Here is a 72,089-nt window from a genome sequence, read left to right on the forward strand (position 1 = left end):
AGTTTGGGGTATGATCCAAATATCGAAAGATTCGTTTGACAGCCATGTAATGACTTTCTTTTGGTGCGGATTGAAACCGTGCACATATCCCTACACTCAACATAATATCCGGTCTAGATTCACAGAGGTAAAGGAGGGATCCAATCATGGAGCGGTATACCTTTTGATCCACTGCTTTACCATTGGGATCACTGTCAAGCTTGCATCTGGTTGGCATGGGGAACTTGACCGGTTTGACATCTTCGAGCTCGAACCGTTTGAGCATGTCTTGAGTGTACTTGGCTTGTTTGATGAATGTCCCTTCTAGACCTTGTTTAATCTCGAACCCGAGGAAAAACTTCAACTCTCCCATCATGGACATCTCAAACTTCTCAGTCATTAGTGCAGCAAATTCTTCATTGAATGAAATGTTAGGAGATCCAAAGATAATATCATCAACATATAGTTGGCATATGAACAAATCCCCTTTAACCCTCTTAGTAAAAAGAGTGGGATCAATCTTCCCAATTTCAAACCCACGATCTTGTAACAACTCAGTAAGGTACTCATACCACGCGCGTGGGGCTTGTTTAAGGCCATAGAGTGCCTTATTGAGTTTGTACACATGATTGTGGAGCTTGGGATGTTCGAATCCCGGGGGTTGTTTGACATATACCAACTCATTCAAAGGACCATTAAGAAATGCACTTTTCACATCCATTTGCTGTAATTTGAAGTTATGATGAGAAGCAAATGCAAGTAACATGCGAATAGATTCTAGACGAGCAACAGGGGCAAAGGTTTCACCGTAGTCGATACCCTCGACTTGGGAGTAGCCTTGAGCCACCAATCTTGCCTTGTTTCGAATCACAATTCCATTTGCATCTTGCTTGTTCTTAAATATCCATTTGGTCCCAATGACATTATGTTCCTTCGTTGGCCGAGGCACTAAATCCCAGACTTGGTTGCGCTCGAAGTTGTTAAGTTCTTCGTGCATGGCCATAAGCCAATCCTCATCATCGAGCGCTTCCTGTACCTGTTGAGGTTCACAATACGAGACAAACGCGTGATGCTCACAATAATTCCAAAGCTGTTGACGGGTAGATACTCCCCTTTTTAAACTGCCAAGAACATTCTTCATAAGATGTGACTTGGCTCTCAGCTTGTTCGCATTCTTGGTTGCTCGACGCTCCAAGAGTTCTTCATTAGATAACGGAGGAGCATCGACTTGTTCCTTTTGTTTGCCCTTGCGTCTTGAGCCGCTTGTTGGAGCTCCAGACGAGAATTGTGAGACAGTCTCCTGATCATCTTGTCCTTTGACTTGAGCAGGTTCACTAGTTTGATCTTGTATTAGTGGTTGCTCTTGATCTATGTCTTGTGCTGGTTCAGGGTCTTGGAGTAGAGCTTGAACATCATGGGGCATATCACCATTGTTAGGCAATTGATCTTGACCGTGAGTTTGATCAACTTGTTGAGAGTCTTCTCTTTGTTCATCGGAAGCGTGTGGGGCTTGTGGGGGTGATGGCTCCACTTGAGTAGAGCATTGTCCTTCTCCTTCGGCCATAAGGGGTTCCTCAATGGGGAGTATTTGACCAATCCCCATTCTTCTTATGGCTTCGGGAGGAATTTCATCACCTATATCACAAAGACCACTTTGCTCCACTTGGGAGCCATTATTTTCGTCAAACTCTACGTTACACGTCTCCTCAATTAGTCCGGTGGACTTGTTGAGGACACGGTAAGCATGAGAGTTTGTAGCATAACCAACAAAGATACCCTCATGTGCTCTAGAATCAAATTTAGCTAACCGAGCTCCCTTTTTAAGAATGAAACACTTACAACCGAATAACCGGAAGTACTTGAGATTGGGTTTGTTTCCAGTTAGAATCTCATACGGAGTCTTGTTCAAGCCTTTGCGGATGTAGAGCCGATTGGATGCATGACATGCTGTGTTGATGGCCTCTGCCCAGAAGTTGTATGGAGATTTGAATTCTGCCATCATTGTTCTTGCAGCGTCTATCAAGGTCCGGTTCTTTCTTTCTGCCACGCCGTTTTGCTGAGGGGTATATGGTGCAGAACATTGGTGCTTTATTCCCTCATCACCTAGAAACTCATCTAGGGTGTAGTTCTTGAACTCGGTGCCGTTGTCACTCCTACTCATCAAGATCTTTGCTTCATGTTGACGTTGCGCTTCATTAGCAAAGTTGATGACCGTTTGTTGAGTTTCACTCTTCCTTTTGAAGAAATATACCCAGGTATATCTTGAGTAGTCGTCAACAATCACTAAGCAATATTTTCTGCCTCCAAGACTATCAAATGTTGGAGGACCAAACAGATCCATATGGAGAAGTTCCAATGGCCTCTTAGTGTAGATAAGAGTCATTGGACGATGAGCAGTTTCATGAATCTTCCCTTCAATGCAAGCACTGCAAACACGATCTTTAGCAAAGCTCACATTTGTTAGTCCACGAACATGGTCCCCTGTCAGAAGACTTTGCAAAGATCTCATATTGACATGAGCTAAACGGCGATGCCAAAGCCAGCCCACGTCAACTTTAGCCATTAAACATGTCGCAGTCTTAGTGGGTCGCTTTGAGAAGTTCACCACATAGAGACCATTTTCGACATGTCCAACATAGGCTACTTTAAGAGTCTTGCTCCTTAGGAGGACCACGGTGTCAATATTAAAGAATGTGGAAAAACCCATGATTGCAAGTTGACGAACCGAAAGTAAATTGTAGGCAAGTGACTCAACAAGCATGACATTCTCAATAGATAAATCTTGAGAGACGACCACCTTACCAAATCCCAATACCTTTGACGAGGATGCATCGGCGAATTGGACATGGGTGGGCATAGATGGAGAAGGATGCACATCCACCACTAAGTCCTTGCTTCCGGTCATATGATTTGTTGCTCCACTATCGAGCAACCATGACACCCCACCGGAAGCAAACTCCTGCAAAAGATCAAGGCTTGGTTTTAGGTACCCATTTTTTAATGGGTCCTTTCATGTTAGAGACAAGGGTCTTAGGAACCCAGATAGCCCATTCAATATCTTCATCGTAGGAACCAACAAATCTGGCATAAACATGCCCATCACTAGCACAACATAACATATAAGAGGAATTGAGTTTGCCGACTGTGTTAGTAGGAGCGGTTTTGCCCTTCTTGGGGTTCCCATAGTCCACCTTGTTCCTGTTCACCTTCTGAGTCCCCTCGCCCTCTTTGACAAAGATGTCCATGAGGGTGAGAGATTGTTTGTCCTTGTTCTTCCTTTTACCTTTTGACTTGGAGGTAAGTCCAAGTCCTTCCTTTCCTACAACACCCTTTTGAGTGCTCAAGAGATTGTTCAGACTCTTCTCACCTTGTCTGCATGCCACAAGGCCCTTCTCAAGTTTCTCCTTTAACTTGGCATTTTCCTCCACAAGATGAACATGCTCACAACAGGGGTTAGTTGCACAAGTATTATCAATTAACACAAAGGGAGGACAAGTAGAGATCTCCTTGGTAAGCTTTGCTTGGAGTTGATCATGAGACTCTTTCAGAGAGAAATGAACACCTTTCAAGGCTTTGTGGGCCTTGTCAAGTATGTCAAACTCTTCTTTGAGTCTGTCACGGCCAACCTCAAGAGTATACTTTTCAGATTTAAGCATGCGAGTAAGAACAACATCATGATCTAGTTTCTTTTGCATTTTAGCGCAGTCATCGTTATATGACTCCTCAAGAGCCAAACGAAGAGTGCGCTCTTCTTCTAGAGCACTAGATAATTCGGCAATTTCATCGGCATAGTCACGGCTATGTCCCTGAAGCTCGGAGATAGTCTCCTCATGAGACTCAATGAGGTCAGTTGCCTCACCCAGTTGTTCCAAGAGAGCAACAAAGTGCTTCTTGGGTTCTCCCTTAATAGTGCATAGAAACTTATCAAGATCATGCTCATTAAGTTCTCCAACATCACTATCTTCTACACAATTTAACAATGAAGGAGCAGAAGCAATGTTGGTCTTAATGATGGGGGTTACCTGATTGGTACCTTTTGCCATGAGGCACTTGGTGATGTGGTTCTCGTTGGGGCCGTTGAAGAGAGACACCTTCTGGGAAGAGGTAGTGGCAATAGCAACAGTTGCCGTTGCCACTGTATCATCATCATCACCTTATCATCAGAAGGATACTCCTCCCGGGCCACCATCCCTTTTGGGTGAGGTTTCTTCACAAAGTTGTTCTTGATTGGAAATGATTTGGTTTTGTCTTTGCGAATGAGCTTGCCCCCGTTGTCTTCCCTCTTCTCATAGGGACATTCTGCCACGAAGTGACTCACGTTGCCACAGTTATAACATGTCCTTACTCGTTGTTTGGGTTTGAATCCACTCGAGTTGTTCTTGTTGAAGGTGGGTCTTGAGTTCCTTTTATTTCCCCAGAATTGCCTTGATGCAAGAGCCATGTGCTCATGATAGGCATACTTCGTGTCTTCCGGGCAGCTCTCCTCTTCCTCATCTTCTTCTTCTTCAAGCATTGCTCTTGCTTTCAACGCAAGGTTGGGTGAAGTAGTTTTTGATCGGACACGAGCAAGTGCATTGTCGGCTGTTTCGTTCATGATTGAAATTGCAATGAACTCATCCAACACTTCACTGGAAGACAAGGAGTGGAAGTCTGGCCGCTGACGAATGACAGATGACATGGCTTTATTGAAAGGCATGATGGCTTTGAGAAACTTGCGCTTGACCCATGTATCATCCACATCCTTACTCCCATGATCCTTTAGTGCCACAGCAATAGCAGTCACCCTCCGATAGAGATCACGAGGGTCCTCGTCTTCCTTCATCACAAACTCATCGGCCTTATCAAGTATCACTTCATAGTTGGATCGTTGAATACTTGAGCTTCCCTTGTACAGCACCATAATATGCTCCCAGCAATCCTTGTCCAATGTGAAGGGACGTAAGTGGGGGAGGTCTTCAGGTGGCACAGCAGACTGGAGAATAAACAACGCAGAGTGATTATATTGATTGTCTGCATCTTCTCTTGGAGTGAGGTTGCTTGGGTCATGGGGATAATATCCTTGCTCGATAATTCTCCACAAATTTGTTGAGCTGTGATTCAAATGAGACTTAATAGAAAATACCCAATTAGCAAAGTCACCTTTCACAAGTTTAGGAGGAGGACCAACAGGATTAAGACGAGGTGCGAGAACGGGTCCTCCATAGGCCATGGGGGGGGTGGAACTGAGGCATATGTTCCAGTCCCATCCTTTTCGTGAGGTGAAGCCGGTTGCATACCTTTAGCCGCTTCCTTAGAGGAGTTGGCCTCCGAATCGGAAATGGTGGGTTTAACCACTAAAGCCAGTTCGGGTGAACTTTTAAGACCCTAATTAATTCTTTAAGCATGGTTTTGACTTCGCTCGTCAAGGACATCTTGAGGGATGCCATAGCCGTATTCAAGTCGTCCCTTGTGACCGAAGTCAAGTCCATGTCCTCGGGTTGCCCATGGTTAACTTCCTCTCCGCCTTCCATACTCTTCGGGTGGTTAAACCCTTAATAAAGAGACGTGGCTCTGATACCAATTGAAAGGATCGATATGGTTGGCTAGAGGGGGGGTGAATAGACAACGACCACTTTTTAATTAATCTTAGCAAGTTAAGGTAAACACTATGAGGGTTCACAAATAATATGACAATGAGGTGAACCCGATAGAATCTAACAACGAGAGCTATTAAGACAACTAAGATATAGTCACAAGCAAAAGCAAATACAAAGTAAAGGATAGAGATAACCACAAGTGGAACCGATGGAGACGAGGATGTGTTACCGAAGTTCCTTCCCTTTGACAGGAAGTACGTCTCCGTTGGAGCGGTGTGGAGGCACAATGCTCCCCCAAAAAGCCACTAAGGCCACCGTATTCTCCTCACGCCCTCGCACGATGCAAGGTACCGTGATTCCACTATAGGTGCCCTTGAAGGCGGCGACCGAACCTTTACAAACAAGGTTGGGGCAACTCCACACAAAGCTTGGAGGCTCCCAACTAAACCACGAAGCTTCACCACAATGGAATATGGCTTCGAGGTGACCTCAACCGTCTAGGATGCTCAAACACCCAAGAGTAACAAGATCCGCAAGGGATTGGTGAGGGAATCATCTTTTCTCTTGGTGGAAGTGTGGATCTAGGCCTTCTCAACCAATCCCTAAAGAATCAACAAGTTTGATTGGCTAGGGAGAGAGATCGGGCACTTTTGAGCTTGTGGAGCAACAATGGAGCTTAGAGAGGTAAGAGATAGGGTTCCTCAGCTAGAAGAACCCTTTATATAGTGGGGGGAAAATTCAGACCGTTTTCCCAGTCTCTGCCCGAGTTCCAGCGGTACTACCGCTGAGTAGGAGCGGTACTACCGCTGGATGCAGCGGTACTACCGCTGGGCCTCCAGCGGTACTACCGCTGACACCAGCGGTACTACCGCTGGCCCCTTGGTAGTGCACAAGCACTACTACCGCCGGGAAAGTCTTCGCAAAAGGGTCCGTCCACGAACTACCGCTAGGTAGGTAGAACAAAGCACCTGGAGCGGTACTACCGCTGGCCAGGGGCGGTACTACCGCTAGCTAGCGGTACTACCGCTGGCTGCAGTGGTACTACCGCTGGGGACCATTTTGCAGAGATACTCAAGAACGAATAGGCGAGGGCCGCTCCAAAAGATAAGGAAAGGAGAATGTGAAGTGTGCGTGTATAAAGATAGATTCCATCCAAACCTTTCCACTATGGATCCCCTCTTAATAGTACGGCTTTCCTAAGACTCAAATAAAGAGAATCGTAGAGAGCGCCGTGCTTCCGTTCCAGGAGAGAGGAGACGTGTCGTCTTGTGCCGTTGACGTGTGTTATCTGAAACCTTGACACACACGGTTAGTCCTGTACGGTACTGTCATCAATCACCAAAATTACTTAGGCATAAACTATGCCCCAACAACATCTTCGAGGTCTGGATGAAGATGGAAGTGCTCTAGGCGAATCCAAAGGTCCAAAATCTTGATGATGTGGTCCAAATTGAGCTCCACGGAAGGGTCGATTTTGCTCACTCAAGTATTGTCCCTCATGGCCTCCCATACAGTCCATCGGTTGCGCTTGCATGTCGCGAAGATGAGAGGAGTGACTCAATATTTGTTGTTGCAATGGCAAGAAGGGATGGTAGAAGAGGTAGATGCAGATGAAGAACTTCTAGTGCTCAAGCATCTCAAACTAGAGCAATATTTGGTTTGGACAATTTTTAGGTTCTTGGATGCAATGTTGGGCCAATGCTTTTGTTACATCATGTGATTAACTTCTTGTGGTGAGTTTTACTCAAGAGCAATGTTGTTCTCCCTATTGTTGAAGAGCACATGCACAATGAGTGATCTCTAGGAAACACGCATAATCATCATCTCCTTCGAAAGTACTCAATTCATCTTCATACATTGTGACAGCAATGAACATGATAACGGTACATTGTGCTTTATTTCCCAACTAACACACACATAGCAAAGTGTAATCCATAGCCAACTACCTCATTTGATAAGCCTAACTAGTTGAACGACTAGAATTCACATAAGCAACCTAACAACATCATCTAGCCTTTGCACTGTCTCATAAGTGCCTTCGACATCCAGCTCCTTATTCTCTACTTCTTTTTTCATCAAGTATGCAATGGTGTGTTCTCCTACCATCCTTCCGTGCCTCTAATCACCTGCAAAATCATCTACTCTATCCGTTTTTAAATAAAAAAATAAAAATTTCACTATGAACTACATACGAAGCAAAATAAATAAATATATACTATAAAATAATATCTACATACAAATGTATATAGTTTATAATGAAATGTCTAAAAAGACTTGTATTTGGGAACGGAGCTACTAGCATGCAGTCTTGATTGCCTCCTGCAAATGTGCCCCTGCCCCCTGCTATCTCTGCAATTATTCTGTCAGATGGTTAAAACGAGTGTGGGGTCAACTCCATTTGCGACCCAAAAAAATTATGTGTAGAGATGCCCCATTTCCAAAAGTCACAGCCACTGCCGTGATTCTACCGAAGAAAAATTTGGTAGCTTCAGAATACCGAGCACAAAACCAACGAAAAGCAGAAATTCAATCTGGCGAAGAACTTCCAATGCATTTGTAGATATCTTTCAAGAATCTCCCCTCCGTTTTGGAGGTGTAATCCCGTCAGGCACCTCTCGGCCAAAGGCATCCAGAAGAGGCGGATGGACTGGGAGCGGCAACAGATGGGGGTCACTTAGGCGAGAGAAGGAACAGACAGAGCAAAATATACGAGTTTCAGAGGCGTGTTTCCTCTCAACTGGCCTAGGGTTGGTTATGAACTGATCGCAAATGGCTAATTCCGGTTCTTCGAAGGAGCATACGAGATGAATTTTACTCGTAAAATTAATTGTAAACACGGACGTTTTGTTCACTACCGTTACTTACATCTACAGTCAGCAACATGTGCAGTTACACATGCGCAGTTTTTCCTCTAAAACCGCAAGATATTTTGGTAAGAGCAGAACGTAGTTACACATGCGCAGTTTTTCCGTTTATGCCACGTACAAAAAAATTAAGAGGAAAGCAAGTTGAATGCATGCGCACGTTCCTCGTACAAGATCGGTACAAAAACAAGTACACATTATATGTCTGACTCACATAATTTACCTAGAGGTAATTTAGGCAAAGCAAACAAAAGAAAGAAACGATTACGATAAAGCAGACAAATTTGTGGTCCAAAACCATAGCACTAAGCAGACCAACACAACGAAGGGCTAAAACTGGTATCGACAGGATTTGTGCTACTGTCTCAAGATCTACAAAGTGTGAAGGCACATCACAAAGCTAGCTCATCAAACAGAACAAGTGAGCACTCCATGTAAGAATTCTACGGGTAAATCCAAATTAACACAATAAATGTGCACCCTACTGGAGTGCATGTCACTTGGCACAGTCGATTTCCATTATCGCAGGCGCCATCAATACTCGGAAGGCGTTATAACATCATCGATCTTGAGGATCATCTTGACAACCTGTGTTGCCAGCAAGATCTGCTGCTGCTTGCCGATCAGAGTCTCGAAAACATTCTGCTCTTTCATGTCGTTGGTACCAACATCATTGCAATCGATGCCACAGCGGGAATTGTTCTCCTAGAATATGTTCAGAAATGAAATGTTACCCCCAGTTCAGAAGGAATGACATAACAATTAGATATGAGCTCAAAAACACTGGTGACCGGGAGTGACAGGCCAAGTTGGACACTGACGGTTTCTGGAACCCTCACACATACAACATATACTGTTACTTAAGATGAGCATCAAACACACTCAATACCAGCCAGATGGGGAAGAACTAAGGACCAAGCACAGGCAGTAGCAAAAAGTAACTATAAATTCCATCACAAGCCCAAGATAAACACATGTGACTACTGTGAGAAGAACAGGGGTAGACAACCAACATGATAAAGTGAAGTCAAAATCAACAAAGAAAACACAATACCTTGACGTGTTGAGATTTTACGACGGTGAGAGTATCAATAGGTGCCAAACCACTGTTTTCAGCTAAAGCTAGTGGAATGGCATCCAAAGCATCAGCAAATGCCCTGATTGCATACTGAAAGTACAAAGAAACGCAGTTAGAAGAAAACATATATGGCTTTCTTTCGTAGTACCAGTTCAGAAAACACAATTACCTGCTCAACTCCAGGATGCCGATCTGCTGCAGCGTCAACAGCAATTGAGCAAGATATTTCTGCTGAGCCACCACCATACACAATTGAGTTGTTGATGATCAGATTCCTTGCAACACATAGAGCATCATGAATACTTCGCTTGGTCTCCTCAATCATCATTTTGTTGCCTGTGCAATACCAGAATACCAATCATAAGATACCTAGTATCCATTATTAGCTTAGATATGACTGAAATGTATACTAAGACTGAAAAACAGCAGTTAGGCTTGGTGTTTCTCAGATATTTTGAGGACTTCAAATATTACAATCCTAAAGAAGTAAAAGCACACAACTAAATACTCCCTCCGTCACGGTTTAGAAGGCACGGTTAAACTTGCGTGCGTTTCCAAAATAGACAAGGTTTAAGGCGCGAAAGCAATTACTCCTATTAATTAGTACTAGTACTACTCATGCATGCGCCCTTCTAATTTGCTGCTCACGCATTACTACTAGTATTTTCTCAGTTGATTAGGTGCATTAGCATCTACACCTGCTACATCTCACAACCAATCGATGACTACCTTGGTCCGAGAGATTTTCCAAGCATGCCTTCTAAACCGTGACGGAGGGAGTAGTACAGATGAATTTAATGTAATGATATATGACTGTATACCAATTCCACAAGAAAAATAGACATTATCGTGAACAACAGAGGTGCTTAGGTTATGTTCAGATTGTGACCAAAGTGTACCTTACGAGTTTTTCCGTCATCAACAAAAGCATTGGCTTTTTGTTTGGATGGATACCAACAGTTTGGCACGGCAAAACCTCAACCAAAAAAAATTCTAGCCAACTTTTTTGACAGGGCAACTGTGGGCACAAACCAAACACACCCTTACTAAGCCCAGAACTACATAACCAAGTGAGCTCCAAACTGGGAAGGAGTTATACTAAACCCATGCAGTGGTTTGGAGGGTGGTATTGAACATATAGCTCAGTGATGTGGATTAGTTGCCAACAGACTCCTACATCACCCAGATCAACATTTGAGGGTCTATTGGACAACTTTGGATGGCTCATGGCATAAATTAAGAAAAAAATGCAGTTCACTGGTATCATTTTATGAGCCATCTTGAGGTATGGCAAGTACAATAAAATATAATCAACATTAAAAACATGTGGTCATTTCTTCAGCTGTAGTGGGAAACAAGAATTATTTCACATGTATTACAATCAACAATCGGTACGATCTAGTATGGAGTCAACATGCATTAAAAGTTTCATCCAAGACCATTGCTTTAAAAATTTGAAGTACGAATACTGCCAATTGTTATATAACAATATCCATTCTATCCAGTATTCCATTCTATCCAGTATGAACTGTAAAGTGTGTCTCGAACAGATTCACGGTTGGTGGGATGGTGCTTCCTTGGCCCAACAAAGCACTGAACATTCATGTGCAATATGAGAAACAAGAAGACATATACATCAGAACATACCACCGCGGATGAAAATAGTTACAGCTTTGGAATTGGCACACTTCTCGATGTAAAGCATCCGATCTTTTGTTGTTCCAAATGACTTCTCTCGGACTAATCCGGCCTATTTAAGCAGCACAAGCAAACAAACATAAATCTTATGCTTTACAAAGCAAATTAAGATGGCTACCAAGCATATGCCATTCAAAGTTCAAACAATACATCATATGCCATTCAAATTAACAAGGCGTTCACATGGTGTTTTCATGATGGTTGAATTAGGGTTGAAGATAAACATTCCGCATATCAAACAGTGGTGAATAGTCACCCTCAGAAACCCACACACGGTTATATTCACTCTTTGTTGAACCCTAACAACAAATGCATGCATATTACTTGTTTGAAAAAAAAAGATATATACAGATCAGGTTATACCTTCCCAAGCTTTTCGGTAGTCAACTCTTGGAACCTTGGAACAATCCTCCCACCTGCAGTCAGTTCTCAAATGTTATGTACTGCCTTAAAATATATTTTAGAATCACATGAAGAGAGGTAGGTTACCTGTCGCAATGGCAATTAATTCTAATTCAACACCACCAACCCATCTGACAGCCGGCAGCTCCCTTTGCATTAGTAAATGATTGGCTTCATCATCAAACCCCCATTGACAAATAACTAGGGTTGCACCAACATCCTATAAAACATACATAGGTACGCAATTATGTTTTGAGCAAATCATACACTGAACATAAAAAACAAATTGATGTGCATACACTTCGTATAGCATAACATAAGTAACATAAATGTTAATAACAGGAGGTAGGAAGTGTTTTTTGCAGCCTAAGGGTATTTAATAATAATGTATTATTGTAAAAGAGCACACATCACAAACCAAGCATACAAAAACAAGCTACTCCACAATATATAAACGGTTTGTCCTTTATAGGCTTTTACCTTGCATTTCTGAACCATGTCATCGAAGTATTTCTGCTCTTGCCCACGCAGTGTCTGGAATTTCTCTACAGTGTCAATGTCAACCTTATGCTTGGTCTTAGGCTTCGGGGGCTCAAATGGGCAGGTGAGAATGGCAATGTGAGCATCCTCAATTCTCTTTGGCATTTGAGGGTGGCTCATATCTTTGTCAACAATGATTCCTTGTACTAGCTCGGTATCCTCTAGCTTCCCACCAACCTTACCTTCCACTTTAATCAAGTCCAAATTTACATCCTTCCTTTCCAAATCAGCGACGGCAAGGACTGCTTTGACAGCAATCTCAGCTAGAGCCCGCTTACAACGGCTAACACTGTAGAAAGAGAATAATTGGACGGATCAGAAAGCTTGAAATAACCTATGTAAAATGTACTGATACATAAATACTCCATCCATTACACATTTAACTATATCATCAACCCACCATGCACACAGACCAACGCTAACACTAAGAAAGAGTTAAAAAGATGAGTCACATGACTATGCAAAGACATACCACAGTGGCATGTGACAACAACTTAACATCCTGCAAGGCAATAAAGCAAAGGCTAGAGCGTGGAATTATTGCATTCACACTTTTCATTTACTCAACAGCAAGTTATTTGAAACAGATTTCAGTGGAGGTCAAGGACAGTTGATATTATTGTACATAATTAGTTCAAGTGACAACGGGACAAGAGTACAAGACAGTAACATCTGCAATTAAAATGACACCAGAAATTCTCCAAAACTGTAGGCAAGTAAATTGTCCTTAAATTTTGTTCTCACAAAACAAAGGGAACAAAACTGTCAATATGTTCCCCTGACAGCACGCCCATTGTAGACAAATGTGAAGCCCGGTTCAAGCCAAAATAATACTACCTCCATCCTGAATTAGTTGTCTTAGATTTGTCTAGATACAGATGTATTTAGACATATTTTAGTGTTAGGTAAATCCATATCAAGACAAATCAAAGACAACTAATTGGAACGGAGGTAATATCTTATAACTCAGTTCTAAAACAGCTGACATATAAAAGAAGCTGACTGATTAAGCATGGTATGTTATTACTCACATCTTTGAGGACAAAGTTGTCATGCAGGTCTGCACCAAAGGCTCTATGTCGGTAGCACTGAACTCATATTTCGTGGAGATGCTTTCAAGGTGATCAACAGCTATCCTCGACGCCATCTCATAACCTTCGGCAATCCTTATTGGGTGAATACCACGTTCTAGCAGTTTCTCAGCCTGCTCCAGGAGCGACCCAGCCATGACCACAACCCCGGTGGTACCATCTCCAATGTCATAGTCTTGACTGCGGGACAACTCCACCATGAGCTTCGCAATCTGGTTGTCAACATCCATTAGCTCCAGGATGGTTGCCCCATCATTGGCTGAAAATCCATGTAGAAAGATGGTCAGTAAACAAAGCATCAGATAAATTAATCAAGTACGTAAGCACAATGAATGAGGTGCTAAAGAACACAACCGGATCTCCAGATCCACACAGGATGGTGGCACCTCAGCATAACATTTGCAGCAGTAAAACTCACAGCACGCTCGTAGCCACTAGATAGAGATAGCTACAGAAATGGCAACCTAGCATTTCCACGGTGCACGATATTCCAATCCGAGCATAAACTCAACGGAATCAATAAACTAGCCCTGCAAATCGTACCATCTCCTTCCCCAAGCAACAAAACAACAGCGCGAAAGCAAGGGGCGTCCCAAAAACAGCTAGATCTCACTACCATAAGACTCGCTGTGAAACCTAAGAGAAACCCTGATCCCCAGAGCACTGCCTTGCCACCAACGTCGAAGATCCAATGGCAGGCGAAAACTTCCGGATCTCGCGTCAAGCTAACCGGAAAGACCAGACCTAAAACTTGGAGAACGGGAGTGAGCGGGTATTACTGATGGTGACGTCGCCGTCGGGGGACTGGAGCATCTTATCCATGCCCTTGGGGCCGAGGGAGGTGCGGAGGATGCGCGCGACGGACTTGCCGGCGGCGATGTTGGCCTTCTGCGCATCGAGCCCCTGCAGCCGCGACTTCTTCTCCTGCTCCCGGAGGATGATGAAGGGTCGCCCGTACTCGTCGAAGGCGAGCGCCATGGCCGCCGGAGCGCTGGCGCCGCCTCTACCAGGAGGCTCTGGAAGGGCGGATCGCGCGAGGAGGAGGGGTGTTGCTGTGGGGGGAGGGACTGAGGCGGCGGTGTGTTTCTGGAGGGAGGGGGAGGCGCCGCGGGGGCGAGGGTTTGTGGTGCTTTCTTCTTCGTGCGTCCACTTTCTGGCGGCTTCAGGCAAAACCCTCGCTGTGGTTTGGGCCGGGATGAGCGCATGGGCCTGGCCATGTTACGTGGTGTCTAGGGTTTGGTTTCTTGAAGCCCAAGTATTGGACCATGTTCGACGAAAGCAAACATTTACCCACGAAGCCCAAGTATTGGACTTTTGATTTATGTAGATTTAGTCACGAGTTTAGGAGCTCAAACTTTGAAGCTCGCAGTTTAGCAAGGTATGCACTCTTTTGACGGCGGTCGCCGGGTTTGGTTAGGTCATCCTGGAGATTTTTCATTCATCCCTGAACATTGTGATGATTTAATAAACTTCACGAGATTGTCTAAAAAAAACACGAATCACAAAATTCCTGCATGAAAATCCTAAACCTTTTTAAAAAAAACTTGCGGCGAAATCCTGCTTGACACGTATGGGTCATTAGTTTGTTTAGACTAAAAAAATGTGAGTCGTTCGTTAGCGAACGAGTGTATACCGTCGTTCCTAAAAAAAGAGTGTATACTGTTGGGCTCGCCTATGTGTCGCGTGCTATGATGCCTAGGCACAGCTCGCGTGCACAAGCCGGAATTGGGCCGACCCGTTATCAAATTGCACTGCCATGTTGATGTCATGATCATGTCATGCGCATTTTTTGTAATGTACAAGTGTTTCCCTCTTGTTAGGGTTTTGACTCCTTTTATCGTTGGCGACGACGTTGAGAAAATTTTCTTCCTTCTCCTCCTTCAATCCGGATCCTTTTACTCGGTCTGACAAAGGGGTAGTCTTGTATTGGTACCTGACCTTTGTAGGAGTCACGGGTTAGGTTTTTCTCGGTTGGTAGAGGCAAGGAAATTGATTTGATCTAACTGGACCATGGCGAACCAAGGTGAGACTTCTGTAGTAGGCCGCCAGGCCAAGATCGAGGAACTCGTGAAGGAGCTCGCTTTGGAGGAGCATGAGCTCGATGACGTCGTCTTGAGGAGGAGGATGCCCCGCCATAGGAGGATCTTCGGCGGATGATTCTAGTCCGGGTGCACATGGACAAAGGCTTCAACAATTACTCATTTTTTCGCAATATGCAGATAGCATGGGATCTTGACAGACCTGTCAAGATCAAAACCCTTGAGGAGAACTTGTTTTTCATGAAATTTAATTGCCTGGGAGATTGGGAGACTCTGACCCAAGGCGGCCCGTGGCACTTCATGGGAAACTCAATGATCATCGCCTCCATACGATGGTTACTCCAAGCCATCCACCATCGAGCTTTTCAAGTTTGAGATATGGGCACGCATGATTAACCTCCCCATCGCCTACCATGGCAAAGTTAAAGCTCTAGCGACAAAGCTTGGTGAGTTTGTGGACTCAAAGCCGTCTTCCTTTGATTTTGAGGGTAATTTTTATGGGGTTAGAGTTCCCCTTGACGTGCGGAACCATCTCAAGAAAGCAACACCAAAAGTTCGTGGTGGTGAACGGGAGATCTTTTGCGGTGAAGTATGAGAGTCTACCGGACTGGTACCAAGTGTGTGGTATGATGGGGAATGAGTTCACGGAACATGGAAATGGTGTAAACCCTCCCACGGCCCTAGTCTTCAAGGTTTTGTGGGCATGTGCAACCACGACATGGGGTACAAAGTGACGCACAACAGGCAACAGGCCAACGGCACGAAAAAACAAGGAGTGTGGCGCAGGACATGTCTCGCAAGGAGCACGCATCGAGAGGGGCAACTATTGCACTTAAAGGTTAGTCTCAGTCTGATGTGGATCAGGAGATGGGGGATACGGATCCAAGTAGAAAACGCTCCTCTGATGAGATAACTGACCCGGCAACAGTTGTGTCTATCATGGGACTGGAGCTTGTTCTAGTCGACAAAAGCAAGGGCACGATGGCCGGACCTCCTATCCCTCTGGGCCCACCTCCTAAACAGGATCCTAAAAGGAGCAAAACAACATGAAATGAAGACAAGAACCCAGTGAGGAAGCCTCGAGCTCTTGGCAAAAAATGTTGATGGAAGATCGGAGGCCTCCCTGATGGAGGACCCCCGCACATAATGTGTCTCTTAAGCTAGAACTGTTGAGGGATCGCCCCGACAGTTCAAGAGCTCCACGAGTTAGCGAGAAATTTTGCCTCTAAAGTTCTTTACATTATGGAAACACAAATAAGCATAGATAGAGCTGAAAAGCTAGCAAGTTCTTTAGGTTTTGATTGTTCTTTTCCTATTGATCCCACCGGTAGGAGTGATGGGCTATCTATGTAATGGAATAATGAAATAAAAGTTGAGAATTTAGGTTACTCTAGGAATCACATCTATGTAAAAATTAGTGATCTAAGAGAAACACCGTGGAGTTTTTCATGTTTTTATGGTGAGGCCCAAACCCATCTTAGTCAAGCTACCTGGGAAGTGTTGAAGAATTTGGCGGCACTCCATGATCTCTCGTGGATCTGCTTATGAGATTTCAATGAGGTTTTGAGTTATGAGAGCATGGAGATATAGGCAAAAGAAGCCTAGCACAGATACAAGGGTTATGTGAATTGGTCGATGTATGCGGACTAATGGACCTTGGTTACCGAGGAACAATATGGACATTTGAAAACAAGGTAGCTGGTGGCTCTTTCACATGAGTTCGACTAGACATGGCACCTGGGTCAGTTGCTTGGTGTGACCAATTCCCTCACGCGACGCTGGAACACCTCACAACTGCGACCTCGAACCATTCTCCAATTTTGCTATGAATGGATACTATGTCAATAGGAAGATAGAGATGCACTTTCACTATGAGGTTATATGAGACACCCACGATGATCTTAAAGGGACCATTCATTCTTCATGGGGCTGAATGATACTTGTAAATTGTGTTGGGATTTTCTCCGAAGAGGAGGGGATGATGCAGCACAATTTAAGGGAATGCCATTGCCCATGAAGATTTCACTCTTCACCCTACTTGTTGTTCTTCAAGTCCGCTATTATGCGTCGAAGGGTTTGGTTTTCAGCTTTCAATATGGCCACCTGTACTTTAAGCACACGGAAGTCTTCATAGAATTGGTTAGTGATTCTATAAGCTTGGAACAAGCTAAGGGAATGACATTGCCCATGAAGATTTCACTCTCACTACTGGAAAACAGTTTTTTGCCATCAGCCTAGTCTTTGCCGTCTGCTAGCTGATGGCAAAGAGTGTCTTTGCCGTCAGCTTCAGCAAAACAGACGGCAAAGCACAGGCTGATGGCATAAAGTGTTTTTGCCATCTGTCACATCTTTGCCGTCAGCTAGCGAACGGCAAAGAGTCCGGAGGCACACGGCAAAGATATAGATGGGCCCACCTGACCGCGGGGTGGCTAGGTCAAACTGGAGTCAGACATTTGCCGTCTGCTAGCGGACGACAAAGAGTCCGGAGGCAGACGACAAAGAGTCTAGACGCTTTGCCGTCCGCCGGCAGACGACAACGCGCTAACTCCGTTAACGACTCCTTCCCCCCACCCCGCCCCTCTCTCTCTCTGTAACGGTCACCCCGCGCGCCCCTCTCTCTGTAACGGCCGCCACCACCACCGTCGCGCCGCCGCCCCCGTCGCGCCGCCGCCCCTATCGCCCCCGCCGCCGCCCGTCTCTCTCTCCCCCCACCTCGCCCCCGTTGCCGCTGCCCCACCACCATCGCGCCGCCGCCCCTGGCACCCCCGGTGCCACCCCCAACACCTCGGCCCCTCCACACCGCCCCTCCCGGTGAGCCCCCACACCCCCACCCCACCCCCACCCGCATTATTTTTTAGTAGTTTTATTATTTTTTAGTAGTTTTAGTAGTTGTTATTGTTAGTAGTTTTAGTGGTAGATTTAGTTAGGTTAGTAGTTTTTGTTAGGTTAGTTAGTTAGCTTGGTTAGTTAGATGTAGGAGGAGAAGAGGAGAAGAGGAGAAGAGGAGGAGGAGGAGGACGAGAAGAGGAGAAGAAGAAGAGGAGTAGGAGGAGGAGGAGAAGAAAAAGAAGAAGAAGAAGAAGAAGAAGAAGAAGAAGAAGAAGAAGAGGAGAAGAAAAAAATAAGAAGGAGAAGAAGAACAAGAGAAGAAAAAATAAGAAGGAGAAGAAGTAAATAAGAACAAGATAAGAAGAGAATAAGAAAAAAATAAGAAGGAGAAGAAGATAAAAAAGAAGAAGAAGTTGATTTTTTATTGTTTGGTATTTAGTGGTAGCTAGATTCTTTTTTAGTTACTTAGTGGTAGATTCTGTTTTTGTTATAGTGGTAGATTCTGTTTTTGTTATTTTGTTGTTGTTTAGTGCTATCTAGGTTTAGCGATAGGTTTAGTTAGCTTGGTTAGTTAGGTTAGTTAGTTAGTTAGCTTAATAGAAAGAATAGGAAGAAGAAGAAGAGGAGGAGGAGGAGAAGAGGAGAAGAGGAGGAGGAGAAGAAGAAGAAGAAGAAGAGGAGGAGAAGACAAAAATAAGAAGGAGAAGAAGAAAAGAAGAAGAAAATAAGAGAAGAAGAAGAGAAGAAGAGAAGAAAAATACCTTCTCCTCCTCCTACTTCTCCTCCTTCTTCTCCTCCTCCTCCTTCTCCTTCTTCTTGATTTCTTCTTCTTCTTCTCCTCCTCCTCTTTCTTCTCCTCTATCTTATTCTCGTGACCTTATTTTCCCCAACAATGAGATAATTAGCCCATTTAGCTATAAAATGGCATAAAAACCTTGGTTAGCTCATGAATATTATATTCTTAACTTGTTTTCCTCTAAAATGACATAATTAGAATATTTGTGTTGATCGGGTGGGTTTACATGTGATAGTTGTCTCGTCGCTGTGAGGTCTGCTGTGCGAAGACCTGCCCGTGCGTTGTACGAGCTCCGCCCGTGCATTCGTGGGTTAGTACAAATTTCATCTCCTCCCCGCCCCTTCATTTACTGTGGCTCGGTTTCTGGATGAAACTTTCTAGATTTAGGTAATTAAATTAATTTATCAGTATGCGTCTCCCGTTCGAAAGGGCGACATCTATAAATATGCATGTCTTTGCATATTTATAACCGCCATCCTTTCGAATTGTCCAACATTATCCATGGACAACCCGAGTATGTGTAGATTGGGTTCGTTTTCCCGTATGATGTGCTCTGGATCTGATGCGGAATTTCATCAGTGCCTCCTTGTTGTTCTCCGGATGCACATCCTCTCTGTTTATTGCGGAGACGTGTATCAGGAGAACAGCGGGGAGGTCCTGCCGAAATTTTGCGTTGGATCCGGAGCAGAGCATGGGAAAACGAACCCAATCTACACATACTCGGGTGGGATTAGGACCTATCTTTACCTATTAGCGTGTAGGTTGCCTGGATGTAATGAAAATGGCGAACCTGATTAACCGACGAGTATAAATGCTAAATTATATATAAATATATTTCTTCTGTCTTTAGTAGCTACGCAAGATAAGTGATCGTGCGTGGATGTATACCGGTCACCCTAGTCAGAAAGAGATGACGAAAGAATGGTTTGTAAAAACAAAGGAATTTGTGAAAGCCGCATTCGCAAATGGCCAGGAAAGAAACTATTGCCCTTGTCCTGGATGCGACAACTATAAAAAGACGACAGAGGCTGTAATGATTAAACACCTCAGAGGAGGGGTTTTAAGCCTAATTATACGGTGTGGACATTTCATGGTGATTCCATACAACGCACAAGAGCTGAGGTGGTCCGTCGTCGCACGGACGAGCATGGTACGGGGATCGAAGACATGGTGTAAGACTTTGATGATGCTCGGGATTCGGAAGATGAGATGGAGGAATCTGCAAAGGCCTTTTATGAAATGTTGGAGTCTTCAAAACATCCTCTCCATGAGCACACTGAGCTCTGTCAGTTGGATGCAATTGCACAAGTAATGGCTCTGAAGGCTCAGTTCAACTTGGTAAGAGAATGCTACGACGCGATGATGACACTATTTGGACGCTTCCTACCCAAAGGCCATGTCATGCGTGCAAACCTGTACCAGTCGGACAAAATACTTCGTGTACTTAAGATGCCCTATGAGAAGATAGATGCATGTGAGAAAGGATGTGTCTTATTTAGGAAGGAGTATGCACACTTGGACTATTGTCCCAATTGCGAGTCTTGCAGGTATCTTGTGGTAGACAACGGTATGGGTGAGAAGAGGCAGACCAAAATTGCAGTTAGTGTTCTTCGGTATATGCCAATCGTACCAAGACTTCAACGTCTTTTCATGGTCGAAGAGAGAGCCAGACAGATAACATGGCACAAATTGGGCAAAAGAACCGAACTAGATGCGGATGGGAATAAGATGGTGGTACACACATCGGATGGGGAAGCGTGGAAACATTTCGATGGATTGCATCAGGATAAAGCGGAAGATCCAAGGAATCCTCGAGTCTGCGCCGCCACGGATGGTTTTAATCCGTCTTGGGGAACGTCGCATGGGAAACAAAAAATTTCCTACGCGCACGAAGACCTATCATGGTGATGTCCATCTACGAGAGGGGATGAGTGACCTACGTACCCTTGTAGATCGTACAGCAGAAGCGTTAGTGAACGCGGTTGATGTAGTGGAACGTCCTCACGTCCCTCGATCCGCCCCGCGAACAATCCCGCGATCAGTCCCACGATCTAGTACCGAACGGACGACACCTCCGCGTTCAGCACACGTACAGCTCGACGATGATCTCGGCCTTCTTGATCCAGCAAGAGAGACGGAGAGGTAGAAGAGTTCTCCGGCAGCGTGACGGTGCTCCGGAGGTTGGTGATGACCTTGTCTCAGCAGGGCTCCGCCCGAGCTCCGCAGAAACGCGATCTAGAGGAAAAACCGTGGAGGTATGTGGTCGGGCTGCCGTGGAAAAGTCGTCTCAAATCAGCCCTAAAACCTCCGTATATATAGGTGGGAGGGAGGGGGCCTTGCCTTGGGGCTCAAGGAGCCCCAAGGGGGGCGGCCGAGTCCAAGGGGGAAGGCTCCCCCCCCCCAAACCGAGTTGGACTTGGTTTGGTGGGTGGGAGTCCTTCCTTCCCTTCCCACCTCCTCTTTTTTTTTCTCTTTGATTTTCTCTTCTAGGCGCATAGGGGCCTTTTGGGCTGTCCCACCAGCCCACAAAGGGCTGGTGTGCCACCCTCAAGGCATATGGGCTTCCCCGGGGTGGGTTGCCCCCCCCGGTGAACTCCCGGAACCCATTCGTCATTCCCGGTACATTCCCGGTAACTCCGAAAACCTTCCGGTAATCAAATGAGGTCATCCTATATATCAATCTTCGTTTCCGGACCATTCCGAAAACCCTCGTGACGTCCGTGATCTCATCCGGGACTCCGAACAACACTCGGTAACCAACCATATAACTCAAATACGCATAAAACAACGTCGAACCTTAAGTGTGCAGACCCTGCGGGTTCGAGAACTATGTAGACATGACCCGAGAGACTCCTCGGTCAATATCCAATAGCGGGACCTGGATGCCCATATTGGATCCTACATATTCTACGAAGATCTTATCGTTTGAACCTCAGTGCCAAGGATTCATATAATCCCGTATGTCATTCCCTTTGTCCTTCGGTATGTTACTTGCCCGAGATTCGATGGTTAGTATCCGCATACCTATTTCAATCTCGTTTACCGACAAGTCTCTTTACTCGTTCCGTAATACAAGATCCCGCAACTTACACTAAGTTACATTGCTTGCAAGGCTTGTGTGTGATGTTGTATTACCGAGTGGGCCCCGAGATACCTCTCCGTCACACGGAGTGACAAATCCCAGTCTTGATCCATACTAACTCAACTAACACCTTCGGAGATACCTGTAGAGCATCTTTATAGTCACCCAGTTACGTTGCGACGTTTGATACACACAAAGCATTCCTCCGGTGTCAGTGAGTTATATGATCTCATGGTCATAGGAATAAATACTTGACACACAGAAAACAGTAGCAACAAAATGACACGATCAACATGCTACGTCTATTAGTTTGGGTCTAGTCCATCACGTGATTCTCCTAATGACGTGATCCAGTTAACAAGCAACAACACTTTGTTCATAATCAGAAGACACTGACTATCTTTGATCAACTGGCTAGCCAACTAGAGGCTTGCTAGGGACGGTGTTTTGTCTATGTATCCACACATGTAAATGAGTCTTCATTCAATACAATTATAGCATGGATAATAAACGATTATCTTGATACAGGAATTATAATAATAACTATATTTATTATTGCCTCTAGGGCATAATTCCAGCAGTCTCCCACTTGCACTAGAGTCAATAATCTAGCCCTCACATCATCATGTGAATTACATTGTAATAAATCTAACACCCATACAGTTCTGGTGTTGATCATGCTTTGGCCGTGCAAGAGGTTTAGTCAGCGGGTCTGCTACATTCAGATCCGTGTGTACTTTGCATATATTTACGTCCTCTCCCTCGACGTAGTCGCGGATGAGGTTGAAGCGTCGTTTGATGTGTCTGCTCTTCTTGTGAAACCGTGGTTCCTTTGCTAAGGCAATGGCACCCGTGTTGTCACAGAACAAGGTTATTGGATTCAGTGCGCTTGGCACCACTCCAAGATCCGTCATGAACTGCTTCATCCAGACACCCTCCTTAGCCGCCTCCGAGGCAGCCATGTACTCTGCTTCACATGTAGAATCTGCTACGACGCTTTGCTTGGAACTGCACCAACTTACCGCACCCCCATTAAGAATAAATACGTATCCGGTTTGCGACTTAGAGTCGTCCGGATCTGTGTCAAAGCTTGCATCGACGTAACCTTTTACGGCGAGCTCTTTGTCACCTCCATACACGAGAAACATCTCCTTAGTCCTTTTCAGGTACTTTAGGATATTCTTGACCGCTGTCCAGTGATCCACTCCTGGATTACTCTGGAACCTACCTGCCATACTTATGGCCAGGCTAACATCCGGTCTAGTGCACAACATTGCATACATGATAGAACCTATGGCTGAAGCATAGGGGACGGAGCACATATGCTCTCTATCTTCATCAGTTGCTGGGCACTGAGTCTTACTCAATCTCGTACCTTGTAAAACTGGCAAGAACCCTTTCTTGGACTGTTCCATTTTGAACCTCTTCAAAACTTTATCAAGGTATGTGCTTTGTGAAAGTCCTATCACGCGTTTTGATCTATCCCTATAGATCTTAATGCCTAGAATGTAAGCAGCTTCTCCTAGGTCCTTCATAGAGAAACTCTTATTCAAGTAATCCTTTATGCTCTCTAAAAACTCCACGTTGTTTCCAATCAGTAATATGTCATCCACATATAATATTAGAAACGCCACAGAGCTCCCACTCACTTTCTTGTAAATACAAGATTCTCCAACCACTTGTATAAACCCAAATGCTTTGATCACCTCATCAAAGCGTTTGTTCCAACTCCGAGATGCTTGCACCAGTCCATAAATGGATCGCTGGAGCTTGCACACCTTGTTAGCATTCTTAGGATCGACAAAACCTTCGGGTTGTATCATATACAACTCTTCCTTAAGGAAACCGTTAAGGAACGCCGTTTTGACATCCATCTGCCAGATTTCATAATCGAAAAATGCAGCTATTGCTAACATGATTCTGACGGACTTAAGCATCGCTACGGGTGAGAATGTCTCATCGTAGTCAACTCCTTGAAATTGTGAAAAACCCTTTGCCACAAGTCGAGCTTTATAAAGGGTCACATTGCCGTCAGCGTCCGTCTTCCTCTTAAAGATCCATTTGTTCTGAATAGCCTTGCGGCCCTCAGGCAGTACCTCCAAAGTCCACACTTTGTTCTCATACATGGATCCTATCTCGGACTTCATGGCTTCTAGCCATTTGTTGGAATCTGGGCCCACCATTGCTTCTTCATAATTTGCAGGTTCATTGTTGTCTAACAACATGATTGATAAGACGGGATTACCGTACCACTCTGGAGCAGCACGTGGTCTCGTCGACCTGCGTGGTTCGACAGAAACTTGAACTGGAGTTTCATGATCATCATCATTAACTTCCTCCTCAACCGGCGTCGCAACGACAGAGGTTTCCCCTTGCCCTGCGCCACCATCCAGAGGGATGAGAGGTTCGACAACCTCGTCAAGTTCTATCTTCCTCCCACTCAATTCTCTCAAGAGAAACTCCTTCTCGAGAAAAGCTCCGTTTTTAGCAACAAACACTTTGCCCTCGGATTTGAGATAGAAGGTGTACCCAACCGTCTCTTTTGGGTAACCTATGAAGACGCACTTTTCTGCTTTGGGTTCCAGCTTTTCAGGCTGAAGCTTTTTGACATAAGCATCACATCCCCAAACTTTAAGAAACGACAAATTTGGCCTTTTGCCATACCACAGTTCGCATGGTGTCGTCTCAACGGATTTTGATGGTGCCCTATTTAAAGTGAATGCGGTTGTTTCTAATGCATAACCCCAAAACGATAACGGCAAATCGGTAAGAGACATCATAGATCGCACCATCTCTAATAGAGTACGATTACGACGTTCAGACACACCATTACGCCGTGGTGTTCCAGGCGGTGTTAACTGTGAAACAATTCCACATTGTCTTAAGTGAGTACCAAACTCGAAACTCAGATATTCACCCCCACGATCAGACCGTAGGAACTTGATCTTCTTGTTACGATGATTTTCCACTTCACTCTGAAATTGCTTGAACTTTTCAAATGTTTCAGACTTGTGTTTCATCAAGTAGACATAACCATATCTACTCAAATCGTCAGTGAAGGTGAGAAAATAACGGTATCCGCCGCGTGCCTCCACGCTCATCGGACCACACACATCGGTATAAATGATTTCCAACAAGTCACTTGCACGCTCCATTGTTCCGGAGAACGGAGTCTTAGTCATCTTGCCCATGAGGCATGGTTCGCACGTGTCAAGTGAATCAAAGTCAAGTGACTCCAAAAGTCCATCAGCATGGAGTTTCTTCATGCGCTTTACACCAATATGACCTAAGCGGCAGTGCCACAAAAATATGGCGCTATCATTGTTAACTCTAACGCTTTTGGTCTCAATGTTATGTATATGCGTATCGCTATCAAGATTCAATATGAACAATCCTCTCACATTATGTGCATGACCATAAAAGATGTTACTCATAGAAATAGAACAACCATTATTCTCTGACTTAAAAGAGTAACCGTCTCACAATAAACAAGATCCAGATATAATGTTCATGCTCAACGCAGGCACTAAATAACAATGATTTAAGTTCATCACTAATCCTGATGGTAACTGAAGTGAAACTGTGCCGACGACGATTGCATCAACCTTGGAACCATTTCCTACGCGCATCGTCACTTCATCTTTCGCCAGCCTTCGTCTATTCCGCAGTTCCTGTTTCGAGTTGCAAATATGAGCAACAGAACCGGTATCGAATACCCAGGCACTACCACGAGAGCCGGTTAAGTACACATCAATAACATGTATATCAAATATACCTGATTTTTCTTTGGCCGCCTTCTTATCTGCCAGATACTTGGGGCAATTGCGCTTCCAGTGACCCATACCCTTGCAATAGTAACACTCCGTTTCAGGCTTAGGTCCAGCTTTGGGTTTCTTCGTCGGATTGGCAACAGGCTTGCCGCTCTTCTTCGAATTACCCTTCTTGCCTTTGCCGTTTCTCTTGAAACTAGTGGTCTTATTCACCATCAACACTTGATGCTCTTTACGGAGTTCAGACTCTGCGACTTTCAGCATCGCAAACAATTCGCCGGGAGACTTGTTCATCCCTTGCATGTTGTAGTTCAACACAAAGCCTTTATAGCTTGGCGGCAGTGATTGAAGGATTCTGTCAGTGATAGCCTCTTGCGGGAGTTCAATCCCCAGCTCAGCTTGACAGTTTGAGTACCCAGACATTTTGAGCACATGTTCACTGACAGACGAGTTTTCCTCCATCTTGCAAGCATAGAATTTATCGGAGGTCTCATACCTCTCGATCCGGGCGTTCTTCTGAAAGATAAACTTCAACTCCTGGAACATCTCAAATGCTCCATGACGCTCAAAGCGACGTTGAAGTCCCGGTTCTAAGCCATACAAGACTGCACATTGAACTATTGAGTAGTCCTCCTTACGTGCTAACCAAGCGTTCTTAACATCCTGATCAGCCGTAGCGGGTGGTTCATCTCCTAGCGTAGCATTAAGGACATAATCCTTCTTCCCAGCTTGTAAGATTAGCTTAAGATTACGAGCCCAGTCTACAAAGTTGCTTCCATCATCTTTCAACTTAGCTTTCTCTAGGAACGTATTAAAATTCAGGATGACTGTAGCGTGAGCCATGATCTACAACACAAATATATTCAAAGTGGACTTAGACTATGTTCAAGATAATTAGAGTTTAACTTAATCAAATTATTCGCTAAACTCCCACTCAAAAAGTACATCTCTCTAGTCATTTGAGTGGTTCATGATCCACTTACACTAGCTCAAGTCCGATCATCACGTGAGTTGAGTATAGTTTCAGTGGTAAGCATCCCTATGCTAATCATATCATCTATATGATTCATGATCGACCTTTCGGTCTCATGTGTTCCGAGGCCATGTCTGCACATGCTAGGCTCGTCAAGCTTAACCCGAGTGTTCCGCGTGCGCAACTGTTTTGCACCCGTTGTATGTGAACGTTGAGTCTATCACACCCGATCATCACGTGGTGTCTCGAAACGACGAACTGTAGCAACGGTGCATAGTCGGGGAGAACACAATTTCGTCTTGAAATTTTAGTGAGAGATCACCTCATAATGCTACCGTCGTTCTAAGCAAAATAAGGTGCATAAAAGGATTAACATCACATGCAATTCATAAGTGACATGATATGGCCATCATCACGTGCTCCTTGATCTCCATCACCAAAGCACCGACACGATCTTCTTGTCACCGGCGCCACACCATGATCTCCATCAACGTGTTGCCATCGGGGTTGTCGTGCTACTCATGCTATTACTACTAAAGCTACATCCTAGCAAAATAGTAAACGCATCTGCAAGCACAAACATTAGTATAAAGACAACTCTATGGCTCCTGCCGGTTGCCGTACCATCGACGTGCAAGTCGATATTTACTATTACAACATGATCATCTCATACATCCAATATATCACATCACATCGTTGGTCATATCACATCACAAGCATACCCTGCAAAAACAAGTTAGACGTCCTCTAATTTTGTTGTTGCATGTTTTACGTGGTGACCATGGGTATCTAGTAGGATCGCATCTTACTTACGCAAACACCACAACGGAGATATATGAGTTGCTATTTAACCTCATCCAAGGACCTCCTCGGTCAAATCCGATTCAACTAAAGTTGGAGAAACCGACACTTGCCAGTCATCTTTGAGCAACGGGGTTACTCGTAGCGATGAAACCAGTCTCTCGTAAGCGTACGAGTAATGTCGGTCCAAGCCGCTTCAATCCAACAATACCGCGGAATCAAGAAAAGACTAAGGAGGGCAGCAAAACGCACATCACCGCCCACAAAAACTTTTGTGTTCTACTCGAGAAGACATCTACGCATGAACCTATCTCATGATGCCTCTGTTGGGGAACGTCGCATGGGAAACAAAAAATTTCCTACGCGCACGAAGACCTATCATGGTGATGTCCATCTACGAGAGGGGATGAGTGATCTACGTACCCTTGTAGATCATACAGCAGAAGCGTTAGTGAACTCGGTTGATGTAGTGGAACGTCCTCACGTCCCTCGATCCGCCCCGCGAACAATCCCGCGATCAGTCCCACGATCTAGTACCGAACGGACGGCACCTCCGCGTTCAGCACACGTACAACTCGACTATGATCTTGGCCTTCTTGATCCAGCAAGAGAGACGGAGAGGTAGAAGAGTTCTCCGGCAGCGTGACGGCGCTTCGGAGGTTGGTGATGACCTTGTCTCAGCAGGGCTCCGCCGAGCTCCGCAGAAACGCGATCTAGAGGAAAAACCGTGGAGGTATGTGGTCGGGTTGCCGTGGCAAAAGTCATCTCAAATCAGCCCTAAAACCTCCGTATATATAGGTGGGAGGGAGGGGACCTTGCCTTGGGGCTCAAGGAGCCCCAAGGGGGTCGGCCGAGTCCAAGGGGGAAGGCTCCCCCCCCCAAACCGAGTTGGACTTGGTTTGGTGGGTGGGAGTCCTTCCTTCCCTTCCCACCTCCTTTTTTTTCTTTTCTCTTTGATTTTCTCTTCTAGGCGCATAGGGGCCTTTTGGGCTGTCCCACCAGCCCACTAAGGGCTGGTGTGCCACCCTCAAGGCCTATGGGCTTCCCCGGGGTGGGTTGCCCTCCCGGTGAACTCCCGGAACCCATTCGTCATTCCCGGTACATTCCCGGTAACTCCGAAAACCTTCCGGTAATCAAATGAGGTCATCCTATATATCAATCTTCGTTTCCGGACCATTCCGGAAACCCTCGTGACGTCCGTGATCTCATCCGTTACTCCGAACAACACTCGGTAACCAACCATATAACTCAAATACGCATAAAACAACGTCGAACCTTAAGTGTGCAGACCCTGCGGGTTCGAGAACTATGTAGACATGACTCGAGAGACTCCTCGGTCAATATCCAATAGCGGGACCTGGATGCCCATATTGGATCCTACATATTCTACGAAGATCTTATCGTTTGAACCTCAGTGCCAAGGATTCATATAATCCCGTATGTCATTCCCTTTGTCCTTCGGTATGTTACTTGCCCGAGATTCGATCGTTAGTATCCGCATACCTATTTCAATATTGTTTACCGGCAAGTCTCTTTACTCGTTCCGTAATACAAGATCCCGCAACTTACACCAAGTTACATTGCTTGCAAGGCTTGTGTGTGATGTTGTATTACCGAGTGGGCCCCGAGATACCTCTCCGTCACACGGAGTGACAAATCCCAGTCTTGATCCATACTAACTCAACTAACACCTTCGGAGATACCTGTAGAGCATCTTTATAGTGACCCAGTTACGTTGCGACGTTTGATACACACAAAGCATTCCTCCGGTGTCAGTGAGTTATATGATCTCATGGTCATAGGAATAAATACTTGACACACAGAAAACAGTAGCAACAAAATGACACGATCAACATGCTACGTCTATTAGTTTGGGTCTAGTCCATCACGTGATTCTCCTAATGACGTGATCCAGTTAACAAGCAACAACACTTTGTTCATAATCAGAAGACACTGACTATCTTTGATCAACTGGCTAGCCAACTAGAGGCTTGCTAGGGACGGTGTTTTGTCTATGTATCCACACATGTAAATGAGTCTTCATTCAATACAATTATAACATGGATAATAAATGATTATCTTGATACAAGAATTATAATAATAACTATATTTATTATTGCCTCTAGGGCATAATTCCAACAATCCCTTCGGCATGACGGCAACCCAATACAGTTGTTGGCCTGTATTTGTCATTCCACTCAATCTGCCCCCCGCCCGGGGGCAGATTATGCAAAGAAAGAACATATTTCTGACGTTGATAATTCTAGGGCCCAATTATCCGGGGAAGAATATGAATGTGTACCTGCAACCTCTTAAGGATGAATTGGAAGAAGCTTGGGATAATGGGGTAAGACATACGATGCCGCTAGAAATAAAACTTCAAAATGCATGTGTGGTACATGTACTCTATGCATGACTTGCCAGCGTATGCGCTATTCTCTGGATGGTGTGTGCATGGAAGGTTCCCGTGCCCCCAATGCAAGGCAACTCTTCAGTTTCATTGGTTGCAGGAGGGTCGGAAGTATTCTTGCTTTGACTTGCATAGACAGTTCCTGGATCCTGACCATTAGTTCAGAAAAGACAAGAAGAACTTTACCAAAGGTAAAGTTGTCAAAAACTTGGCACCACCTGCGTTCACAGGCCAACAGATCCTGGATCAGTTAAACACCCTCGAGCCTGATCCAGAGCGTCCAGGGTATTTCAAGGGGTATAATTCAAAACACGCCTGGACTCATAAGCCATGCTTCTGGGATCTGCCTTACTTCAAAGACCTCCTTCTTCCACACAATATCGACTTGATGCACACTGAAAAGAATATCGGAGAGGCTATTTTTGGTACATTGTTCGACATAGATGGGAAGACAAAGGATAATACTAAGGCTAGAGTCGATCAAGAGACACTATGTCATAGACCGTTACAAAACATGCGAGAAGGCAAAGGAAAGCAGAAGTGGTCTAAGCCAAAGGCCTAGTTCAATCTTGGAAGGCCAGTTATGAGGGAAATTATCTTGCGGGTCAAAATGCACTTGATGTTCCCCGATGGGTATGCAACGAATCTAAAGAGGGGAGCGAGTCTTGAAAAATTAAAAATCTTTGGTATCAAGAGTCATGATTGGCACATATGGCTAGAGCGGGTAATGCCGGTGATGTTACGTGGCTTTATTCCTGAGGATGAATGACTAGTACTGGCGGAGCTGAGCTATTTCTTCCGTGTTCTTTGTGCGAAAGAATTGTCGCCTGGCGTGGTAGAAGACATGGAGGAGTTTGCACCGGAGTTGTTGTGCAAGTTAGAGAAGATCTTTCCACCGGGCTTCTTTAATCCAATGCAGCATTTGATTTTACGTCTACCGACCGAGGCAAGATTGGGTGGGCCCGTGTAAGATCGTTGGTGCTATGCAACTGAGAGGATGCAGAAGACCCTTCGACCTAAATGTAAAAATAAGTGTAGAATTGAAGCATCGATGGCTGAGGCATTCATTACTGAGGAGGTGGCAAACTTTATGACAACACACTGCGAAGCCAAAAATCATCATTTGCATAATCCGAAGCCTCGGCACAATGATGCAGACCCTAAAAAAGGTGGGTCCAACCTCAGCCTATTCAAAGGGAAGCTCGCACCAGCCGGTCCTTCGAAACCAATAACGTTGGATGTCGAAGCATGGCGGAACATTTCGTTGTATATCTTCAACAACCTAACATAAGTGCGTCCGTACATCGAGTGAGTTCTCGGCACATTTTCCCGTAACTTCTAATTCATTTGAACTGCTTTTATTCCCGGATATTTCAAACAGCCGTTACGTCGCCAAATTATAGGATGGAGTTGTGATCGAAAATGATTCCGTCGAGTATGAGCTTCTGTCAAAGACAGGAGGCGGCTATCCCGGTTTCATCTCTTGGTTCAAACAAACGGTAATTATCAATAATGGACCATTTCATTTCTTGGTCTAACTTGTGGCTAATGCAACAATCATTTCGTATTAAACTTGTAGGCTAATTCAGAGTCTATGGACGCCGAATTGAGACAAGTCGCTAATGGTTTTGACTATAAGGTCCGTTCATTTGAGAAATACAACATCAACGGGTATCTCTTTCGTACCTTTGGCAAAGAGCTATCTATGCCCAACCGGAAATCTACAAATTATGGTGTCTCTTCTATCGGCGAAGGTATTATCGAGTATTATGGAAGAGTTGAAGCAATTTATGAACTTCAATTCTATGGTGAAAACCCACCGAACGTCGTAGTCTTCAAATGCTATTGGTTCCAGCCGAAGAAGACTAGAAGGACTCATGAACATATAGGACTAGTCGAAATCAATCAAAACACCCATTTAGATGTTCCCGATGTCTATATTATGGCTCAACAGGCGACCCAAGTTTTCTATCTACCATGGGCATGCCAAACGGATAAGAATATGGAAGGTTGGTATGTTGTTTATGAAGTGCCGCCACATGTCATACCACCTCTCCCAAATGAACAGGATTATGAACCTCACATTAACCCAGACACATATGATGGAGAATTCTTCCAAGAAACGCGTCTTTCCAAGAAACGTTTCAAGAACCGTCGTGCTTCACCCAAGAACATGGAAGTAGACAGCGACAATGAATCCGACTCCAGCCCTGAGCCGGAACCAGAAGACCTGGAACTCGTAGAGGTTACTGATGCGGATGACCTGTCAATGCTTCAACGATTAAAGGAAGACCTTTCACAACTTCACGTCGTTGAACCCGACGAGCACGTCATTCATGAAGACATCCGTGATAGTGATGATGATGATGCATTTATTGATGATGATTATTAGTTTGTAAGATTCACAACTTAAATTATATATATTTTAATCTTTATTATTCATGTACATATTATTATTCATGTCAGTTATTCATTTTTTTTATGTTGTACTAATTTATTTTAATCTTTATCATGGCAGGTCACCATGTGTGGAAAGATGGTGGGCGCTGGTCGAGATCGCTCGACGGGTTCTTCCCAGGCGCCCCGCACAAGGGGTGGTACTTCCCTTCCACCCCTATCTCTCCGTAGAGCCTTGGCAGACAGTCTGTTGACACCACCCGTGGGTTCTTCTTCGTCGGCGACATTGCCCACTGGGAGAGGTGTTGGTCGGGTAGGGAAGAAAGGGAAGGGTACAGGGAGAGGTGGTGGCCGCGGAAGATCCAGGAGGACTGTTGAGCCGTCCTCGCCACCACCACCAGCTCATTCACCCAAGCATAGGACTACTATGGTCGACCCGTTTGCGGAGGAGGCTACGGGGACTCCGTTCCAGGAGCCTGGTGTTGACGGGCATTCGTCCCATGAGACTCCGGTCCACGAGCAGCCTTGGGTCGAGGTGCATTCGTCCCACGAGACTACGGTTCCAGAGGCTTCACCCGACGTGGAGAGGCCCGGATGGGAGACCTGGCCGGATCGGACCGAGTTGCCAGATTGGACCAGGGTCCGGGTGGCTCAGGGGGCGGGGATGGCGGGGATGAGCTTACGGATAGTGAGGGCGATGTGCAGGTGGACGGGGCCACTGTGTACAAGCGTGGTAGTACACGTCTCCCGGTCGTGCCAGCTATCCGCGAGCAGAGGCCGGTGATTAAACCTGAAGAAGATATGTAAGTACATTTACTCTTTTTTAGCTTCTGCCTTCAAGTTCGTTCAAATATCTAATGTGTTGACCTTATCATACTGCAGGGGATGGGTACACCCTCTTGGAGTCCGCAGGCCGAACTCCGTCCTTGGTGTGCTTTGCCGGACAAATTTCCCGGGGTTTGTCACGTTGCCTGGTGAGGGTCAGGTTCCTACACTAGGATTTTCCTGGGAGCACTACCAGGCTGCGCAGGCCTCACCGGAGGAGATTATAGATGGTGTATTGTGCCACACGAGGGCCGAGATGGTGATCAAGAGCTTTTGGGTAAATTATCCTTTTACATAATCTAAAATTAACAATATAGCTAATTATTGTACTAATCGGTGTTTTCACGTTTGATTGCAGACCTTCTATAGGTGTGAGGATGGATATGAGGAGGAGGCGGCCAGGGTTCTCGAGGCCGAGTGTAGGCGGTTACTACAGAACTTACGCCACGAGGCTCGGCCGCAGGCTATTCGAGATTACTACACCACACGTGGTATTAAGAAGCAGAAGAAGGATTGCCGCGGAAAGTTTCTGAAGAAGGAGCAATACATGAAGGTAATTACCTATTCTTAAGTCCTTCTACATAGTTTTCTTGATTTCATTCATAGGCGTAGCGCTCAAAATTCTTTCTAATAACTTACAGGTGCCCCCGAGATGGCGTGCGGATAAGATGGATTGTTGGAAGGCGTTGGTTGATGAGTGGTGCACAGGCAGCTGGCGAGCTGTCCACAAGAATGCGAAGGATCGGCGTAGCCAAATGGTTGGTGTGCCACACCATCAAGGCAGCGCCAACTTACTTCAGTTTAGACGAAACTGGGTATGTGATTTGCTTCATGATTCATGCAATTCATTCTTCATGCTAATATTTTGTTCCTCTCTTTTAGGCGCATCACAATAAGACGGAGATGCCACACTTGTACGACCTTTATGGCATGGTCCATACTGCCTCGTACAAGAAGGCGAAGGCATTCTCTGATTCTGACCTCGATGATCCCAATAACTTCACCAACATATCATCCCACCAGAAGCTCGTGGCATACAGGGACGCGGGGAAGGCTACGAAAGGGGGTGACTTTAACCCTAGCCATGAACCTTTGGATCCAGAGCTGGTGATGATATCTGGTGGCGGGAGGCCCCATGGCTCGATAGCCATTGGAGATGGGATAATACGTTGTCCACTCACTCTCCCGGAGATCAATGCGCGCTAGTCGAGCAGCTGTCCTGAGATAATGCGTCGTCCACGGCCAGTCGATCTTGCCATCGAGGTTAGTTATACGGACTAAGAACACTTTCATCCATTTCATTATGTGTGTCACCATAGATCATTATTGTGGTAACGAGGAATGGTGTTTCAGGCTGCTCTTCAGAAAGAGAGACTGGCAAACCAGGCTGCTCTTGAGAAAGAGAGATTGGCAAGCCAGGCTGCTCTTGAGGCTGCTCTTGAGAAAGAGAGATTGGCAAGTCAGGCTGCTCTTGATGAGAGGGACCAGACCACGACACGATTGATTGAGGAGGAGAGGTCCCGGAATGAGGCAGGTCAACGGGCCCTGTACGAGCTTTTTGTGGTAAGTTTTTTTTTCACATTAGCCAAATCATGTGTGTAATGTCTGTTTCATTACTAACTAATACGACCCACTCTTCAGGGTCTGCGCGAGAAGAGCGGTCAAGTCCCTCCGCCGATGCCCGTCTTCTCTTCGATTGGCACGATGAGTTTCATTATAAACTAGTATTAACAATTGAGTGTCATCATGCTAACTGAGACATTGCAAAATATCTATTATGCATAATAACTCCCGAGCGGCATCGCACGACCCTTCTCCAGGTGTTTCTCCTCCTTGATGACCACTACGGTAAGTTTCTCTTCTCCTCTTTCATATTCTCCTTGCCTTAATTTCCCCAACAATGACATAGTTAGCCCATTTAGCTCCAAAAAGACATAATTAGCCCATTTAGCTCCAAAATGCCATAATAACCTCAAAATGGCATCAGAACCTTGGTTAGCTCATTAATATTATATACTTAGCTTGTTTTCCTCTAAAATGGGATAATTAGCCCATTTAGCTCCAAAAAGACATAGTTAGCTAATTTAGCTCCAAGAAGAGGAGAAGAGGAGAAGAAATAGGAAAAATGAAAAGAAAGAAGAAGAAGAAGAAGAAGAGAAGAAGAAGGAGGAGGAGGAGGAGAAGGCCAAGGACCTTTTAGTCCTTCTCCTCCTCCTCCTCCTTCTCCTCCTTCTTCTTTATTTGTTCTTCTTCTCCTCCTCCTCCTATTTCTTCTCCTCTTTCATATTCTCCTTGCCTTAATTTCCCCAACAATGACATAATTAGCCCATTTAGCTCCAAAATGCCATAATAAGCTCAAAATGGCATAAGAACCTTGGTTAGCTCATTAATATTATATACTTAGCTTGTTTTCCTCTAAAATGAGATAATTAGCCCATTTAGCTCCAAAAAGACATAGTTAGCTAATTTAGCTCCAAGAAGAGGAGAAGAGGAGAAGAAATAGGAAAAATGAAAAGAAAGAAGAAGAAGAAGAAGAGAAGAAGGAGAAGGGGGAGGAGGAGGAGGAGGAGAAGGAGGAGAAGGCCAAGGACCTTCTAGTCCTTCTCCTCCTCCTCCTTCTCCTCCTTCTTCTTTATTTCTTCTTCTTATCCTTCTCCTCTTTCTTCTCCTATTTAATATTCTCCTTGCCTTAATTTCCCCAACAATGACATAATTAGCCCATTTAGCTCCAAAATGCCATAATAACCTCAAAATGGCATATCAACCTTGGTTAGCTCATTAATATTATATACTTGGCTTGTTTTCCTCTAAAATGGGATAATTAGCCCATTTAGCTCCAAAAAGACATAGTTAGCTAATTTAGCTCCAAGAAGAGGAGAAGAGGAGAAATGAAAAGGAATAACAAAAATAAGAAGAGAAAGAGAAGAGAAGGAGAAGGAGAAGAAGGAGGAGGAGAAGAAGGAGAAGGAGGAGGAGGAGGAGAAGGAGGAGAAGGACAAGGACCTTCTAGTCCTTCTCCTCCTCCTCCTCCTTCTCCTCCTTCTTCTTTATTTCTTCTTATTCTCCTCCTCCTCCTCTTTCTTCTCCTCTTTCATATTCTCCTTGCCTTAATTTCCCCAACAATTACATAATTAGCCCATTTAGCTCCAAAATGCCATAATAACCTCAAAATGGCATAAGAACCTTGGTTAGCTAATTAATATTATATACTTAGCTTGTTTTCCTCTAAAATTGGATAATTAGCCCATTGAGCTCCAAAAAGACATAGTTAGCTAATTTAGCTCCAAGAAGAGGAGAAGAGGAGAAGAAATAGGAAAAATGAAAAGAAAGAAGGAGAAGAAGAAGAGAAGGAGGAGGAGGAGGAGGAGGAGGAGGAGGAGAAGGCCAAGGACCTTCTAGTCCTTCTCCTCCTCCTCCTCCTCCTTCTCCTGCTTCTTCTTTATTTATTCTTCTTCTCCTCCTCCTCCTCTTTCTTCTCCTCTTTCATATTCTCCTTGCCTTAATTTCCCCAACAATGATATAACTAGCCAATTTAGCTCCTAAAAGACATTATATGCTCAAAATGGCATAAGAACCTTGGTTAGCTCATTAATATTATATACTTAGCTTGTTTTCCTCTATAATGACATAATTAGCCCATTTAGCTCCAAAAAGACATAGTTAGCTAATTTAGCTCCAAGAAGAGGAGAAGAGGAGAAATTAAAAGAAGGAAGAAGAAGAAGAAGAAGAGAAGAAGAAGAGAAGGAGAAGGAGAAGGAGAAGAAGAAGGAGGAGGAGGAGAAGAAGAGAAGAAGAAGGAGAAGGAGGAGAAGAAGGAGAAGGATCCCTCCTCCTTCTTCTTCTCTCCTCCTTCTTCTCCTCCTTCTTCTCCTTCTCCTTCTCTTCTTTTTTCTTCTTCTCCTCCTCCTTCTCCTTCTCCTTCCCCTTCCCCTTCCCCTCCTCCTCCTCCTCCTTCCTTTTGTTTTTCTTCTCCTTGTTCTCTTCTTCCTTCTTCTCTTTCTTCTTCAATTTAGCTTATTTGTCATATATATGTTGTTGTTCTTCTTGTTCTGACTTTCTTATTCCCATTTTGCAGATTGGATGTACTACATGCATGGAAGCTGGCATTGGAGTGCTTTAGTTTTCGTTTTTATTTGAGTTGATGAACAATGTGGAACTATATGTATATGTATATATGGATGAACAATATATGTGCAACTATATGTATGTATATATGGATGAAACTTTGTATGTGTTGGTTCTTTTGATATATGGGATGTACGTTGATGAACAAATGGCATTGATGAGCTTTATATGTATATCATATATGTGTTGTGACCTATTTATCATATATGTGCTATGAATTATATGTATATGTGCTGTGAAATAGAAAAAATAAACAAAAATGTGAAAATATAGGCTCTTTGCCGTCTGCCAGCTGATGGCAAAGGCCTTTGCCGTCCGCTGGCCGACGGCAAAGGTGCCACGTGGCACCCAGCTGTGCAACCTGGGCAGTAGCAGCTGGTCATATAGTATCTTTGTCGTCTGCTTCCAGGGGGGCAGACGGCAAATAAGAGGGTACAGAGGAGGGGTGGAGGAGGTGGAGGCTGACGGCAAAGAAGAGGAGAGGGGAGGCTTACGACACAGAAGAGGGGGGCGGCAGACGGCAAAGAAGAGGGAGGAGGCTGATGGCAAAGAAGAGGGGGGAGGCAAACGGCAAAGCCTCCGTTAGCCCCTAACGGAGGCAACGCCTGTTGGCTGCCGTCTCGACCACTTTGCCGACTGCTCCTATGAAAAGCTGACGGCAAAGCTCTTTGTCGTCTGCTTTGGGGAGATAGACGTCAAAGAAGCTACGATGCCGTCGTAGGCTAACGCAAAAATTTTGCCGGCCGTGAGATTCTTTGCCGTCTGTGATATTCTCTTTGCCGTCCGGGATTTACTCTTTGTCGTCTGTGATGGCAGACGGCAAATAAGCTAATTCCTGTAGTGTCTTCATCCTACTTGTTGTTCTTCAAGTCCGCTATTATGCGTCGAAGGGTTTGGTTTTCAGCTTTCAATATGGTCACTTGTACTTTAGGCACACGAAAGTCTTCACAGAATTGGTTAGTGATTCTGTAAGCTTCGGATATAGCAGATGACACAAGTGGAGCTCCCGGTGGAGGGACAGTTCCTGAAAGGTTTAGAGAAAGATCATGTTGAGGGTTAATAAACCCCACGAGGATGGGGTTGTTGGAGTTGGATCCTCGTGATGAAGGATCTCCTTCTTGCTGGGTGGTGACCATCTTGACTTCCTCTCTCACGGAGTGCTCCATCTGCACTTGCCTTGCGGCAATTTCTTCATTAGTAGCCATCTGTTGACCTTCCCTTGGTTGATATCTTGCTGCACACGGCAGAGATGACGACCCATGTAGTCTTCCCCGCTTGAGTGGCAAGAAGACATCTCGAACAAAAGCTTCTTAGTCTGGCAGAAATAGATCGAAAGAAAAATGCACAGAATCGCAAGATACAAAGTTGGGACGATCCGGGAAAATATATAGCAAAACATTCTGCATCAAAAGGAAGGTAACAAGCCAAAGTGGGGTGGGAGATGGACTCCGGGTGGTCCAGGCGGCCCTCCTGGCACGGCCAGGAGGTAGCCCGCGCCACCAGGTATCCTAGAGCACCTGGAGCTCCTCTCTGGCTCCATTTTGACTTGGAATTTTCCTAATTTTGCAATAACACATAATACATAACTTTTATTGATGTTCGTGAAGTTTCCTTACCGTATTCCATACCTATTGCAATACATGGCGTGAAGTTTTCTTATTCTACTTCTGCCGGTGTCTCACACACTCTTGCAATATGTTCTTCATGAGTGTCTACGTGTATCACATCCACCTCTACATTGATGGGGTCTCCAGCCATGTAATGCTTGAGTCTTTGCCCATTCACAACATGTGGTTTTGTGCCTTCAAAATTATTAATCTTGATTGCACCAGAGTGGTAGACTTCTTCGATATGGTACGGTCCTTCCCACTTGGAAAGTAATTTACCTAGAGAAAACCTGAAACGAGATCTATACAACAAAACTTTATCACCAACATTAAATTCACATTTCAAAATTCTCTTGTCATGCCACTTCTTTACCTTTTCTTTGAACATTTTTGCGCTCTCGTAAGCTTCACTTCTCCACTCATCTAGAGAAGTCAAGTTCATGAGACGCTTTTCACCAGCAAGCTTTGGGTAAGCATTAAGCTCTCTAACAGCCCAGAAAGTTTTGTGCTCTAACTCTAAAGGTAGATGGCATGCCTTGCCATAGACCATTCTATACGGAGACATCCCCATGGGATTTTTGTAAGCAGTTTTATACGCCCACAAGGCATCTCCTAACTTTTTGGACCAGTCCTTTCTAGAACTGTTCACTGTCTTTTGCAAAATCAACTTGATCTCTCTATTTGTGAGCTCAACTTGCACACTTGTTTGAGGGTGGTAAGGTGAAGCAATTCTATGATTAACATCATATTTGGCTAGAGCTTTTCTAAAAGCACCATGTGTAAAATGTGATCCTCCGTCGGTCATGAGGTACCTAGGTACACCAAACCTAGGGAAGATTACATCCTTGAGCATTTTCAAAGATGTCTTGTGATCAACACTTTCAGTGGGGATTGCTTCAACCCACTTGGTCGCACAATCAACAGCCACTAAGATGTGAGCGTACTTGTGTGAAGGAGGAAAAGGACCCATAAAATCAAACCCCCAGCAATCAAAAGGCTCAATGACTAGAGAATAATTCATAGGCATCTCATTTCTCCTACTAATATTACTAACTCTCTCGCACTTATCACAAGATAAAACATAATTTCTAGCGTCTTGAAAGAGAATAGGCCAATAATAACCTGACTAGAGAACCTTGGGTGCGGTCCTCTCACCGGCATGATGTCCTCCATAAGGGTTGTTATGACATTGTCTCAAGATATCCTTCTGCTCATGTTCCGGTATGCATCTCCTCACGATCCCATCCGCACCTTCTCTAAAAAGATGTGGGTCATCCCAAAAGTAATACCTCAAGTCGTGGAAGAACTTCTTCCTCAGCTGGAATGTTAAACCTGGAGGCAAAAACTTTGCAACAATAAAGTTAGCATAATCTGCATACCATGGATCGGAATTAGATTGTACTTCAAAACAGACAATTGTTCATCAGGAAAGCTATCGTTGACCAGAATAGGGTCATGTGGTATGTCCTCCATCCTGGAAAGGTTGTCTGCTACATGGTTGTCTGCTCCCTTCCTATCAACAATCTCCAAATCAAATTCTTGAAGAAGAAGGACCCATCTGATAAGCCTTGGTTTGGCATCCTTCTTTTCCATAATATACTTAATAGCAACATGATCAGTACGAATGACGACTTTAGAATCAACAATGTAAGTCCTAAACTTATCACAAGCAAACACTGCCGTGAAAAATTCTTTCTCAGTAGTAGCGTAATTCTTTTGAGCACTATGAACGATTTTGCTAGCATAATGTATAACATTCAATTTCTTATCAACCCTTTGTCCTAACACCGCTCCGACAGCAAAATCACTAGCATCACACATGATTTAAAAAGGCAAATTCCAATTAGGTGGTTGGACTACAGGGGTGGTTATCAAGGCTTTATTAAGAACTTCGAAGGCTTCCTTACAATATTCATCAAACACAAAAGGAATATCCTTCTGGAGAAGATTAGTTAGGGGTTTCGAAGTCTTAGAAAAGCCTTTAATAAATCTTCTATAGAAACCAGCATGAACGAGGAAACTATGAATACCTCTAATGTCCTTTGGATAAGGTATCCTCTCAATTGCTTCGACCTTTGCCATGCCCACCTCGATTCCCTTTTCAAAAATCTTGTGGCCAAGAACAATTCCCTCATTGACCATGAAGTGGCACTTCTCCCAGTTGAGTACCAAGTTCGTCTCCTCACATCTCTGCAAAACTTTATTAAGGTCGTGGAGACAATGGTCAAAAGAGGTTCCATAGACGGAGAAATTGTCCATGAAGACCTCCACAATTTCCTCACAAAAACCATGAAAGATAGCAAACATACACCTTTGAAAAGTAGCAGGAGCATTGCATAAACCAAAAGGCATATGTCTATAAGCATAATTACCAAAGGGACAAGTAAAACTGGTCTTCTCTTGATCGACAGTGTTAACATAGATTTGAGAGAAGCCAGAATACCCATCAAAATAACAAAAGTGAGTGTTTTTGGATAACCTTTCAAGCATTTGGTCGATGAACAACATCAGGTAGTGGTCCTTCCTAGTTGCCTTGTTCAGCTTCCTATAATCAATACACATTATATATCCAATGATAATTCTTTGAGGTATTAGTTCATTCTTATCATTAGGAACCACAGTCGTACCTCCTTTCTTCGGAACACAATGTACCAAACTTACCCACTTACTTGATGGAAATATGCCCTAGAGGCAATAATAAAATGGTTATTTTCATATTTCCTTGTTCATGATAATTGTCTATTGTTCATGCTATAATTGTATTAACATGAAATAGTAATACATGTGTGAATAAATAGATCATAATGTGTCCCTAGCAAGCCTCTAGATTGGCTAGTTCGTTGATCAATAGATGATCATGGTTTCCTGATCATGGACATTGGATGTCATTGATAACAGGATCACACCATTGGGAGAATGATGTGATGGACAAGACCCATTCCTAAGCATAGCACTAGATCGTATTGTTCGTATGCTAAAGCTTTTCTAATGTCAAGTGTCTTTTCCTTTGACCGTGAGATTGTGCAACTCCCGGATACCGTAGGAGTGCTTTGGGTGTATCAACCGTCACAATGTAACTGGGTGACTATAAAGGTGCACTACGGATATCTCCGAAAGTGTCCGTTGGGTTGGTACGAATCGAGAACGGGATTTGTCACTCTGTGTGACACAGAGGTATCTTTGGGTCCACTCGGTAGAACATCATCATAATGAGCTCAGTGTGACTAAGTAGTTAGTCATGGGATGATGTGCCGCGGAACGAGTAAAGAGACTTACCAGTAACGAGATTGAACAAGGTATAGGTATACCGACGATCAAATCTCGGGCAAGTTCTAATACCGACAGACAAAGGGAACTGTATATGGGATTGATTGAATCCTTGACATCGTGGTTCATCCGATGAGATCATCATGGAACATGTGGGAGCCACCATGTCTATCCAGATCCCGCTGATGGTTATTGGCCGGAGAGTGTCTCGGTCATGTCTGCATGATTCCCGAACCCGTAGGGTCTACACACTTAAGGTTCGATGACGCTAGGGTTATAAGGAATTGTTATACGAGGTTACCAAAGGTTGCTCTAAGTCCCGGATGAGATCCCGGACGTCACGAGGAGCTCCGAAATGGTCCGGAGGTAAAGATTGATATATAGGATGGATAGGTTTGGACGTCGGAAATGTTTCGGGCACCACCCGCAAAGTGCCGGGACCACCGGGAGGGGCCACAAGCCCTGGAAGGCTACATGGGCCAAGTGCGGGAGGGAACCAGCCCCTAGGTGGGCTGGTGCGCCCCCCCACATACTCAGCCCATGCGCACCAGAGAGGGAGGGAGGGGAAACCCTAGGCGCTGGTGGGCCTAAGGCCCACCTAGAGGTGCGCCACACCCTCTCCTCCCTGGCCGCCCGCCCCCCTTCTCCCATCTAGGGCTGCCGCCCCCTGTGTTGGAATTATGCCCTAGAGGCAATAATAAATATAGTTGTTATTATAATTCATGTATCAAGATAATCGTTTATTATCCATGCTATAATTGTATTGAATAAGACTTATATACATGTGTGGATACATAGACAAAACACTGTCCCTAACAAGCCTCTAGTTGGCTAGCAATGGTGGGCCCAGATTCCAACAAATGGTTGGAGGCCATGAAGTCCGAGATAGGGTCCATGTATGAAAACAAAGTGTGGACTTTGGAAGTACTACCTGAGGGCCGCAAGGCTATTCAGAACAAATGGATCTTTAGGAAAAAGACGGACGCTCACGGCAATGTGACCGTTTATAAAGCTCGACTTGTGGAAAAGGGTTTTTCACAAGTTCAAGTAGTTGACTACGATGAGACATTCTCACCCGTAGCGATGCTTAAGTCCGTCAGAATCATGTTAGCAATAGCTGCATTTTTCGATTATGAAATCTGGCAGATGGATGTCAAAACGGCGTTCCTTAACGGTTTCCTGAAGGAAGAGTTGTATATGATGCAACCCAAAGGTTTTGTCGATCCTAAGAATGCTAACAAGGTGTGCAAGCTCCAGCGATCCATTTATGGACTGGTGCAAGCATCTCGGAGTTGGAAGAAACGCTTTGATGAGGTGATCAAAGCATTTGGGTTTATACAAGTGGTTGGAGAATCTTGTATTTACAAGAAAGTGAGTGGGAGCTTTGTGGCGTTTCTAATATTATATGTGGATGACATATTACTGATTAGAAACAACGTAGAGTTTTTGGAGAGCATAAAGGATTACTTGAATAAAAGTTTCTCTATGAAGGACCTAGGAGAAGCTGCTTATATTCTAGGCATTAAGATCTACAGGGATAGATCGAAACGCGTGATAGGACTTTCACAAAGCATATACCTTGATAAAGTTTTGAAGAGGTTCAAAATGGAACAGTCCAAGAAAGGGTTCTTGCCAGTTTTACAAGGTACGAGATTGAGTAAGACTCAGTGCCCAGCAACTGATAAGGATAGAGAGCATATGAGCACTGTCCCCTATGCTTCAGCCATAGGTTCTCTCATGTATGCAATGCTGTGCACTAGACCAGACGTTAGTCTGGCCATAAGTATGGCAGGCAGGTTCCAGAGTAATCCAGGAGTGGATCACTGGACGGCGGTCAAGAATATCCTGAAGTACCTGAAAAGGACTAAGGAGATGTTTCTCGTGTATGGAGGTGATGAAGAGCTCGCCATAAAGGGTTACGTCGATGCAAGCTTTGACACAGATCCGGACGACTCTAAGTCGCAGACCGGATACGTATTTATTATTAATGGGTGTGCGGTAAGCTGGTGCAGTTCCAAGCAAAGCGTCGTAGCAGATTCTACATGTGAAGCAGAGTACATGGCTGCCTCGGAGGCAGCTAAGGAGGATGTCTGGATGAAGCAGTTCATGACGGATCTTGGAGTGGTGCCAAGCGCACTGAATCCAATAACCTTGTTCTGTGACAACACGGGTGCCATTGCCTTAGCAAAGGAACCACGATTTCACAAGAAGACCAGACACATCAAACGACGCTTCAACCTCACCCGCGACTACGTCGAAGGGGAGGACGTAAATATATGCAAAGTGCACACGAATCTGAATGTAGCACACCCGCTGACTAAACCTCTTCCACGGGAAAAGCATGCTCAACACTAGAACTGTATGGGTGTTAGATTTATTACAGTGTAATTCACATGATGATGTGAGGGCTAGATTAATGACTCTAGTGCAAGTGGGAAACTGTTGGAATTATGCCCTAGAGGCAATAATAAATATAGTTGTTATTATAATTCCTGTATCAAGATAATTGTTTATTATCCATGCTATAATTGTATTGAATGAAGACTTATATACATGTGTGGATACATAGACAAAACACTGTCCCTAGCAAGCCTCTAGTTGGCTAGCCAGTTGATCAAAGATAGTCATGGTCTTCTGATTATATACAAGGTGTTGTTGCTTGATAACTGGATCACGTCATTAGGAGAATCACGTGATGGACTGGACCCGAACTAATAGACGTAGCATGTTGATCGTGTCATTTTGTTGCTACTGTTTTCTGCATGTCAAGTATTTGTTCCTATGACCATGAGATCATATAACTCACTGACACCGGAGGAATGCTTTGTGTGTATCAAACGTCGCAACGTAACTGGGTGACTATAAAGATGCTCTACAGGTATCTCCGAAGGTGTTCGTTGAGTTAGTATGGATCGAGACTGGGATTTGTCACTCCGTGTGACGGAGAGGTATCTCGGGGCCCACTCGGTAATACAACATCACACACAAGCCTTGCAAGCAATGTGACTTAATGTAAGTTGCGGGATCTTGTATTATGGTACGAGTAAAGATACTTGTCGGTAAACGAGATTGAAATAGGTATGTGGATACTAACGATCGAATCTCGGGCAAGTAACACACCGAAGGACAAAGGGAATGACATACGGGATTATATGAATCCTTGGCACTGAGGTTCAAACGATAAGATCTTCGTAGAATATGTGGGATCCAATATGGGCATCCAGGTCCCGCTATTGGATATTGACCGAGGAGTCACTCGGGTCATGTCTACATAGTTCTCGAACCCGCAGGGTCTGCACACTTAAGGTTTGACGTTGTTTTATGCGTATTTGAGTTATATGGTTGGTTACCGAATGTTGTTCGGAGTCCCGGATGAGATCACGGACGTCACGAGGGTTTCTGGAATGGTCCGAAAATGAAGATTGATATATAGGATGACCTCATTTGATTACCGGAAGGTTTTCGGAGTTACCGGGAATGTACCGGGAATGACGAATGGGTTTCGGGTGTTCACCGGGGGGGGGGGGGGCAACCCACCCCAGGGAAGCCCATAGGCCTTGGGGGTGGCGCACCAGCCCTTGGTGGGCTGGTGGGAGAGCCCAAGAAGGTCCTATGCGCCAAGGATAGAAAATCAAAGAGAAAGAAAAAAAAGGAGGTGGGAAAGGAGAGAAGGACTCCACTTTCCAATCCTAGTTGGACTAGGATTGGAGGAGGACTCCTCCTCCCTTGGTGGCGCTGCCCTTGGGGCTCCTTGAGCCTCAAGGCAAGCCTCCCCTCCCTCCTCCTATATATATGGAGCAATTAGGGCTGATTTGAGACAACTTTTCCAAGGCAGCCCGACCACATAACTCCACGGTTTGACCTCTAGATCGCGTCTCTGCGGAGCTCGGGCGGAGCCCTGCCGAGATTAGATCATCACCAACCTCCGGAGCGCCGTCATGCTACCGGAGAACTCATCTACCTCTCCATCTCTCTTGCTGGATCAAGAAGGCCGAGATCATCGTCGAGCTGTACGTGTGCTGAACGCGGAGGTGCCGTCCGTTCGGCACTAGATCGTGGGACGGATCGCGGGACGGTTCGTGGGACGGTTCGCGGGGCGGATCGAGGGACGTGAGGATGTTCCACTACATCAACCGCATTCACTAACGCTTCTGCTGTGCGATCTACAAGGGTACATAGATCGGAAATCCCCTCTCATAGATGGACATCACCATGATAGGTCTTCGTGCGCGTATGAAATTTTTTGTTTCCCATGCGACGTTCCCCAACACCCTCAAGGGGGCGCCACCCCTCCCTTCCCTCTATATATTGTGGGGGTTTTGGGCCTTTGGAGATACGGTTTTCCATCTCTCTCTCGACGCAGACCTGCTCTTCTTCTTCCTCCTCTCCCACGGTGCTTGGCGAAGCCCTGCCGGGAGACCTCGTCTCTCCATCGACACCATGCCGTCGTGCTGTCGGAGATCTTCCCCAACCTCTCCCTCCTCCTTGCTGGATCAAGGTGCGGGAGACTTCACCGGGCTGCACGTGTGTTGAACGCAGAGGTGTCGTGGTTCGGCCCTAGATCGGAATGACACCGCGATCTAAATCGCCGCAAGTACGAATCCATCAACCGCGTTCTAGCAACGCTTACGCTTAGCAATCTTCAAAGGTATGAAGATGCACTCACCCCTCTCTCGTTGCTGGTCTCTCCATAGTAAGATCTGAATATGGCGTAGGAAAATTTTGAATTTATGCTACGTTACCCAACAGTGGCATCCGAGCCAGGTTTTCCATGCGTAGATTCTATGCACGAGTAGAAGACAAAAGGTTGTGGGCGCTGATTTGTCAATTGCTTGCCGCTACTAGTCTTATTCTTTTCCAGCGGTATTGTGGGATGAAGCGGCCCGGACCGACCTTACACGTAGGCTTACGTGAGATAGGTTCCACCGGCCAACATGCACACCGTGCATAAAGGTGGCTAGCGGGTGTCTGTCTCTCCCACTCTAGTCGGATTGGATTTGATGAAAAGGGTCCTTATGAAGGGTAAATACTTTGGCATATCATCGGTGTGGCTGTCACGTAGGTAACAAGGCGTTCTTGCTAGAAACCCAAATCAGCCACGTAAAACTTGCAACAACAATTAGAGGACGTCTAACTTGTTTTTGCACGGTTTGACATGTGATGTGATATGGCCAAAGTTGTGATGTTACATGTGTGATGTATGACAATCATGTTATTGTAATAGGATTCACAACTTGCATGTCGATGAGTATGAAAACTGACAGGAGCCATAGGAGTTATCTTAATTTATTGTATGAGATGCAACGCCATGTGTTTACTACTTTTACTTCATTACTATCAGTTAGCTATAGTGGTAGTGGTAGTACTAGTTGACGTGACGACTTCACGGAGACACGATGATGGAGATCATGATGATGGAGATCATGGTGTCACGCCGGTGACAATGATGATCATGCCATGCCTAAAGATGGAGATGGAAGGATAAAAGATGATAACGGCCATATCATGTCACTATATGATTGCATGTGATGTTTTTCATGTTTTCACCTTATTGCTTAGAATGACGGTAGCATAATAAGATGATCCCTCATAAAATTTCGAGAACGTATTCCCCTAAGTGTGCACCGTTGCGAAGGATCGTTGTCTCTAAGCACCACGTGATGATCGGGTGTGATAGATTCTAACGTTCACATACAACGGGTGTAAGCCAGATTTACACACGCGAAACACTTAGGTTGACTCGACGAGCTTAGCATGTACAGACATGAACTCGAATACAAGATACCGAAAGGTCGAACATGAGTCGTATGGTTGAATACGATGAGCATGAAGTTGCTCACCATGACGACTAGTCCGTCTCACGTGATGATCGGACACGGGTTAGTCAACATGGATCATGTATCACTTAGATGACTAGAGGGATGTCGATTTAAGTGGGAGTTCACACTTAATTTGATTAAATGAACTTAATTGTCATGAACTTAGTCTAAAAGTTGTCTTTACAAATATTGTAGATCCAATGGCCAACGCACCTATCAACCTCAATTTCAACGCATTCCTAGAGAAGAAGAAGCTGAAAGATGATGGTAGCAACTATGCGGATTGGGTCCGCAACTTGAAGCTCATCCTCGAAGCAGCTAAAAAGTCTTATGTCCTTAATGCACCGCTAGGTGACCCTCCTGCTCCCGCAGCGGCCCAGGACATTCAAAACGTCTGGCAGACGCGAAGTGATGACTACTCTCTGGTTAGGTGTGGCATGTTATACATTTTGGAAACGGGGCTCCAAAGGCGTTTTGAGCAACACGGAGCATATGAGATGTTCGAGGAGCTGAAACTAGTTTTTCAAGCTCATGCCCGTGTCGAGAGATATGAAGTCTCCGACAAGTTATTTAGCTCTAAGATGGAGGAGAACAGTTCTGTTAGTGAGCATATACTCAGAATGTCTGGGTTACACGGTCGTCTGACTTCGCTTGGAGTCGAACTTCCGGATGACGCTGTAATTGACAGAATCCTCCAGTCTCTCCCACCAAGCTACAAGGGTTTTGTGCTGAACTACAACATGCAAGGGATGGAAAAGACCATTCCCGAGTTGTACTCGATGCTGAAATCTGCAGAAGTAGAAATCAAGAAAGAGGATCAAGTGTTGATGGTCAATAAGAGCACAAGTTTTAAGAAGGGCAAGGGTAAGAAGAACTTCAAGAAAGACGGTAAAGCCGTTGCTGCGCCCAGTAAGCCAGATACTGGGAAGAAGAAAAAGAATGGACCCAAGCCTGAGACTGAGTGCTTCTATTGCACGGAAAAGATCACTGGAAGCGGAAATGCCCCAAGTACTTAGCGGACAAGAAGGCCGGCAACGTTAAAGGTATATGTGATATACATGTTATTGATGTGTACCTTACCAGCGCTCGTAGTAGCTCCTGGGTATTTGATACCGGTGTTGTTGCTCACATTTGCAACTCAAAGCAGGAACTGCGGAATAAGCGGAGATTGGCCAAGGACGAGGTGACGATGCGCGTCGAGAATGGCTCCAAGGTCGATGTGATCGCCGTCGGCATGCTGCCTCTACATCTACCGTCGGGATTAGTTTTAAACCTTAATAATTGTTATTTAGTACCAGCTTTGAGCATGAATATTGTATCAGGGTCTTGCTTAATGCGAGACAACTACTCATTTAAGTTAGAGAATAATGGTTGTTCTATTTGTATGAGTGATATGTTTTATGGTCATGCTCCGCTGGTGAATGGTTTATTCTTGATGAATCTCGATCGTGATGTTACACATATTCATAGTGCGAGTACCAAAAGATGTAAAGTTGATAATGATAGTCCCACATACTTGTGGCACTGCTGCCTTGGTCATATCGGTGTTAAGCGCATGAAGAAGCTCCATACTGATGGACTATTAGAGTCCTTGACTCTGAATCATTTGACACATGCGAACCGTGCCTCATGGGCAAGATGACTGAGACTCCATTCTCAGGAATAATGGAGAGAGCGACCGACTTATTGGAAATAATACATACTGATGTGTGTGGTCCAATGAACATTGAAGCTCGCGGTGGCTACCGTTATGTTCTCACTCTCACCGATGATTTGAGTAGGTATGGTATATCTACTTGATGAAGCACAAATCTGAGACGTTTGAAAAGTTCAAGGAATTTCAGAGTGAGGTTGAGAATCAACGTGACAGAAAAATTAAGTGTCTACGATCTAATCGTGGAGGAGAATATTTGATTCACGAGTTTGGCACACACCTAAGGAAGTGTGGAATTGTTTCACAACTAACGCCGCCTGGCACACCGCAACGCCACGGAGTGTCTGAACGTCGTAATCGCACTTTATTAGATATGGTACGATCTATGATGTCTCTTACCGACTTACCGCTATCATTTTGGGGATACGCATTAGAAACTGCATCATTCACTTTAAATAGGGCACCGTCTAAATCCGTTGAGACGACACCGTATGAACTATGGTTTGGCAAGAAACCTAAGTTGTCGTTTCTTAAAGTTTGGGGCTGCGATGCTTATGTGAAGAAACTTCAACCAGAAAAGCTCGAACCCAAAGCGGAGCAATGCGTATTCATAGGATACCCTAAGGAAACTATTGGGTATACCTTCAATCTTAGATCTGAAGGTAAAACCTTTATTGCCAAGAACGGATCCTTTCTAGAGAAAGAGTTTCTCTCGAAAGAAGTAAGTGGGAGGAAAGTAGAACTTGATGAGGTAACTACACCCCCTCTCGAACCGAAGAGTAGCGCAGCGCGGGAAATTGTTCCTGTGGCGCCTACGCCAACTGAAGAGGAAGTTAATGATGATGATCATGAAGCTTCGGATCAAGTTAGTACTGAACCCCGAAGGTCCACAAGGGTACGATCCGCACCAGAGTGGTACGGCAACCCTGTGATGGAAATCATGTTGTTAGACAACGGTGAACCTTCGAACTATGAAGAAGCATTGGCGGGCCCGGATTCCAACAAATGGCTTGAGGCTATGAAATCCGAGATAGGATCCATGTATGAGAACAAATTATGGGCTTTGGTGGACTTGCCCGATGATCGGCAAGCCATAGAAAATAAATGGATCTTTAAGAAGAAGACTGATGCAAATGGTAATGTGACCGTTTACAAAGCTCGACTTGTTGCAAAGGGTTTTCGACAAATTCAAGGAGTTGACTACGATGAGACTTTTTCTCCCGTAGCGAAGCTGAAGTCAGTCAGAATCATGTTAGCAATTGCCGCTTTTCATGATTATGAAATTTGGCAAATGGACGTCAAAACAACGTTCCTTAACGGACATCTTAAGGAAGAGTTGTATATGATGCAACCAAAAGGTTTTGTCGACCCTAAGAGTGCTAACAAGGTATGCAAGCTCCAACGCTCCATCTATGGGCTGGTGCAAGCATCTCGGAGTTGGAACATTCGCTTTAATGAGGTGATTAAAGCGTTTGGGTTCATACATGTTTATGTAGAAGCCTGTCTGTACAAGAAAGTGAGTGGGAGCTCTGTAGCTTTCCTCATACTATATGTGGATGACATATTATTGATGGGGAATAATATAGAGTTGTTGGAGAGCATAAAGGCCTATTTGAACAAGAGTTTTTCAATGAAGGACCTTGGAGAAGCTGCATACATATTAGGCATCAAGATCTATAGAGATAGATCGAGAGGCCTCATAGGTCTTTCGCAAAGTACATACCTTGACAAGATATTGAAGAAGTTCAATATGGAAAACTCAAAGAAGGGGTTCTTGCCATTTTTGGAAGGTATGAGATTGAGTAAGACTCAGTCACCGACCACTGTCCCCTACGCTTCAGCCGTAGGCTCTCTAATGTATGCCATGCTGTGTACCAGACCTTATATAAACCTTGCCATAAGTTTGGTAGGGAGGTACCAAAGTGATCCCGGTATGGAACACTGGGCAGCGGTCAAGAATATCCTTGAGTACCTGAAGAGGACTAAGGAGATGTTTCTCGTTTATGGAGGTGACGAAGAGCTCGTCGTAAAGGGTTACATCGATGCTAGCTTCGACACAGATTCGGATGACTCTAAGTCACAGACCGGATACGTGTATGTTATGAATGGCGGGGGAGTGAGCTGGTGCAGCAGCAAGCAAGAAGTCGTGGCAGCATCTACATGTGAAGCGGAATACATAGCTGCTTCAAAAGCGTCTCGTGAAGGGATTTGGATGAAGGAGCTCATCACCGAGTTTGGAGTGGTCCCAAGCGCGTCGGGTCCGATGATACTCTTCTGTGATAACACTGGGGCCATTGCCATAGCCAAGGAGCCCAGGTTTCACCGGAAGACCAAGCACATCAAACGCCGCTACAACTCCATCCATGACCATGTCCAGAGCGGAGTAATAGATATTTGTAAAGTGCACACGGATCTGAATATTGCACACCCGTTGACTAAACCTCTTCCTCGAGCAAAACATGATCAACACCACAATGCTATGGGTGTTCGATACATCACAATGTAACTAGATTATTGACTCTAGTGCAAGTGGGAGACTGTTGGAAATATGCCCTAGAGGCAATAATAAAATGGTTATTATCATATTTCCTTGTTCATGATAATCGTCTATTGTTCATGCTATAATTGTATTAACAGGAAACAATAATACATGTGTGAATAAATAGATCACAATGTGTCCCTAGAAAGCCTCTAGATTGGCTAGTTCGTTGATCAATAGATGATCATGGTTTCCTGATCATGGACATTGGATGTCATTGATAACGGGATCACATCATTGGGAGAATGATGTGATGGACAAGACCCATTCCTAAGCATAGCACTAGATCGTATTGTTCATATGCTAAAGCTTTTCTAATGTCAAGTGTCTTTTCCTTCGACCGTGAGATTGTGCAACTTCCGGATACCGTAGGAGTGCTTTGGATGTATCAAACGTCACAACATATCTGGGTGACTATAAAGGTGCACTACGGCTATCTTCGAAAGTGTCTGTTGGGTTGGTACGAATCAAGATCGGGATTTGTCAGTTCGTGCGACGGAGAGGTATCTCTGGGCCCACTCGGTAGAACATCATCATAATGTGTAACGACTAAGATGCGGTCCTTTCCGATTTAGGGAACGATGCCCCAAAATGGAAAGAAGTGCACCTAAGCGTTTCACAAGCACGATAACATAGCACATACATAATAAAGAATGACAAATAGGGAATAATTTGCTATGCTACCTTGCATGCTTGCTGATACGTCCATTTTGCATCATGTTTCCATGTTGATATTTATCGCTTCTTCGGCTGTTATTTCACTTCATGATACTATTCTTATGCCTTTTCTCTCTTATTTTGCAAGGTTTACATGAAGAGGGAGAATACCGGCAACTGGAATTCTGCCTGAAAGTGGAGAAAAGTTGAGATATCTATTCTGCGCAACTCCAAACGCCGTGAAAATCAACGGGGATATTTTTCCCAATTTATCAAAAATACTGGACTGAAGAAGTGCCAGAGGGGCACCAGGGGGTGCCCACAAGCCTGCACGGCGCGACCACCCCCCAGGCCGCGCCATGGGGGCTTTTGGGCAGCCCACTGGCCCACTCTTTTGCTATATGGAGGGTTTCATCCAGGAAAAAATCACAGAGGAGTTTTTTCGTGGTTTCGCCGCCGCCACGAGGCGCAACTTGAGCAGAACCAATCTAGAGCTCCGGCAGGACGATCCTGCCGGGGAAACTTCCCTCCCGGAGGGGGAAATCATCGCCATCGTCATCACCAACACTCCTCTCATCGAAGGGGACTCGTCACCATCAACATCTTCATCAGCACCATCTCATCTCCAAACCCTAGTTCATCACTTGTAACCAATCTCCGTCTCGCGACTCCGATTGGTACTTGTAAGGTTGCTAGTAGTGTTGATTACTCTTTGTAGTTGATGCTAGTTGGATTACTTGGTGGAAGAGTTTATGTTCAGATCCTTGATGCTATTTATTACCTCTCTAGTCATGAATATGATTATGCTTTGTGAGTAGTTACTTTTGTTCCTGAGGGCATGGGATAAGTCATGCTAATAATAGTCATGTGAATTTGGTATTCGTAAGGTATTTTGATATGTTGTATGTTGTTTTTCCTCTAGTGGTGTTATGTGAAGGTCGACTACATAATGCTAACGGTAGTCCCCGGCAACGACACTAGAAGAATGTTGTTGACGTGTACCTGACTTGATGCCTTCGCGACAACATAGCCAGAACTGCTCCGAGTTGCTCAACAATTAGCAATTATCTTGCAATGGCCCACCAGCGCCTGGGTTCACGGCAGTTTTCGAGGGTAGAGTATTCAACCCAAATTTGTTGGTTAGCCAGTCCGGAAGTGAGAGGATACTCTCGAGTATTAGCAGCTGAATGTGTCAGATTCAACCACACCTGAAAGATTAGTATCTGCAAGGAAAGTTTCAGCAGCAAAGTAGGATGATAACGACGGTGTCAGAAACAATTTGTTGACGACAGACTATTCCTAACTGTCGTATCAATGGCGCCGAAAGTTGCCCGTGGACGGGAAATATTCTTCCCCGTCAACGTCGTGCGAACCAGTATTGTAGCAGGTAGCAGCAGTGTAACGAGTAACATCAGTGGCAAGGAACAACAGTAGTGACAGCAGTAGCAAGTAGCAACAGTAGCAAGCGACAATAGTAAGAGCAGCAGTAGAAAGTAGCAACAGTAGTAACAGCAGCAGAGCAAAACAAGCGGCAGTAGCAGGTAGCAGCAGTAGCAAGCGACAATAGTAATAGCAGCAGTGGGACAAACTCGTAGGCAATGGGTCGGTGATTCGTTTGGATGAAATTCATCATGCAACAGTTGTAACACGGAGAGATATGTGGCTAGCTCCCGTTCGTCAATGTGATGTAGGCATGCATTCCGTGTGTAGTCATACGTGCTTAGGAAAAAGAACTTGCATGACATCTATTGTCCATCCCTCCCGTGGCAGCGGGGTCCAAAAGGATACTACATGATATTAAGGTTCTCCTTTTAATAAAGAACCGGAAGAACGCATTAGCACTTGGTGAACACATGAACTCCTCAAACTATGGTCATCACCGGGAGTGGTTCCGGTTATTCTCACTCCGGGGTTGCCAGGTCATAACACATAGTAGGTAACTACAACTTGCAAGATCGGATCTAAAACACACATATATTGGTGACAACATAATAATTTCAGATCTGAAATCATGGCACTCGGGCCCTAGTGACAAGCATTAAGAATGGCAAAGTAGTAGCAACATCAATCTCAGAACATAGTGGATACTAGAGACCAATCCCCGTCAAAACTAACTCGATTACATGATAGATCTCATCCTAGTCATCACCGCCCAGCGAGCCTATGAATAGATTACTCACGAACGATGAAGAGCTTCATGGAATTGGAGAGGGAAGAAGGTTGATGATGACGATGGCGACGATTTTCCCTCTCCGGCGCCCAAAACGGACTCCAGATCTGTCCTCCAGATGAAGAACAGGATGTGGCGGCGCCTCCGTATCGCAAACGCGACGAAATCTTCTCTTCTGATTTTTTCTGGGCGAAAGTGAATTTATAGAGCTGAGTTTGGGGGCGCCAGAGTCACGTGGGCCCCACAAGCTTGGTTGCCGCGGCCAGAGGGGGTGGCCGCGGCAACAGGGCTTGTGGCCCACTGGCCCATCCCCTCCGGTGGATCTTTGCGCAGGTATTTTTCATATTTCCTAGAAAAATTCTCCGTAAATTTTCAGGACGTCCCGAGAACTTTCATTTCTGCGCAAAAACAACACCATGGCGATTATGCTGAAAACAACGTCAGTCCGGGTTAGTTCCATTCAAATCATGCAAATTAGAGTCCAAAACAAGGGCAAAAGAGTTTGCAAAAGTAGATACGATGGAGATGTATCAAACTCCCCCAAGCTTAAAACCTTGCTTGTCCTCAAGCAATTCAGTTGACAAACTGAAAGAGAAACAAAAAACTTTGACAAACTCTGTTTGATCTTGTTGTTGCAACTATGTCTAACTCTTAACCAGAGTTTCAGCAAGATCACAAGTTAACCACATAAGCAAGTGACACAAAGGTCTCATGGTAAACTAATATCAATGGCATAATCAGCTAGCGAGCAAATAATAATGAGTTTCAGATACCAACAATTCAATCAAAACAAACATGAAGCAATATGAATAGGTGGTATCTCGCTAGCTCTTTCTGAGGCCGCAAAACATAAATGCAAAGCACTTTCAAAGATCAAGGCCTGACTAAACATTGTAATTCATAGCAACGAAGATCCAGCCATAGTCATACTCAATATCAATCAAAAGCAAAGCATAAAAATGATAGAGGTGCTCTCTAATTGGTGCTTATATAAGAAGAGGATGACTCAACAGGAAAATAAATAGACATGCCCTTCGCAGAGGGAAGCATTAATTTGCACAGGTGCCAGAGCTCAAGCTTTGAAAACAGAGATAATAATTTTGGGTGGCATGCTTTCATTATCAACGCAATGCCAGAGCTCAAGCTCTCAATATCTTCCACGCTATTCATGCTATAGGCGGTTCCCAAACAGAAAAGTAAAGTTATAACTCCACGGCTAGCCGAATCCTCGGGTACCGTCCATACTAACATCAATCCAGGGGGAGTCTTGTTTTACAGTTATGTTGTCGATTTAAGCGTGGAACTGGGCATTCCAATTACCGGCCCCTTTCTCGTGAATGACAGTGAATAAACACATGTCGAGGATAAGACGCCTAACATGGAAGATACCAATAGCCCCGTGTCACCACATGAGCGGTTCGGGCATGCAAAACAGATTATTTCTTGAAGGTTTAGAGAATGGCACATGCAAATTTACTTGGAACAACAGGTAAATACCGCAAATAGGTAGGTATGGTGGACTCTCATGGAAAAACTTTTGGGTTTATGGAAGTGGATGCATAAGCAGTATCCGGCTTAGTACAAGTGAAGGCTAGCAAAAGATTGGGAAGCGACCAACTAGAGAGTGACAACAGTCATCAAGATGCAATGAGTTTGACTAAGATGGAATGCAAGCATGAACAGGATATAAATCACCATGAACACGAACATCATAGAGGCTATGTTGATTTTGTTTCAACTACATGCATGTGTAAGTGCATCTAGTACCCCTTAGTGATTTTGGTGGTTTGAAAACTTATAGGTTAAGTATCTAATGTGTTCATGAGTGTACACATGATCTATAAGTCACTGAGGAGTTTGAAATATTTGATGAATATCGACCCCTAAAAATGTATATCTTCGGTTGAAGAAATTGGTCTGAAGCTGAAGAATTGAATCGCGAAGAATCTGCGATGAAATTGATATTCCTCATGAAGATATTGAAATTGAGGAATTCGGTGTGTCCTGAAGAAAATCATTCTGAAGACTTTGAAGCATGAAGATTTATTCTTTCTGTTTTGTTTTCTTCACACTTGAGTAATAGGAACACCGTACTGTTAAAGGGGGTCGAAGTTACACTTTGGAATAAATTTACTCATGATGCTCAACCCAAGCCTAATCCTACCAAGAGCCTCAAGTGAGGAATACGAGTGACATGAGGACTCTCACAGTTGAGGGTTCCGACCGTTTCGATAGCCACGCCTCATCATTGGTCTTATCCACACCAACGGTCATATTATTTAAGGGCATTAGTGTCAAATCATGTCGGGATGCTCCCAGGCTATAAATAGCCCCCCCACAACCATTAGCTGGTTGGCTGCTCCGTTAGAAACTAACACTTGTCATAAGAGCAACCCAATTCCTCAGAGTCTTCGTGAGTAATTCATCAGTGAGGAAATACCCCAAACACCAAACCACAAACCGAGAACCAAGTGACTGAGCATCACTGAAGAAGTTGTTCCTGTGTGGGATTGAAGCCTTTTACCTTTGAGGTCTGTGCATCCTCCAGACGGTTAGGCGTCATGGTCTAGAGCAATCCAGCAGTCAATTGTGGATCGCCGGGTGACCAAGTTTGTGAGGGTTTGGAAGTCTGCCCTGAAGACTTACCACGAGTGTTGGGCGAGGACTGTGTGTTCTTATCCCAAGGAGAATACGGTAGGGACTGTGTGTGTCACGCCCAAGATGCGACCCTATCCTCAATTTGGCACGAAGGCCTCGTCAGGGATAGAAGTGCATCTCGTCGTGTCGCAAGAATGGATATCGTTACAAGTACATGTACTGAAAAGAAGATATATATATATATATATATATATATATATATATATATATATAGTTGGCTTAGACTCGCCACAAGCTACATCACAGTCACATCAGTACATTATATATTCATCAAGAGTAAGAGCAGGGTCCGACTACGGACGAAAACAAACGACAAAAGAAGAACGACGTCCATCCTTGCTATCCCAGGCTGCCGGCCTGGAACCCATCCTAGATCGATGATGATGAAGAAGAAGAAGCAACTCCAAATGAACAATCAACGCGCTCGCGTCAAGTAACCTTTACCTGTATCTGCAACTGGTGTTGTAGTAATCTGTGAGCCACAGGGGACTCAGCAATCTCATTTCCAAAGGTATCAAGACTAGCAAAGCTTAATGGGTGAGGCATGGTTAAGTGGTGAGGTTGCAGCAGCGGCTAAGCATATATTTGGTGGCTAAACTTACGAGTACAAGAAATAAGAGGGGGGGGGGGAGATCTACGCGTAACGGACGTGAACTACTGATGATCAAATGAATGATCCCGAACACCTACCTACGTCAGATATAACCCCACCGTGTCCTCGATCGAAGAATGAACTCACGAAAGAGACAATCACGGTTACGCACACAGTTGGCATATTTTTAATTAAGTTATCTTCAAGTTATCTAGAACTAGTGTTAAACAAAGTTTCCACGTTGCCACATAACCGCGGGCATGGCTTTCCGAAAGATTTAACCCTGCAGGGGTGCTCCAACTAGTCCATCACAAATTACCACAAGCCGCATAGAAATCCTCAATCACGAAGCTCGCGATCTCGTTGGATTCCCTAGTGGAAAACCTCAACTGTGAGATTACCCAAAGCATCACCGGAATCCCGATGCACAATATATCTCGTCAAAGGTAAAACTAATCCAGCAAGGCCGCCCGACGTGTCGACGATCCCGATAGGAGTCGCGTATCTCGTTCTCAGGACACGATGGATAAGCGAAGCGTACGGTGGCCTGATAGAAATCTCCCGAGTTGCCCCGGGTTGGCCCCGCACGGTGCTCTGTTTTGGACCAGCACCATCACCACTGGCCCTCCCTGTATTATGTGAAATTACTCCTCGGGTTCATGACGCCATATGCTTTCAGTATTAACAAAATTATTATGTTGGGCAAATGTAGTACCAATGTTGGGCCTTGCCATACCAGCTTTAATCTAAAACGAATTATCAAGGGGGTCCCCATAACAACCCCGATCGTGTTAGGAGCGCTTGTTTATGGAACATAACACTGGTAGCCAAAACTAAGGGGGCAAAGGTGGAACAAAACACCAGGCTAGAAAGGCCGAGACTTCCACCTTTTACCAAGTATATAGGTGCATTAAATTAAATAGCAATAAAATATGGTGATATAACAAGGAACCCCATGTTATCACATGGAAGCAACTACACCTGCAACTAGCAATGCTAACACATGGTTAAGCAAGCAGTAACATAGCCAATCAGTGGTTTGCTAGGTTGAACAGGTTGAAGGTTTTCATGGCATTGTTGAGAGGCTGATATTTAACAGGTGATAGGCAACGAGACATAATCGATAGAAACGGTAAAACTAGCATGGCAATGATAGTAATGGTATCTGGGGAAATGGTCATCTTGCCTGAGATCCCACTTGGAAGAAGAATGACTCCGTGAAGCAGACGAACCGATGTAGTCGAACGGGTCCTCACAATCCGACACGCTTGCGGAACTCTATCGAGACGAAGCAAACCAGAAACAAGCATCAACACACGAGAATCACCACACGATGCAAGACACATATGATGCATGAACGGTCTAATGCAAGGCATGACAATCACAACAATCAAACACTACACATTAAGTGAAGCTCGATATGCAACGAGTTGCATATCGACGAAACTCCACGTTGAATTATTTAGCTCACTCCCGTTCAGGTACACGGATATATTAAATGTTGTTAAACATGGTACGAGGGTGAAGCACAAATTAATCTACCTATCTAGGCATTTTACGTGAGGTCAGAAACATCATATAGCATCTCCGATATGACCCCATGCGTTAAAATCTAATTTTGTCCAGATTTGTCCTAATCACTTTTTATGTTTGTTAAACCGCAAAGTAAAGTGGTTCACGTGAAACTACACGTCATACTAGTCCATCTACATATATGGACCAGTTCCAACGGAGCTACGGTTAATTAACTACGATCTAAACCGTTTATATCACGTCGACACGTGAACCGATGCACACAGCATGTTTAAGTATGTTTATCATGCATGAAAGTTGGAAATTATTAAACTACGCGAAATTCTACACGTCCTACATATATAACTCGTTCCAGTCCATTGCATGGTTTAAAAGTTACGGACGGTTGAAGAACATGCTCTTTTGTGAAATCTAGCAAATTCGCTAGTTAATAGCAAAAACGTAGACATCGAAAAATTAGCAATGGGCCGAATTACAACAGCTTGCAGTGTCCATTAGAGGATTCATCCCAAGTGGAAAAATACCAGTGACAAAAGAACCAAGGCTTCCTCTGGGATTCGATCCCAGAACCTCCTAAACAGGTGCAGGGATTCCTACCACTTTGCTGCTATGTGAGCTCAGTGATTAAACGTTGTGGCAATACTAGATCAACACCAGCACGTGGCAGAAGGAACCTACAAACAAACAGAGTTTAGATACGGGGGGATTACTCACAGCAGGGCATGACGATGCTTGTTGAGCTTGGGATCGATCCAAGCGAGCGCTAAAGCGGGTCGGTGGCACTGGATCGTGGTTCAGCGCAGCGCTTGGGCTCGATGCAGAGGAGAGGTGCAGGGGCCGGCGCTGGATCGATGCTTCTCCCGCAACGAGACAGACACGGGCGTGGTCGACGTCGTGGTCAACGCCCCTGGAGCGTCGTGCTCTGCTCGACTCCGAGCGGGGACAAGCATGGCGTCACTATGGACTCCAGATGGCGCGGGGTCGCAAGGTGGGATCCGTTCCCAGGGACGGTCAGTGGGTCAAGTGGGCAGCGGCTGCTCCTGGATGTGCTGCTGGTCGTCAGCTCGAGGGGGCACTGGAGAGAGCTCGGTGCTACCTGGGCAGCTCGGTTGGGGAAGACGGCGCGGGGCGGAGCTCATCAGCTGGGTGCGCCGGTGACAGGGTCGAAGATGGGCTCGGGGCGACCATGGTGCTGCTGTTGTCTGAAGAAAGAAGGGCACATATAGTCCAGAGAAGAAAACAAGGGAAGAAAGAAGAGAGAAGAGAGAGGGATTCGTGAGGGAGAGGAGAGAAACAGAGGAGGAGAAGAGAAGACCGAGGCATGGCCTTGGCATGGGGTCGACCGGCTGGTCAACGGCGGCGGCTGCAGGCTTCCAGGAGGAGCTCGGGATCGAGCTCCTCTTGAACTGGAGCGCTCGATCTGGGAGACTGCACTGGAGCTCTGGCTAGCTGACTCGCGGGCGGGAGCAAGGAGAAATCGGCGCAGGGTGTTGACCAGATGGGGAAATCGAGGTGGGAAGTGGCGGCGCTGGATGGGACAAGGGAGGATCCCTAGAGTTTTGGTCCGATTTGGGATAGGTAGGTCTATATATACTAAATCGGTTTAGGTCTAGGGTCTTCTCGGTCCCTCTAATCTAAATCGGCCGGTCAAAAAATAACTAGGTTAGGTGGTCCAATGGACAAACCGATGATGGTTTGTGGTAAAACAGGGTTGATCCGGATCCAACGATCACGACCGCCCGGTTCGGGTTCCGGGAGGTTTTCGGACTAGGTTGCGCCTAGGGTCGGTGCACTGTGCAGAGAGGCTAGGCAGAGATGAGAGGGAAAACGGGCAGCCCGGCAACGAGATTTAAAATACCGGGAAACGTCCAATGATAGACCGAATACGGTGCCGCTACGGTTGACCATTCGGGCACCAAACGGACTCCGATTGCGACGAAACTTGACAGGCGGCCTAGCTACAACTAATTACGACCGCACGCCAAGTTCCAACTCAAACAGGGAAAGTTTTAAACACACTTTTGAAAACAAGATTTTGACGTTGCCGCAGGCGCGTGCGTGTGTGGTCGGGCTCGGAACGGACAACGGCAAGAACCGACAACTAACAACGGATGCAACTTTTGAAAACTGGCGGCAACGGAGATGCCGATGCAATGCAGATGATGCGCATGATGCGATGATGATGCGACAGAAGTAAATAGACACACGACGAAAACGAAAAGAAAGGGGAATCTTCTAGAACGTCGGCATCGGGCTGTCACAACTCTCCTACACTACAAGAGGAACTCGCCCCGAGATCCAAGAATGAAATGGGGAGAGGATGAGAACGAACAAGAGGTAAAAATTTAGTCGCTTCTTGACAAACGAGTGACACCAACAATCCTTGAAGGTTGCAAGGAGATGAGGAATGATATGAGAAAGAAGCAAGAATTCACGGAAAATTTTGGCAGCATTTCGGTAGGAAAATGGGACAAAAAATTCGATAAGAAGAGAGAATTAGACAATATACATAACAAACAACTAAATAGAACAAGGGAACACCATGATCTTGGTAGAACAACATAATAGACCCTAAAGCGCAACATCACAATGCCTCCGGAACAAGAGAATATGAACTAGCTCATACGGAAGAAGAGAATGAGAAAAAGAATGACAACTATCAACTCCAATGAACTTGGCAAGCATCCATGCAAGAAAAATTGAACGGAGTTGTTGGAAAAACAACAACGAAAAGAACAAGATAGAAGTGGGCTTATGGAAATCTTTTCGAACTAATGAAGTGACAACCAGCCACTAACAGAAACAAGGATTGATTTAGAGAAACAAGATATGAACAATTTCTTACATCAAGAGGATACATTGAGAACTTGGGTTAATGACAGGCACCATAATTGCAACAATCCTTAGGAAACGCTTTAGGTGAAAACTAAACCAAGATACTCAACCCCAGAAATCATGAGTTAAAAAATATGTCATGATCATAGAATTGGTGGGTTTAATTATCTCATTCTTGAAAGGAAAACTGTTCGAAACTCCTACACTAACAAGAATGCCATAAAAACACCTCAAAGGATAAAGGAAGAACAAATGCACTGAAATGCAAGGGAAAGAATGCTTGAGGTACTCCAACAGGAATCTTGAATATCACTTTGAGAAAAATCACATACTTGAAGAAGCACCAAGATGAGCCTCCGTATCAAAAGGATGACGCAAGATATGAAGGATGAAAGAATAAGATTGAAGCCTTGCAAAGATTTCGATGAAGCTTCACGAAGAAATATTGATAGACTTGGAACTTCAGAAAAGAAAGATAAGAACTTCCGAAAAGAATTGATATCATGAGCCACTTTGGAAGAAGAATTGAAATCACAATGAACAAGAATAAGAATTACGTTATGCTTATCCTTCATCAAGTTAAATTGATGACAAGCAATGGATTTAGCATACAACTTATTCCGCTAGAAATGAATCTTGAAGAGGCAGAGAGATAAGCACCACTTGAGGCATGATTTAAGGACGCACCGGTAAGAATTCACAACTGAATGGGAATTCCAAGAATGCATGGAAACACATGATAATGAAGAGATCATGAGCCACCTGAGAGAAAACTAGAACAAGGCACCGGAATAATAGAGAGACGAACGAAGAGACAACAATTGAGGATGAAAGCTGAAAGGTGAGAACGAAGAATCTTCTGAAATGATGGCCTTCGGAGGATCGAGAATGAAAACAACACAGAAATGCGCCGGATAGCAAGAAAGGGATTACTCATGATTGAAAACAATTAAGATGATGGCACAAAGCTGAAATGACGAATCTGCAAGAGAATGAACAAGGATTTGAGAGAAACACCCCTTCGAATTGCAAGCTGAGGATGATGACGACAAACAACACCAAGAATAACTGAGACACTCCAGAATAAAGAAGAATGCAAGGTTGAGCCAAATAAGAGAATTAATTCAAATTGATCTTGAGAAGGAATATGACTGATGAAATTCATACTTACGTCATAGTTGAAAAGAATTAAAGATCTCCGGAAAAGATTACAAGAGCTAAAAGATCGTGGGAAGAACTTGTGGGTTATGGGCCCACTCAAAGAAACCACCGTTAAAATATTGCTAGAAAGATTGATATAGCACCGGTACAAATGAAGACTAGATGAGGTTAGCACCTCGAAACAATTACTAACAAAGAAAGATACTGCACCGGTAGAAATGAAAACTTGATGAGGTTGAGCACCTCGAAATAATTGAAGGATTGAAAAATCAGGACTTCTGAAATATCTTCAACACTCCGGATAGAAAGAGAGAGGAATTAATAAACAATATAGGCTAATAAGAATTTCCAACGTGGAAAAAAGTTTACAAGGATGAATAGGATATAATGAACACGGATAATTAAATTGAGTTCACCGGGAAAGATGACAAGATTGAATAAAGAGGAACACGAAGCTCCTAAGAATCTTCACAAAGAATCACCATGTAAGAGAGAAAAGAATAGACAGCGGAAGCACAAGAAAAGAAAACTCTTGGATGAACATTGAATCACTGAAGAAAAGGGTGGGAGGGCGGGGAAAAACAAAGACAACTGGGACACATGAGATGAACTCCGGACAAAACGAGAGAATGGTCTTGCGAAAATTGGAGAGGATTGAATCCACTTGGAGAGAAACACACCGGTTGGAAAAGAATTAACATGACGACTCCGGTTGACAAGAATTGATATGACAACTTGATCAATCAAAAGGATTAGCACCCTCATATGAATATGAGAACACTACTTAGAAACGATCTGAAATCACCACTTGACATCGAAGCAACTCGAATTACCATATTCAACAACAAAGGGATGAGGCTTACAATTAGCCACAACAAACTCATGAGAAAGATTTCGTCCGATATTTTCGTGGACATGATCACACGGGCACGATTTTATAGTAGCCATCAAGTGCAAGGCAGTGCACCGACATACGAAGCGTCCCCGAGTCGTAGCAAGCTACAAGGACTCTTTAAGACAAAACGTGTACCGCTGTAAGTCGACCGTGAACAAACGAATCCACTAGATGTCGAACCCGAACCTAACATCATGCATTTGTTGGAAGATTGTCCTATAAGCAACTACTTGAATTCCCACCTAAGAATTCCCGAAATATCTGGTCATGCAATCTGGTACACGGATACAAGGAGTAATAATCACACAACTCCTATACTAACCCGTCACCTGTATCACATCCGTCAACACACAACCAGAATCTCGCACCTTCATCTACAACAGACCCTCGTGATCACAACGATACAAAGTATGGTAGTACTCCCGAACAATCTGCACCAGTACTGGGGACATCGGGGTTATCTCGCCACTACTAGTATTGAAGCAATTACGAACATCCTTCGTCCTGAGATATTAAGAAATCTGAATGATAACGATGTGCTCAAGAATCCCCTGGAGCTCAACTCCCCTGAAACTCAAAGCAGATAGGAGGCACCAAGACAGAACTCCGTCACATCGGCATCATATAGATTCCAAAAATATCCGCGTGATCCTAAATTTTTTTTGAGTGAGAAGAGGAGTAGAATTAAAATATTACGTCAAGATTCCTCACCAGAGGATAGAAGAGGAGAAAAAAGAATCCTACTCTCCGATATATAATAGACTCAAAGCAGTTTTTCACTAGACTCGACTCGGCCAAGTTCGATCAATCAAGGGGGCTCCTAGGTCGGTACTGGTCTGATACCAACTTGTCACGCCCAAGATGCGACCCTATCCTCAGTTTGGCACTAAGGCCTCGTCAGGGATAGAAGCGCACCTCGTCGTGTCGCAATAATGGATATCGTTACAAGTACATGTACTGAAAAGAAGAGATATATATAGAGTTGACTTACACTCGCCACAAGCTACATTAGAGTCACATCAGGACATTACATATTCATCAAGAGTAAGAGCAGGGTCCGACTACGGACGAAAACAAACAACAAAAGAAGAACGACGTCCATCCTTGCTATCCCAGGCTGCCGGCCTGGAACCCATCCTAGATCGATGAAGAAGAAGAAGAAGAAGCAACTCCAAATGAACAATCAACGCGCTCGCGTCAAGTAACCTTTACCTGTACCTACAACAGGTGTTGTAGTAATCTGTGAGCCACATGGGACTCAGCAATCTCATTTCCAAAGGTATCAAGACTAGCAAAGCTTAATGGGTGAGGCATGGTTAAGTGGTGAGGTTGCAGCAGCGGCTAAGCATATATTTGGTGGCTAAACTTACGAGTACAAGAAATAAGAGGGGGGAGATCTACGCATAACGGACGTGAACTACTGATGATCAAATGAATGATCCTGAACACCTACCTACGTGAGACATAACCCCACCGTGTCCTCGATCGGAGAAGGAACTCGCGAAAGAGACAGTCACGGTTACGCACACGGTTGGCATATTTTTAATTAAGTTATCTTCAAGTTATCTAGAACCAGTGTTAAACAAAGTTTCCACGTTGCCACATAACCGCGGGCACGGCTTTCCGAAAGATTTAACCCTCCAGGGGTGCTCCAACTAGTCCATCACAAACTACCACAAGCCACATAGAAATCCTCAATCACGAAGCTCGTGATCTCGTTGGATTCCCTAGTGGAAAACCTCAACTCTGAGATTACCCAAAGCATCACCAGAATCCCGATGCACAAGATATCTCGTCAAAGGTAAAACTAATCCAGCAAGGCCGCCCGACGTGTCGACGATCCCGATAGGAGCCGCGTATCTCGTTCTCAGGACACGGCGGATAAGCGAAGCGTACGGTGGCCTGATAGAAATCTCCCGAGTTGCCCCGGGTTGGCCCCGCACGGTGCTCTGTTTTGGACCAGCACCATCAGCACTGGCCCTCCTTGTATTATGTGAAATTACTCCTCGGGTTCATGATGCCCTATGCTATCAGTATTAACTAAATTATTATGTTGGGCAAATGTAGTACCAATGTTGGGACTTGCCAGACCAGCTTTAATCTAAAATGAATTATCAAGGGGGTCCCCATAACAACCCCGATCGTGTTAGGAGCGCTCGTTTATGGAACATAACATCGGTAGCCGAAACTAAGGGGGCAAAGGTGGAACAAAACACCAGGCTAGAAAGGCCGAGCCTTCCACCTTTTACCAAGTATATAGGTGCATTAAATTAAATAACAATTAAATATGGTGATATAACAAGGAACCCATGTTATCACATGGAAGCAACTACACCTGCAACTAGCAACGCTAACACATGGTTAAGCAAGCAGTAACATAGCCAATCAGTGGTTTGCTAGGTTGAACAGGTTGAAGGTTTTGATGGCATTGTTGAGAGGCTGATATTTAACAGGTGGTAGGCAACGAGACATAATCGATAGAAACGGTAAAACTAGCATGGCAATGAGAGTAATGGTATCTGGGGAAATGGTCATCTTGCCTGAGATCCCGCTTGGAAGAAGAATGACTCCGTGAAGCAGACGAACCGATGTAGTCGAACGGGTCCTCACAATCCGACACGCTTGCGGAACTCTATCGAGAGGAAGCAAACTGGAAACAAGCATCAACACACGAGAATCACCACACGATGCAAGACACATATGATGCATGAACGGTCTAATGCAAGGCATGTCAATCACAACAATCAAACACTACACATTAAGTGAAGCTCGATATGCAACGAGTTACATATCGACGAAACTCCACGTTGAATTATTTAGCTCACCCCCGTTCAGGTACACGGATATATTAAATGTTGTTAAACATGGCACGAGGGTGAAGCACAAATTAATCTACCTATCTAGGCATTTTAACTGAGGTCAGAAACATCATATAGCATCTCCGATATGACCCCATGCGTTAAAATCTAATTCTGTCCAGATTTGTCCTAATCACTTTTTATGTTTGTTAAACCGCAAAGTAAAGTGGTTCACGTGAAACTACACGTCATACTAGTCCATCTACATATATGGACCAGTTCCAACGGAGCTACGGTTAATTAACTACGATCTAAACCGTTTATATCACGTCGACATGTGAACCGATGCACACAACATGTTTAAGTATGTTTATCATGCATAAAAGTTGGAAATTATTAAACTACGCGAAATTCTACATGTCCTACATATATAACTCGTTCCGGTCCGTTGCATGGTTTAAAAGTTACGGACGGTTGAAGAACATGCTATTTTGTGAAATCTAGCAAATTCGCTAGTTAATAGCAAAAACGTAGACAGCGAAAAAAATAGCTATGGGCCGAATTACAACAGCTTGCAGTGGCCATTAGAGGATTCAACCCAAGTGGAAAAATACCATTGACAAAAGAACCAAGGCTTCCTCTGGGATTCGATCCCAGAACCTCCTAAACAGGTGTAGGGATTCCTACCACTGCGCTGCTATGTGAGCTCAGTGATGAAACATTGTGGCAATACTAGATCAACACCAGCACGTGGAAGAAGGGACCTACAAACAAACAGAGTTTAGATACGGGGGGATTACTCAAAGCAGGGCATGACGATGCTTGTTGAGATTGGGATCGATCCAAGCGAGCGCTAAAGCGGGTCGGTGGCACTGGATCGTGGTTTAGTGCAGCGCTTGGGCTCGGTGCAGAGGAGAGGTGGAGGGGCCGGTGCTGGATCACTGTTTCTCCCGCAACGAGACAGACACGGGCGCGGTCGGCGTCGAGGTCAACGCCCCTGGAGCGCCGTGCTCTGCTCGACTCCGAGCGGGGACAGGCGTGGCGGCACTGCAGACTCCAGATGGCGCGGGGTCGCGAGGTGGGATCCGTTTCTAGGGACGGTCAGCGGGTCAAGCGGGCAGCGGCTGCTCCTGGATGTGCTGCTGGTCGTCGGCTCGAGGAGGCACTGGAGAGAGCTCGGTGCTACCTGGGCAGCTCGGTTGGGGAAGACGGCGCGGGGCGGAGCTCATCTGCTGGGTGCGCCGGTGACGGGGTCGAAGATGGGCTCGGGGCGACCATGTTGCTGCTGTTGTCTGAAGAAAGAAGGACACATATAGTTCAGAGAAGAAAACAAGGGAAGAAAGAAGAGAGAAGAGAGAGGGATTCATGAGGGAGAGGAGAGAAACAGAGGAGGAGAAGAGAAGACCGAGGCATGGCCTTGGCATGGGGTCGACCGGCTGGTCAACGGCGGCGGCTGCAGGCTTTCAGGAGGAGCTCGAACTGGAGCGTTCGATCTGGGAGACTGCACTGGAGCTCTGGCTGGTTGACTCGCGGGCGGGAGCAAGGAGAAATCAGCGCAACGTGTTGACCAGATGGGGAAATCGAGGTGGGAAGTGGCGGCGCTAGATGGGACAAGGGAGGATCCCTAGAGTTTTGGTCTGATTTGGGATAGGTAGGTCTATATATACTAAATCGGTTTAGGTCTAGGGTCTTCTCAGTCCCTCTAATCTAAATCGACCGGTCAAAAAAATAACTAGGTTAGGTGGTCCAATGGACAAAACGATGATGGTTTGTGGTAAAACGGGGTTGATCCGGATCCAACGATCACGACCGCCCGGTTCGGGTTCCTGGAGGTTTTCGGACTAGGCTACGCGTAGGGTCGGTGCACTGTGCAGAGAGGCTAGGCGGAGATGAGAGGGAAAATGGGCAGCCCGGCAACGAGATTTAAAATACCGGAAAACGTCCGATGATAGACCGAATATGGTGCCGCTACGGTCGACCGTTCGGGCACCAGACGGACTCCGATTGCGACGAAACTTGACAGGAGGCCTAGCTACAACTAATTACGACCGCACACCAAGTTCCAACCCAAACAGGGAAAGTTTTAAACACACTTTTGAAAACAATATTTTGACGTTGCCGCGGGCGTGTGCGTGTGTGGTCGGGCTCGGAATGGACAACGACGAGAATCGGCAACTAACAATGGATGCAACTTTTGAAAACTGGCGGCAACGGAGATGCCGATGCAATGCAGATGATGCGCATGATGCGATGATGATGCGACAAAACAAAATAGACACACGACGAAAATAGAAAGAAAGGGGAATCTTCTGGAACGTCGGCATCGGGATATCACAATGTGTCCCGGGACTGTGTGTCTTTTGGTTTCAATACCAAGCCGCTCCAAACCAGATGTACAACTGTCACAACAGTTGGAACTGGGTCATCAACTACTGTCTTCGCTGTGAAACGGGTTCTAATTCCTCAACTCTTTATATTCCTCAGATTATGTATTGATGATTTCCAGTGTCACTATTTGAAGAATTTGCTGAAGACTTTATCTGAAATTCCTCAACCCCAAATTCTTCACGCTAGTTAATCCTCATCTGTTTTCTGCGTGCCTGCTTACTGTGCAATCTGTTTTCACATTCCTCATACGGAAAAACTGATGTAGTGAAACTTTGCACTCGTGATCCTTTACTGTTTCCGCTGTAAGTTAGTCATCAGTGAGGAATTTCCTCAAAAGGAATTTCCTCAGTGATGAAATTCTAAAAATCTCCTATTCACCCCCTCTAGTCGATATAACGCATTTTCAATTGGTATCATAGCAAGGTACTCCCTTGTTCTGTGTGATTTTGGTTTAACCACTTGGAGTTTTAGTTATGTCGACTGCATGCATGATTAAGGTTACTGCAGCCTATCCTACTTTCGAAGGAAAGAACTTTCCCTTCTCGAAGACCAAGATGCAGATGCATCTACAAGCTATTGACAATGATCTTTGGTATATTGTGGAACATGGCGTCGCCATCATCTCTGCTAGTGTCTCTGCTACTGATGTGAAGAAATTCAAGCAACTTGATTCTCAAGCGAAGAATATCATATGTGGCCATCTGAGCCGAGGCCAGTTTGGAAGAGTGAGTGCTTTGGGCTCAGCGACACTTATCTGGGAGAGACTGTGCAAAGTAAATGAAGGAGTATCAACCCAGCGTGATTCTCATGTTGATGTTCTTCGCAATCTCTTCAATCGCTTCAAGAGGCTTGACAATGAAAGCCGCCAAGATACTTTTGATCGCCTCACTGACATATCAAATGAACTGCAAGCACTGGGAGCTCGAGACGTTACCGATCACGAAGTTGTGAAGAAACTGCTAAGATCTTTGGATTCTTCATTTGATACTTTAGTCCTGATGATTCAAGAAAGACCAGACTACAAGATGCTTGATCCAGCTGATATACTCGAAAGACTCAATACTCATGAATTCCAGCAAGAAGAAAAGAAAAATCTATATGGACCAAGCTATTCTAGACCACGTGCACTGAAGGTAGAGCAATTTCCTCATCTGAAGAAGAAGATCGGATGATAGCATTGGTGACCCTGAAGAATTTGGACATGAGCTTGCAATGCTCGTGAGGAAATTCCAGAGGTTTACACGACATGGCCAGTTCGGTAAATCTTCAAGAAGAGATACGAGGAAATCAGAATCTTCATCTGAGGACTACAAGAAAAGAACCTGCCACAAATGCAAGAAATCATGTCACTACATTGCTGATTGTCCTCGTTGGGGAAAGGAATCAAAGAAGAAGAAATACAAGGATGACAGTTCTGATGACTCGAAGAAGAAGAAGAAATCTTCAAAATCCTCATCTTCAAAGCCCTCATCGCACAAGAAGACTAGTTTCAGAAAGGCTAGGGCACTTATTGGCAAGGAAATGGATTCCGAGGCAAAATCATAGGAATGTGATGAAGAGGAGGGTTCTGATGAAGAATCAGAATCTGGACAAGCCAGTCTTGCACTTGCAACAACTTTCGTCAGCAAGTCAATCTTCAACCTTGAAGAAGATGATAACACCATCCACACTGATGACTATGCTGATGACTTTGCTCCAACCTATTGCTTCATGGCAAAAGGTTCAAAGGTACCGAATGATGCTTCCTCCTTTAATTCAAGTGACTGTGAACCTAATGATTATAAAAAACCAAGTTACAGTAAACTTGCTATCATTGCCACTAAACAACAAACTGCCCTCGAAAAGCTTCAGAAACTGCTAGATAGAAGTGATGATCTGTTGAATGATGAAATGAATCTTACCCAAATCCTCACTGAAGATGTGAAAAGTCTTCAGTCTAGATTTGATAATCTTCAAGATCGTTCTGATACACTCCTCGCTGATCATGAGAAACTTTCCTATGAATTTCTTCAAAGAAAGCTTGATCTAGAGAAGCTGAGGATTTCTCATGATGATCTTCGTATGGAAAATGATTCATCACTAGCTCAATAGATCAGCGCTGCTCAAGCTGAATTCATTCCTCCATGTCTTAAATGCATTGAACGCGAAACTGCAAATTCTTCACCATAATCATCAAATGCTTCAATTGCTACAAATTCTTCAACTGCTCCTGTAGTGTCAAATTCCTCACTTGAGGAAAAC

The 72,089-nt window shown here is 44.8% G+C and overlaps 1 protein-coding gene across 1 annotated transcript; it reads right to left on the bottom strand.

Moving 5' to 3' along the window:
- Positions 1–8,669: 8,669 nt before the first annotated feature.
- Positions 8,670–14,378, bottom strand: LOC123412977 (T-complex protein 1 subunit epsilon). The gene is made up of 9 exons (XM_045105927.1): positions 14,008–14,378; positions 13,169–13,487; positions 12,078–12,426; positions 11,685–11,817; positions 11,559–11,611; positions 11,145–11,247; positions 9,667–9,833; positions 9,474–9,587; positions 8,670–9,124 (listed from the first exon to the last, which is right to left on the bottom strand). Exons 1-9 carry the CDS (start codon positions 14,204–14,206, stop codon positions 8,954–8,956), a joined length of 1,608 nt encoding a protein of 535 aa, XP_044961862.1. The 5' UTR covers positions 14,207–14,378; the 3' UTR covers positions 8,670–8,953.
- Between the last annotated feature and the right edge of the window lie 57,711 nt (positions 14,379–72,089).

The sequence above is a fragment of the Hordeum vulgare genome, chromosome 7H (assembly GCF_904849725.1).
Source record: "Hordeum vulgare subsp. vulgare chromosome 7H, MorexV3_pseudomolecules_assembly, whole genome shotgun sequence".
Taxonomy (NCBI): Eukaryota; Viridiplantae; Streptophyta; class Magnoliopsida; order Poales; family Poaceae; genus Hordeum; species Hordeum vulgare.

What these genes read in the sequence shown, in the direction of transcription:
- LOC123412977 (XM_045105927.1), bottom strand. Translation starts at nt 14,206, where the DNA reads ATGGCGCTCGCCTTCGACGAGTACGGGCGACCCTTCATCATCCTCCGG. An exon ending in CGACGGCGACGTCACCATCA is followed by an intron (nt 13,488 to 14,007) that starts GTAATACCCGCT and finishes ATGGATTTTCAG; the next exon opens with CCAATGATGGGGCAACCATC. An exon ending in ACAACTTTGTCCTCAAAGAT is followed by an intron (nt 12,427 to 13,168) that starts GTGAGTAATAAC and finishes CTCTTTCTACAG; the next exon opens with TGTTAGCCGTTGTAAGCGGG.